Source organism: Triticum aestivum, chromosome 5A, assembly GCF_018294505.1.
Source record: "Triticum aestivum cultivar Chinese Spring chromosome 5A, IWGSC CS RefSeq v2.1, whole genome shotgun sequence".
NCBI classification, from domain to species: Eukaryota; Viridiplantae; Streptophyta; class Magnoliopsida; order Poales; family Poaceae; genus Triticum; species Triticum aestivum.
In genome coordinates, this window is record NC_057806.1 from 516,535,001 (window position 1) to 516,607,089 (window position 72,089).

Sequence of the window (72,089 nt, forward strand, 5' to 3'; positions counted from 1 at the left end):
CCTGGGTAAACATCGTGTCCGCTGCCTCCTGTTACCATCTGCCTTAGACGCACAGTTTGGGACCCCCTACCTGAGATCCGTCGGTTTTGACACCGACATTTGGTGCTTTCATTGAGAGTTCCACTGTGCCGTCACGATAAGGCTTGATGGCTCGTCTTATTGGCAAGGACAACACTACCTCGGGGGTAGCCCTGGCTATAGGCCAAACTCTCCGACTAGACGGCTTTGTCATGACCGCCCCTCCGGCTGTCGCACCGATGATGACTTCTCGGGTCATCAAAAACAGCCTCCACGTGGGCTCGGGATTCGCCGAGCAGATGGATCCAATAGAGCTCTCTTCTATGAACGAGCTCTTGGATCGCATCGCCGCCCCGGGAGTCGCAACGGACTATGATCGGATCGGGCTTCAACCCGACCTAAGGGAGATTAACTCTCCGCCGGTCACCCATCAGATAGCGGTGGTGGAGGAGCAGTCTAGGAATTCTTCCTCTATTTTGAGGTCAAATTATGTCTGGATTCCCGAGCTCTCCGAGCCGGACACCTGTCCATGGGAGGACATGGCCCAAGCTTTGAACCTAGAATCAGACAATGGGCCAGAACTATTGGGCAACATCCTGGAGTCTGAACTGCCAAGCTTGAAAACCCCTCTGCCCCTGGGTCTCAGATCGGGTCAGGGTTTGGACCTAAATCTACCCACGCACCCAGATTCAAGTGATCTTTCCCACATTAGACAAGAGCCCCAAGAGATAGTACATCACTGTTGGGCCAGATTCCTCCTTGTAATGAGCAAGATCAAGGATTGTCGCGAGGAAGATGCAATTTTATTCTTTTGCAAAAATTGCACGGACAAGGGAATTCTCAACGCCATAAGTCGCCGTGACATAGCGCACTTTGCTGACTTGGCGGCCATAGTACGGAAGTACTGTGCGATGGAAAGCGCCTCGAAAACCCAAACAAATTTCTAGGACCCTCCAGCTCTCACTAAACCCCCTATCCGAACTAAAAGGGTGTACCCTCGTAAGTCACCCGATCCAACTACAAAGAAGCAAAAACCCATTACAGGGCATAGAACAGTATTGGAGGGATGGCTCAATGGGCCATGCAAAATTAACAGTACAGCATACCATGCCAACACATAGCCTTAGAGCATGTTGGATACTCTGGCAGGTGGCCAAGAGTGACGAGGATATCCTCATCAACAATACGGCAGAGCACCATCAGGTGGAAAACAACAATACCGTATTGACTGTCTTCGAGACCTTCGCCTCAAATAATAGGTGCAAACGAACAGTCCGCGGCCTTGCCGATGTCTGCCACGTTGCAAAAATAAATCCATGGAACGACATGGCCATAACCTTCAATGCCAGTGACGAACCTCAATTCCGAACAGCCCGAGCACCAGCCGCTCTGGTCCTTAGTCCAATTGTGGATGGCTTCCGGCTTACTAAAGTGCTCATGGACGGTGGCAGTGGATTAAACCTCATCTACGAGGAAACTCTTAGAAAAATTGAAATAGACAAGAGCCGCATTGAGCAAAGCAGCACGACCTTCAAAGGAATCATCCCTAGCCGGGAGGCATGATGTGTAGGAAAAATCACACTAGATGTGGTATTCGGCACACTGGTGAATTACGGCCCCTTCTGTTTCAACATGATGCCTTTCGGGCTTAAAAACATCGGTGCAACCTATCAACGCATGATTCAGACATGCCTGGAAACACAAATCGGCAAAACAGTGGAGGCATACGTAGACGATGTGGTCATTAAATCAGCCGATGCAACCTCAAACAAATCCGGAAGTTAACTGGATGCATGGCTGCCTTAAGCTGCTTCATCTCTCGATTAGGAGAAAAGGCACTACCTTTTTACCGCCTACTTTGACGCGCCGAACACTTTGAGTGGACGGATGCGGCCACGGCCGGATTGGAAGAAATAAAGGCCGTATTGTCCACCAACCCAATCTTGGCTGCGCCAAATGTCAGCGAACCAATGCTGTTATATATAGCTGCAACACACCAAGTTGTAAGCACAGTGCTCGTCGTCGAATGAGAGATGGACAGACGTAAGTTCCCTCTTCAAAAGATGGTATAGTACGTATCCACCGTCCTCACTCCATGCAAATCACGGTACCCACATTATCAAAAGATAGCATGCGCTGTCTTCATGGCATCCCGAAAACTACGACACTACTTTCAAGAGTGTTCAATCACGGTGGCCTCTGAAGTACCACTCAACGACATAATAAATAACCGCGATTACACGGGCCGATTGCTAAATGGGCTATCGAGATCCTCCTGTTCGACATAACATATAAACCACGGCGAGCCATTAAGCCGTAGGTACTGGCTGATTTCGTCGCCGAATGGACCGAAGCCGAACTCCCTAAAGAGTACGACGCGTACTCCAATTGGATCATGCACTTTGACGGCTCTAAGATGCTGGCTGGTCTGGGGGCAGGCAGCGTCCTGACATCCCCAACAATGCAGCAGAATATTATACACAGACTCCAAGAATGCAGCGTCCTGACATCCCCAACAATCCAGTACGTACTCCAAATATTATACATAGACTCCAACAATGCAGCAGAATATGAGGCCATGTTGCATGGTCTTCGGATGGCAGTCTCGTAATATCTCATTAAATGGGGACTTTAATGCCAAGGACCCAAAAATGGCGGCCTACCGCAACGCCATCCACAAAATGTCAGCTTGGTTCGAGGGCCTCAAATTCCACCATGTGGTTCAAGAAAACAATCAAGCAACGGATATCCTTTCCCGCATCGGCGCTAAGCGTGACTGAGGGAGTCCTAGATTAGGGGGTCTCTGGACAGCCGGACTATATCCTTTGGCCGGACTGTTGGACTATGAAGATACAAGATTGAAGACTTCGTCTCGTGTCCGGATGGGATTCTCCTTGGCGTGGAAGGCAATCTCGGCAATACGGATATGTAGATCTCCTCCCTTTTAACCGACTCTGGGTAACCCTAGCCCCCTCCAGTGTCTACATAAACCGGAGGGTTTAGTCCGTAGGACAACATACAATCATACCATAGGCTAGCTTCTAGGGTTTAGCCTCTACGATCTCGTGGTAGATCAAATCTTTTAATACACATATCATCAAGAACAATCAAGCAGGGTTTAGGGTATTACCTCCATCAAGAGGGCCCGAACCTGGGTAAACATCATGTCCCCTGCCTCCTGTTACCATCCGCCTTAGACGCACAGTTCGGGACCCCGTACCCGAGATCCGCCGGTTTTGACACCGACATTGGTGCTTTCATCGAGAGTTCCACTGTGTCATCACCATAAGGCTTGATGGCTCCTTTGATCATCGGTAGCGATGCGGTCCAGGGTGAGGTTTTCCTCCCCAGACAGATCTTTGTATTCGGCGGCTTCGCACTACGGGCCAATTCTCTTGGCCATCTGGAGCAGATTGAGAGCTATGCCCCTGGCCATTAGGTCAGATTTGGAAACTTAAGCTACACTGCTGACATCCGCGGAGACTTGATCTTCGACGAATTCGAGCCCGTGTCAGGTGCGCTGCACAGTCATGACTAGCATGACGTAACTCTGTCGTCGGACAGTGTTCGGGAGATCGCATCTGCAACTACTCCGGTCGTTAATCCGGAGAAAATTGCGTCACCCGAGAGCCGAGGGATAGAACCCGCCATGGAGGCTGCACTCTTAGTGGCGATAGAGCCGGATACTGACTTCACCTCTCACGAGAGCTGTGTCGCCGAACCACTGGATTCACCTCCGGCCACGGACTCCGAGCCGCTTACATCCGTGCCCGTCGAATCCGACTGGGCGCCGATCATGGAGTTCACCTCCGCGGATATCTTTCAGCACTCACCCTTCGGCGATGTGCTAAACTCTTTGAGGTCCCTCTCCCTGTCAGGAGAACGTTGGCCAAACTATGCCCGGCTAGGATGGGATACGGATGATATATAAATTCGCTGCCCGCCCACCATCCACTTAGTAGCCACTGTCAACAACTTAACCGACATGCTCAACTTTGACTCCGAAGACATCGATGGCATGGACGATGATGCAGGAGACGAACAGGATCCAGCGCCCATAGGGCGCTGGACAGCCACTTCATCACATGACATATACATGGTGGATACACCCAAAGAAGGCAATGGCGAAGAGACGGTGGAGGATGGCCCCTCCAAGAAGCAACCTAAGCACTGACGTCAGCGGGGCCGCTCCAAGTCCCGCCATAACAAAAACAACGATAACAACGCAAGAGAAAACAACACTCCAGTCGACTCCAGAGGAAACGACGACCACATTGCCCCGGCGACGGAGCACGATGAAGCTACAAGCGACGAACATAGTACGGATCCGACGTCCGAACACGGCGATGCCGAGTGAGGGAGTCCTAGATTAGGGGGTGTACGGATAGCCGGACTATACCTTCGGCCGGACTCCTGGACTATGAAGATACAAGATTGAAGACTTTGTCCCGTGTCTGGAAGGGACTTTCCTTGGCGTGGAAGGCAAGCTTGGCGATACGGATATGTAGATCTCCTACCATTGTAACCGACTCTGTGTAACCCTAGCCCACTCCGGTGTCTATATAACCAGAGGGTTTTAGTCCGTAGGGCGAACAACAATCATACTATAGGCTAGCTTCTAGGGTTTAGCCTCCTTGATCTCGTGGTAGATCTACTCTTGTACTACCCATATCATCAATATTAATCAAGTAGGACGTAGGGTTTTACCTCCATCAAGAGGGCCCGAACCTGGGTAAAACATCGTGTCCCTTGTCTCCTGTTACCATACGCCTAGACGCACAGTTTGGGACCCCCTACCCGAGATCCGCCGGTTTTGACACCGACATTGGTGCTTTCTAGAGAGTTCCTCTGTGTCGTCACTTTTAGGCCCGATGGCTCTTCCGATCATCAACGACGATGCGATCTAGGGTGAGACTTTTCTCCACGGACAGATCTTCGTATTTGGCGGCTTTGCACTGCGGGCCAATTCGCTTGGCCATCTGGAGCAGATCGAAAGCTACGCCCCTGGCCATCAGGTCAGATTTGGAAGTTTGAGCTACACCGCCGACCTCCGCGGAGAACTGATCTTTGACGGATTCGAGCCGCAGCCGAGCGCGCCGCACTATCACGATGCACATGATCTAGCTCTGCCTCCGAACAGTGCCCTGTAGGCCGCACCCGCATCAGCTTCGACCCTTAATTCAGAGCCAACTGCGCCAATCAAGGATGGGTGGTTGGACACCGCCTCAGGGGCTACAATCTCTACGGCGATCGAGCCGAACACCAGCCCTATTCTCTGCGAAGCCCGTGACTCCAAGGAGCCGGACTCCTCTCCAGACTCCGAGCCCTCCGCGCCCTGCCGATCGAACCCAATTGGGCGCCGATCATGGAGTTCACTGCCGCGGACATCTTTTAGCACTCGCCCTTCGGCGATATTCTGAATTCACTAAAGTCTCTCTCTTTATCAGGAGAGCCCTGGCCGGACTATGGTCAGCAAGGTTGGGATGCGGATGATGAAGAAATTCAAAGCCCACCCACCACCCACTTTGTAGCCACTGTCGATGATTTAACCAACATGCTCGACTTCGACTCTCAAGACATCGACGGTATGGACGCCGATGCAGGAGACAATCAAGAACCAGCGCCTATAGGGCACTGGAAGGCCACCTCATCGTATGATATATACATGGTGGACACCCCAAAAGAAGGCAATGGCGATGGAACAGCGGAGGATGACCCCTCCAAGAAGCAGCCTAAGCGCCGGCGTCAGCGGCGCCGCTCTAAATACCGCCAATGCAAAAATGGTGATTCCGGCACGGGAGATAATTACACCCTGGACGGTGCCGAAGACAACCACCTCCAGAAAGATTCAGCACAGGAGGATGGAGAAGCCAGCACTCATGAGAGAGCGACAGACAGAGAGGTCGAGGATGATAATTATATGCCTCCCTCCGAAGACGAGGCAAGCCTCGACGACGACGAATTTGTCGTGCCGGAGGATCCCGCCGAACAAGAGCGTTTCAAACGCAGGCTTATGGCCACGGCGAGCAGCCATAAGAAAAAACAGCAACATCTTAGAGCTGATCAAGATTTGCTAGCCGACAGATGGACTGAAGTCCTTGCGGCCGAAGAGTATGAACTCGAACGCCCCTCCAAGAGCTACCCAAAGCGCAGGTTGCTACCCCGATTAGAGGAGGAAGCAGCTAAACCTACATCACCAGCGCATGATGCGGCCGACCGGCCACCCCGTGGCCACGACAGAGAGGCCTCTCGGCCCTCCACTCAAGCCGCACCCCGGCGCCGCTCAAAAAGTACCAAGGCATGGGAAAATGCGCCAGACCTGCGAGATATATTGGAAGACAAGGCAAGGCAAACAAGATCGATCTAGTGATCGTGTGGGCGCCCCACGGCACGAGACGGTAATCGTCACTCCGGATACAGTCAATCCAGCCGGGCCGAACACAGTAGACAAAGCTCGTTTGAGCTGTGTCGTGATATAGCCCAATACAGAGGCGCCGCACACCCACTATGCTTCACATATGAAGTAATGGATCATCAAATCCCCGAGGGTTTCAAACCCGTGAACATCGAACCATACAATGGCACAATAGATCCTACGGTATGGATCGAGGACTATCTCCTTCATATCCACATGGCCCGCGGTGATGACCTACACGCCATCAAATACCTCCCACTCAAGCTTAAAGGACCAGCTCGACATTGGCTTAACAGCTTGCCAGCAGAATCAATTGGTTGTTGGGAGGACCTGGAAACCGCATTCCTCGACAATTTCCAGGGAACTTATGTGCGACCACCAGATGCCGATGACCTTAGCCACATAATTCAGCAGCCAGAGGAATCGGCCAGACAATTCCGGACACGATTCCTAACCAAGAAAAATCAAATCGTCGACTATCCGGGCGCAGAGGCCCTAGCAGTATTCAAGCATAACATCCGCAACGAGTGGCTTGCACGGCACCTAGGACAGGAAAAGCCGAAATCTATGGCAGCCCTCACGACACTTATGACCCGCTTTTGCGCGGGAGAAGACAGCTGGCTAGCTCGCAGCAACAACATGACCAAGAGCCCTGGTAATTCGGATACCAAGGACAGCAGTGGCAGGTCGTGTCGCAACAAGCGAAAGCGCCACATTAACGGCGACAATACTGAGGATACGACAGTTAATGCCGGATTCAGAGGCTCTAAACCCGGTCAGTGGAAAAAGCCATTCAAAAGAAATACTCCGAGCCCGTCCAGTTTGGACCGAATACTCGACCGCTCATGCCAGATACATGGTACCCTCGAAAAACCAGCCAATCACACCAACAGGGATTGTTGGTTGTTCAAGCAGGCAAGCAAGTTAAATGCCGAAAGCAGATACAAGGGGCTACATAGCGATGACGAGGAGGAGCCCCGGCCGCCGAACAACAGTGGACAGAAAGTTTTCCCCCACAAGTGCAGACGGTGAACATGATATACGCAACCTACGTCCCCAAGAGGGAGCGGAAGCGTCCGCTAAGGGACGTCTATGCGGTGGATCCAGTCGCCCCAAAGTTCAACCCATGGTCTTCCTGCCCGTTCGCTTTTGATCAAAGGGACCACCCCACTAGCATCCGTCATGGCAGATTCACCGCATTGGTTCTAGACCCAATTATTGATGGATTTCACCTCACTAGAGACCTTATGGACGGTGGCAGCAGCCTGAACCTGCTTTACCAGGATACAGTGCGGAAAATGGGCATCGATCCCTCGAGGATTAAACCCACTAAAACGACCCTTAAAGGCGTCATACCAGGTGTAGAGGCCAACTGTATAGGCTCAGTTACACTTGAAGTGGTCTTTGGATATCCGGATAATTTCCGAAGCGAGGACTTAATCTTCGACATAGTCCCATTCCGGAGTGGCTATCACGCATTGCTCGGGCGAACCGCATTTGCGAAGTTCAATGCGGTGCCGCACTACGCATACCTCAAGCTCAAGATGCCAGGCCCTCGAGGAGTCATCACAGTCAATGGAAACACCGAACGCTCTCTCCGAACGGAGGAGCATATGGCAGCTATCGCAGCGGAAGTGCAAAGCAGCCTCTCAAGGCAATTCTCCAGTCCGGGCATTAAACGTCTGGAAACCATCAAGCGCGCCCGGAGTAACCTACAACAAGACCGCGTGGCACGTTCCGAGCAAGCATAGCAATGCGGCCCCAACCCCAGCCCTCGCAAACTTGCGAAACCAGTGTTGCGCGTACATAACTACGCTCTGGAAATACCATGGGCACAGGGGGAGGGGCACCATCACGGCACGCCCGGAATGCGGCTTAAACCGCACTAGGGACTGCCGATTTCTTAATTTTCTCTTATTTTCAGGACTCCATTCTTCGGAAGGCTTGCCCGGTAGTACAATTGCCGCATAAACAATACAACCAGGGAAGCAGAAAGCTACGCCGCACTATGGAACTCTAAGGTGGTCTCTATAACAAGTAGTATACCTGTTTCACATACCATTCCGCAGCTCGCCCCTAGAAAGAACAGGTTAAATAGTCCCATCTTTTGCGTATCGCACTATTTGTATCATTCTGCTTTGATCGCAGCCTTTTTAAATAAACAATGCATAGCTTCCGTCTATTATTGCCTTACTCTTTTTTTACGAATATATGTTCATTAATGACATGTTGCACCCGTACACTTTGGTACGGCAAATACGCCAGGGGCTTAAGTACCCCACAATACGTCGTGAGAAGTCCGAACACTTTCGCAAGTGCGGCACCCCGAACTTATAGCATTATATGCATCGACTCCGAATCATGTCTTGGGTCAATAGTTGGGTTTGCCCGGCTCCTATGTTTTGGTACCTTACGTTCCGTTATATCGGCTAAGGTAGCACTAGGAGAACTACTGCGATTGTGCCCCAGTTGAGCTGGGCTAAGCACCTCGGTAGAGAAAGCTAAAACTGCCGTCATGATGAGGCGAGAGCTGGTTGCTATTCGAGAGGTTTTCGAGTCCCTAAAGACTCATGCCGCTTAGAGCGAGGAGTCGGCTTTGTTCGGCCTAGGCGTGGATAGCGCCCTGAACTCGGTCTTCCGAACACTAGGGGCTTTGCCCAAATTTAAAATTACAGAATTCTATGGCTAAGTGAGAGTGTTCAAGCATTATAGTCCGATTGCCTTGTTCATTGTGTTGAGCGCCTCCCTCGAAGGACCCAAGAATGGGAAAAAGAGTGCTCATGTTTATCCCGAACACCCCAGCACTCGTGGCATGGGGGCAGAAGCCGACGACTCGCCATCTCTCAAATTTGATAAACGGCCGCATAGAAGGTAATATTTTAAATTCAAAAGTGTTGCTTAGCGCATATGAACAAGTTTTCAGCGTACAGGATCACAAATGCGAGTTTACTCAAAAATTACATCTTTGGAGCATTCATCCGCTATAAGGTGGGCACCCTTCAGGACGCCCTCATAATACGCTTCCGGGACGCGATGATCCTTGCACGGCGGTGGCCCGTCCTTCACCAGCTTCTCCGCATCCATCTTGCCCCAGTGCACTTTAGCACGGGCAAGCGCCCTACGGGCACCTTCGATGCAGACGGAGCGCTTGATTACTTCAAGCCGTGGATAGGCATCCACCAGCCGCCTCACCAGCTCGAAGTAGCTCCTAGGCAGAGCCTCTCCAGGCCAAAGCCGAACTATGAGGCCCTTTATGGCCTGTTCGGCCACCTTGCGGAGCTCGACCATTTGCTTTAGCTGGTCGCTCAAAGGCACCAGGTGTCCGGCCTCAGCATACTGAGACCAGAACACCTTCTCCGTCGAGCTCCCCTCCTTGGATCGGTAGTAGGCGGCGGCATCAGACGCACTGCGGGGCAAATCTGTGAATACTCTTGGAGAGCTCCGGACTCGGGTAAGTAACAAGTAATTCACTTTCACGTGCTTGCTTTGCATAATGAATGCCTTACCCGCCTCTATCTTCTTCATCGCTTCAATTTCTTGGAGGGCTTTCTGGGCTTCGGCCTTGGCAGACTTCGCGCTTTCGAGGGCTGCCGCAAGCTCGGACGCATGCGTCTTTGAGTCAAGCTCCAAACTCTCGTGTTTTTTCACGAGATCCTGGAGCTCTTTCTGTACCAACTCCACCCACGCCTCCTGCTTCCCTCTCTTTGTGCGCTCCGCGGTCGCTCTGTTTTCGGCCTCAGACAGTGCTTTCTTAAGGGTTGCCACCTCGGTCGTGGCCCCTATAATAGCACGTTGATCCTGTCATTTTTTGCAACCACATCTTCTCTATATACTTGCGCAAGGTATTACTTACCTTCCCTCTCCTCGAGTCGCCTCTTGGCATGGCCGAGCTCGTTCTCAGACCGCGCGAGGTTTTGCTTCAGCGTATCCACCTCCGCAGTCAATGCGACGGAGGCCAGCAGCGAAGCCTACATACGCATATTGACATGATTATGTTAGACTCTTGGGAATGTTATTAGATCCTCTATTCGGCTTTTCTTTTTCAACGCCGAACAGAGCATCAGGGGCTATTGTCTATGCGGTAATATTTTTACATATTCTTTACTTACCTCAAAGCCTATTAGAAGGCTGGCACAGGCTTTAGTCAGTCCGCTCTTGGCGGACTCACTACTAGGAAAAGGCCTACTAATGGCGCACCAGTTTTGCCTACTAATGGCGCATCACTGGTGCGCCATCAGTATCACGCCACTAGTATTTATTACTAATGACGCACCACCTAGTGCGCCATTAGTATATAACACCATGCGCCATTAGTATGCCTCCCAGGGGCCATATTTAACCATGTGCTTTGGCACACTAATGGCGCACTGCGGATGGATGCACCATTAGTATACTTGGCATACTAATGGCGCACTGTTTGGTGATGCGCCATTAGTATACTTTGGCATACTAATGGCACACTCTGTAGTGATGTGCCATTAGTATAAATATTAGGTTTTTTTTTACTTTTATAATTTTTGCACAGGTTACAAAATATATTATTTGAAAGAATATAGACAGTAGCACACAGCAACAGCAGATTCATCGAATACAATAGAAGATTAGTCTCCGAATACAATTCATCATATTAGTCTCCGAATTCAAAAGACCGAACAAAGATAAAACATTACAAGTCTCGAGACCGCGAGTATCGAGTTTGTCTTCACATTGCAAGTCGATACCGATCATCAAAACTACCATCACATAGAAGAGAGCTGCGGTCATCACGATGAGCATCATCGTGATGAAACTGGTCTTCATCCGGTTCCAACAACGCTCCCTCCTCTCTCCCGCTAGATAGCGGGCGTATCTAGATTCCGCCTCCGCCCTATTGGTGTACCTTTTGTAACTGTTACCGCTAAAACGGTGAACCTGTCTCCGACACTCCTCCCAGTCGTCGTAGACTCCGGGAACCTTACCCTTGTACACGACATACGACGACATCTCCATGCACAAGCCAAACAACAGACAATACGTACATAAGCTATATATAAGTATGCAACAAAAGGATCGGAAGAGAAAAGCAAGACATGACATTAATAGCACGATTCATGGTCCTACTAATAAATAGCATCGATTACATCTAAGTTGAACGACTGTCCAAACCAAAGAGACATACAAGTTCATTAAAGTTTAATTACAACATGAGTCAATGAATGTTTCAGAACTACACATAGCATCACTACTTCGACTCGACTCATGGGACAGGAGCGTGGATGAAGCCGCCGTCTGTCGTGATGGTCATGAAATCGCGGGCGTTGTCAGCCTGCATTTGTAGCGTTCCGTCTATCTCCCTGTTGGACGGTTGATATCTGAGGTAGAACTGCCCCGAGGTATGAAGGACATCTTGATGGATGATGTCCGCAAACTCCGACTGGATGCGAAAGAATTCTTGTCTGATGTCCGCGTCCTGGATTGCCGACAAGCTCGCGGCCCAATCTTTGAGATTATTTGGTAGCAGAAGGTGATGATTGTCCCTTACGACTGCCCGCATGTGATGGAGGACGTAGTAGGCATCCTTCTGACCACCAGGCTGCTGCTTGACGCAGCAGAACGTCGTATTGTGGGTGAACACGTGCTTGCCGTACTTATGAACTGCCCTGGTGAAGGTGCCTCCAGATTTGGCGTAGCCGGGGAGAACATCATCAAGAACTTTCTTGATATTTGTGTAGTCTATCTTGGAGTTACGGTTCGGGTCGAAATACGTGGCCATGGAATATTTCGGGCTTAAGAGGATGAGTGTGCAATGTGGGTCACTGCACAGAACACAGAATGTTAGAAAAAAAAGAACGATCGAAATCTAAGAAATCATATGTTACGGGGCGGTTAAGGGATGACTTACTCAGGAAAGTAAGCCACAAGGAAGTTATCCTTATCTGGGTTTGCCAAAATGACGTCTTCGAGGTGTGAACTCGCGACTTGGCGGTCCCCAGCGCTGCTCAAGAGCTTGGCACGCATGTAGAAGGGGTCAACTATCATGATGTCCGGGGTCTTGTCTCTAATGATCTGCATCTCCATACTCAGCGAAAACAGCCGAACGAAGGTGTAGTGTAGCGGATGAAGGTTAAACATAGCAAAGATGTCACCAAATCACAGGACGATCATACCCCTGATGTCGCCATCCACAAAGCCCTTGCCCTCTGGCACATTGGCCACGAAAACCGGGTATGCCACATCATCCTCTCTGAGACGCCGCTTCTCCAAAGAAAGAACAGTGTCGTGCAGACTCCGCATACCAATGGTTGCAGCATTGAGCATATTTGTCGGTAGCATCGCCCTACCCGCCACATGCACCCTCCTCGAGATATCCTTAGGTGAAGGTGGCCCGTCCTGAGCACGGATCGTACTCGGTGCCGGCTGGCTCGCACTGGTGCCCTTTTTAGTCTGTCGTTTCCGGCCCTTCTTCTTGATCTGCTGTAATGGGACCGAGTTCTGCTCATAGACCGCCTTCTTAAGCGTGTTGGGGCTGATAATATTTGGCACCTCCGCTATCTGAGGCTCGGTGAAGGCGGCAGCTGGAGGCGTCTCCTGAGAACTGAACGCCAGACGACGCCTGTTGCAATTGGGTTTCTCCGCCGTACCAGCTAGATCGCGGTCATCTTGTTTGGGTTCTTGAGAAGGAGGCCCGCAGAACTCGTCACCGTACCCATGTTCGGCAAAGTACTTATCGACGTTGGTAAATGTACCATCGTCGTTGTCGTCGTCGTCCGGATCCTGTGCCATATGCATGTCCGGATCCTGTGCCATAGGGATGTCCGGCATGTCCGGTAGCGTTGCGGCGTTCTTGCCATGGCTTGGCGCCGGCACGACTGGCGGTCTTGTCTGTGGGGTGGTGTCCCCCGCCCCCAAACGAATCTGGCTCTTCGGCCAAAGCAGGGGCCAGCTTACGCAGGCGCTGAGGGTCATCTCATCTTCTTCGTCGGCCCCAGCGGGTCGAATCGGAGGTAACAGCTCGTCGCAGCCTGGCAGCACCCGAACCACTTCAACCCTATACATTGTGGGTGGCATCGGATTACCGTGGAACACGGGGTTGCCCGGTTGAACGATCTGCCCATGGCGACATCGACCAACTCGCCGCCCACGAAGTGCAGGAGAGTGCAAGGAACGTCGGCGGCGCCCTGCGAAAACATGTAGGGCGTCAGGGATGCCCAGTCAAAGGCAAGGAGATGAAGTCCTCGGCCGAGAGGCTTAGTTACCGTGATGCCGTCGAGCTCGGCTAATGTCGAGGCACCGCCAACGGCGGGCGTGCAACTGACGGAGGGGCCGCTTGCTGGCGAGGTGTCGGCCGGCGTACACCCGGGTGCATTAAGCTCCAATGCCGGCGTCGGAGACACCAATACCGCCGCCGCCGGAGACACCAATGGCGCCGCCGCCGTAGACACCAATACCGCCGCCGCCGGAGACACCAATGGCGCCGCCTGCGTGTTGTGCGAGTTGCTGGCCGTGAAGCTGGGAATCGGGGGCGGCCCCTGTTGGCCACCCGCAATCCACGTCGTTATCCCATGAATCAAGGTAGGCATAATGCCGGTGAGCGTCGATCCCAGTTGTTGTTGCACTTGCTCTTGGACCATCTCCGGAATCCGCGCCACTTGCGCCTTGAGTGCTTCAACCTCGCGCGACTGGCTTTCCGAGCTGGTCTTTTTCTCCTTTCGCCCACCAGCGGCATAGTATGACGACCATTTTGTGGACAAGCCTTTGCCGGCCACACGACCAGCTGACGTCGGCTTATTGAGCTTATCCCTGTTTTTCATTACGTTCAACGCCCTATTCAAAGGGGTGTCGAAAGGGGAGCTCTGAGACGACCCCGCGCTACTGCTTTCTTTGTCCTGCGGAAGGAACGTGAACCATTTAGAAATATTGGGGATTAATTAGAATGCAACCATATGGAGCTAATTACGCGGGGGTGTATTCCTTACCAGAACAAGCTCAAGCTCCTTGGTCTTCGGATCCGTGGTAAGCTCCTTTGTTACCGGGTCCTCCTTGTACCGGGCCCTGAGAAAGTTCCTGGTCTGCTTGTCACTGTATTTCTCGAAGCGGGGCGGTAGGCCTTGCTCGGCATGCTCCGCGTCCTCCTTGTCCCATATAGGCTCCGCCACTCTGTAACCGCCGGGACCGAGTTGGTGGACCCCTATGTTCAACTGCCGCATTTCTTTCCCCCACTGACTTGATTCGGAGGTTGTGGGGCTCTTGCACTTGATCTTGAACTCCTTGTAGTCATCTTCGCTAATCAAAGGATATTTCGCCTTGATCTTCTCATAACTATCACCTTTGTCAATCATTGCCTTCACCGTGCTTTTCCAAGTAGACAGGGCCGTGCTCATCGTCGTGAGGGCGGCACCGTTCACTTTATTACCCGAGAGGCGTGTGTTTGCGAACTCAGCGGGGAACTTGTATCGTTCATGCAGCTTCGTGAAGAGGAGGCTGCACAAATTCCCTCGGTCCTTATGCCTTAGGTTCTCGGTGTTGATCGAGGCAGTGCTCCGGAGAATGCACCCAAGCTGAACCGAGAACCCCTTGACTACGTGTTTGGGCGCCGTCGGATGCCCATCGGAGTTCACTTCAGTAAATTCCTCCCTGACGGTGCCGAGCATGTTTGGGCGCCGGTCCTTTCGTTGCCTCTTCGGTGCGCCGCCATCATCAGTGGTGGCATCCGCGGCGCCATCATCAGTGGTGTCATCCCCGACGCCACTAGGGGTTGTGTAGTCCAGATCAGTGTCTTCCGCGGCGTCCTCATAGCGGTGAGGTTCTTCCTCCAACTCCTGGGACAGCTCCCAGAATTGCTTGCCGCCCGAACCGCCGGCCTCATCGTTGTGGGCCATGTTTCGCTCTAAATAGGAAAAAAGTTTGGTCAAAAAGTTGGTTATTGTCAAGGAACAAGATCATGGTCTCATCATTTAGGGTTTGTCGACACCGAGGCATCCTAAAAGCTAAGATTTTATCATTTAGGGTTTCTCTATGCCGAGGCACCCTAAAAGCCTAAGCCAAGGCACCCTAGGTTGGGCCTAATCACTTGGCACTAATCACTTGGCTCTATTGCCACCTATGTTGGGTTTATCATCTAGTGTTTATCGATGCTAAGGAGAATTCTAAGTTGGGCCTAATCACTTGGCTCTATTGCCACCTATGGTTTAATGCAGCAAGAATGGCAGGGCAGTTGATCCTACTTAACTAAGTACTAAGATACCCCGGCCCATGCATTAGTTGCAAGTACCCCATATGTCCTATTTTTAGCAAAGTCATGCTAAAATTCACGGAAAATTTCAGCATGACCGTTGCTGAAAATAGGACATATGGAGTACCCGAATTTGCCGGAACGGAAGTTAATCGACATTCCAGCAAACTCAAGGGACTCTCGGGGTACCTGCAATTTCATGATAAACTGCCAACAAAAACACATGGAGTACTTGACACAGTACTTGCCATAGTAATAGTCAATGTGCCTCTGTATGTATGTGTGTGGTGTCTAGATGCCAGCCACAGGTCAATGGCCATGCCACTACACTGCTCCATGTCACTTCTGCTACTGCCAAGCATGGCATGGCCATCTTTGATTCTGTTTCTGATGGAGCTTTGTGCCACTAGGTGGCCTGTTTGAAGTGAAATAATCAGCATGGGCAACTGGTATTGGATTCACAGTGTAAATGATGGATGAAAAGGTATTGTGCCCAAGTACAACATTTAACAATGCAATGCAGATAATCATTTTTTCTCACAGTACTTTTCCCAAGTAATAATAAACTAAATAACTGAGTAATCCAAATGAGGAAACAGAAAATAGCTGGCTGCAACAACATAGCAAGCCTTCACTTACACAAGAATTCATTTCAAGCATCATTTATTATCTGAAACAGATCATGCTAAAGATACATGATACATCATTTCAGGCATCATTTAATATCAGTACAACTAACTAGCAGTACTTAAACAAGTTAAGCTACTGACTACAGTACTGGCTACTCACTTAAGCTAGAAGCTACAAGTTAAACACATTATAACTTGAGTGTAACTCAGGACAAGTTAAACTTAAGCTAGAAGATACAAGTTGAAAACACACCAGGCAGTTTTTATAATATTATCAGAAAAATATCTTCAGTGTAACTCAGGACAAGAAAAATCTCCACCAGAATAGGACTAGCATTTAAGAGTAATTTCCTCCACTCAAACAAAGTTCAAACAAAAACTGACAACACTCTTTTGATTAAGAGCCAAGTCACAACACTCTTTGAAGTTCAAACAAAAACTTACAACAATCGTTTGATCTGTCTCCTCCAAGAAAGAGCCAAGCCAGTCTCACCCAACTAGGGAGACATCAGTTAGACCACTAGCAATTGGGAATACACAACTTTGGCAAGGTTTGTGCTCTAGCTAGGCAGTAAAACAGAGCATATAGAGGCATTGCCCGCCTTTGTTGCAAGTGGGGATGTGAGCAGGATTATCACAATTAGATCACTAGCAAGACTCAAAGTTAGGGATTTCACAAAGAAACTCTGTAAAGTGCCAGAGCCTAACATCTTGCATCACAGAGCAAAGCATTAACCGGGACAACTCCACAAGTCACTAACCAGGCGCACAAATTGACTAATGTCTGCTTCTGTCCATCGCCGATTTGCTGGACAAACAGAGTGTTTGAGAGAAGGAAGAGGGGAGAGGAGGCGGAGCTCACCGAGGAGGCGCAAGGAGGCCTTGCGACAGCTTAGTAGCAACAGAGGTGGCCAGCGTTGAGGAAGACAGCGACGACTCAAGGAAGAAGAGGTGGAGGGAGGTGGAGGGGTCGAGCGTCGTCGCGCCCTGGTTCCGCGGCTCGCCGGCCCGGTGTTGAAGCAGATTCTGCCCGCCGCCTTGCCTGTCGCCTCGCACGGTGGAGCTCGAGCGGAGAAAGCACGGTGGAACGTCACGGGTTTCTAGGGTTTTGAGGGCTGGGAAGGCGAGGGAGGGGGTGGGTAGGTGGGGTGAAGGCGAGGGAGGGGGTGGATTGGGAGCGGACGACGATGGGGGGCAGGGCAGGGGCTGACTGGGGGCGGCGACAGAGACGGAGGCGCGGGGGTGGCGGCGGCGTGGGTCGGGGCAGCGGGGGGAAGTGGATATGGCGAGGGAGAGGGACGAAGGGGATCTGGCGAGAGGGACGGAATTAGCTAGGGGGAATCTTACTAATGGCGCACCCGCGGTCGGTGCGCCATTAGTAATCTTTTTTTTACAAAGCAATGGCGCACCAGGCAGAGGTGCGCCATTAGTAATCTTTTTTTATATATATAGCAATGGCGCACCAACCAGACATGCGCCATAAGTAATTTATTTTTATTTTTTGTTGCATGTAATAATTTTTTAGAAAATGAATATGAATATGAAACAGTAATATTTTTTATAAAAATAGTAATAACTGTTGTTTAACAACAATTGTGGTCTACACTTTATTATTATTATTTTTAAAAAAATGAAGAGGGGAGAGGAGGCGGAGCTCACCGGGGAGCGGGGGAGGGTGCGGGGGGTGCTCGTCGGCCGTGGTGGAGCGGGGGAGGGTGCGGGGGGTGCTCGTCGGCGGTGGTGGAGCGGGGGAGGGTGCGGGGGGTGCTCGTTGGCGGCGGTGGAACGGGGGAGGGTGCGGTGGGTCGTCGGAGGCGGTGGAGCTAGCGGGGGAGGGTGCGGGTGGGATCGAGATCGAGATGGAGGGGGATAGCGATTGAGATAAAGGGGCATCGAGATCGAGATGGAGGGGGAATCGAGATCGAGATGGAGGGGGATCGAGATCGAGTGTCCTCATGAATATTCAATATTTTATCATATTAAATATGAACAAATATCATCAAATTTGAAAAAATATTCAGGAATTCAAAAAGTGCCCATGAAATTTAAAAATATTCATGATATCAAAAAGTGCCCATGAAATACAACCGAGAAATGAAGACTACGATTTAAATACAGTCGATCTTAGCTAGCTATCTGTTCATAATCTTCTTGCCCTTCTTTTTCGCAAATGGAGTTCTTCTGTGGAACGGGCATCCTTTAGGTAGGGTGGTCCTGCTTCTTCTTGTGGTGTATGCTGCTACTTCATCGTCGTCGTCATGTTCGATCTTCGGGTCGCCGTACTTGTCGAAGTCTTGCTCATTGGCTACTCCATCCATTCCGATGATCTTCCTTTTGCCTCTCCTCACGACAACACAACCGGGCTTTGACGGGTCGGTAATGAAGAAGCATTGGTCCACTTGGGAAGCCAGTACCCATGGCTCATTTTTCGCGGTGACGTTTGCGCCCGCGGTCTTGGATTTGGCTTCGGGTATAACCATGGTGGTGAAATACCGGTCTTCTTTTAGGACGCTCTTGGCCCATCTGACACGGAACATCGGGACCTTCTCTCCAGCGTAGCTCAGCTCCCAGATCTCCTCGATCCTTCCGTAGTATCTGTCCTTGTCGTTACCGGTGTAGGATTCCATCGTTACCCCGGAGTTCTGATAACCATCGCTCTTCATGTCCTTGTCCTCGGTGTAGAATGTGTAGCCGTTGATATCGTACGCCTCATAGGTCATCAGGTTGTGCTCGGCGCCCTGTGACAAGGCGAATATGAGTTGTTCTTCCGCGGAAGAATCCTCATGTAAAGGGTACGACAGAAGCTTCTGCTTGAACCAACGCGTGAAACATGAGTTGTGCTCTTTGATTATATCTCCGTCCGTCCTCTGTTGGCCTCGGTCATTGTACGTCTTCCCAATAAAGGTTTTGTGCTCTACCACCCAAGGATCGACCACGTCTATGTGTTGTAGTGCGACTAGCTTTGCTCTTTCAAAGTCGGCGAGTCGACCCTCGATGTCGACATGCATTTCGCGGCGACCCTCACGGTGACCCCATCCAGCGAGCCTGCCGAGGTGCCTGTTGACGGGCAGACCAACGGGGTTCTCGATGCCTAGATAATTCGTGCAGTAGGAGATGCACTCTTCGGTCAGAAAGCCCCTGGCTATACTTCCCTCTGGACGTGAAATGTTGCGAACGTATCCTCTGATGACACCATTCATCCTTTTGAATGGCATCATGGTGTGCAGGAACGTCGGCCCGAGTTGGATGATATCATCCACGATATGGACCAGCAGATGCACCATAACGTCGAAGAATGCGGGCGGGAAGTACATCTCAAGCTCGCATAGTATCAACACAATCTCTTCCTGTAGCCTTTTGAGTTGCCTCACGCCAACCGACTTCCGAGAGATGACGTCGAAAAAGTTGCATAGGCCAAATAGTGTTTCACGGACGTGCGCGTCCATGATCCCACGGATTGCAACAGGAAGTATATGCGTCATCAGCACGTGACAGTCGTGAGACTTCATCCCGCTGAACTTCTGCTTCACTGGGTCTAGTTATCTTCTTATCTTCCCCGCGTAACTGTAAGGAAGTTATACTCCTACGAGGCAGGAGAAAAACGGCTTGATCTCCTCCTGACTTAGAGTGAAGCACGCGGGAGGGTAGTCATTTCCGGTATTCTTGGCCTTTTTGCCTTTGCGACGACTTTCTGTGTCCTGCTTCGCCTCATCATCACCATCATCATCATCATCATCATCATCATCATCATCATCATCATCCTCATTAGCGTGAAGCTCCTGCCTGATGCCCATTGATTAAAAGTCTGCCCTTGCTTTCGGCCCATCTTTGGTCCTCTCTGGCATGTTGAGCAGGGTACCAAGCAGACTCTCGCACACGTTCTTCGTGATATGCATGGCATCAAGGCTGTGAGGCACACGGTGGATCTTCCAGTACGGCAAGTCCCAGAAAACAGACCTCGTTTTCCATACCTTTAGCAGCGGCTCTGGCGCCTTTCACTTCTTTCCCGGCTCTGGCGCCTTCCGCTTCTTTCCCGGCAGTGGGCAATCTTTCCAATTTTTCAACAGCCCATCTATTTCCTCGCCGCTCCTCGTACGCGGGCGTCTTCGGAGTTCGGTTTCACCATCGAACAGATCCTTGCGTTTCCTCCATGGGTCATCGTCGCGAAGCCACCTTCGATGTCCCATGAACACGGTTTTCGAAGACCCGGGATCTCTATCTAGCTGGCGATACGTTGTGTCATCCATGCACCTAACGCATCCAGAAAATCCGTGGACCACCTTCCCCGCGAGATATCCGTAACCGAGATAGTCGTGCACCATCGTGAGCAGTGCGGCTCTCATAGGGAAATATTCTTTCTCTGTGGCATCCCACGTATTGGCTGGCGTTTTCCACAGCGTGTCTAGCTCCTCTTTCAGCAGCCCCAGATACAGATTGATGTCGTTCCCTGGTTGTTTCGGCCCTTCAATTAGCATACTCATGTGAATGTACTTCCTCTTCATGCACAACCAGGGGGGAAGGTTGTACATCCACACAAACACAGGCCAGGTGCTATGTGTGCTTCTCTGGCTGCCAAACGGATTGACTCCATCGGTGCTCGCGCCCAGCACGATGTTCCTTGGATCCTTCCCAAATTCTGGGTGTTCGAAGTTCAACGCTTGCCACTGGCTCCCATCCTTAGGGTGACTCAGCATCTTGTCTTTTTTATTTATCTCCGGATCATTTGCGTCATCTTCTCGCTTCTTCTCCTCCCTATCCGCGTGCCAACGCAGGAGCTTTGCTACCTTAGGGTCCGCGAAATACCGCTGCAGACGAGGAGTGATCGGAAAGTACCACACCACTTTTCGAGGAGCTTTCTTCCTCTTCTTGTATCGAGTGACGCCGCACACCGGACATATGGTAGACTCCGCGTGCTCGCCCCGATAAATGATGCAATTGTTCATGCACACATGGTATTTCACGTGCGGTAAATCCAGAGGACACACGACTTTCTTCGCCTCCTCGAAACTGGTCGGGCACTTGTTCCCCTTGGGAAGACGTTCGTGCCAGAATGACATGTTCTCGTCGAAGCATGTGTCGGTCATTTTGTGTTTTACCTTCATCTCCAAAGCCATGAGCGTTACTTTCAGGCGGGTATCCTCGGGTCTGCATCCTTCATACAATGGAGTAACCGCGTCTATCTCTAGTTGATCCAGCTTGGCTTTCTCTCGGGCGGCAGCTCTTGCGTTATCCGTCTGCTTGAGAAGCAGCTCTTGAATATGAGGGTCCTGCACCCAGCCCATCGATGGTCCATCGTCGTCTGCTCCTCCGGCATCTAGATCTTCATGATCATGCCCTTCGTCTGCTCCGGCATCTTCCTCATCATCATGTCCGGCATCTTCTACATGATGACTGTGTACAGCATCACCGTCGTGATCATGTCCTGGAGATTCTTCGTCTTCTCGCCCGCCCGAGCCGCGGTGGTTGTCTTGCTGCCCTTCCTCATTTCTTGCCCGGCCCCCATGGACGACTTCATAGTCATCTTCATCACCTTGCCACCGATAGCCATCCATGAAACCACGCAAGAGCAGGTGGTCCCGCACCTGCCCGGAATCCGGGTCCGCAATAAGGCTCTTCAGCTTGCATCTTCGACACGGACATCTTATCTCCGTCTCGTTCTTTTGAAGCATCTCGGCCTTCGCGGAGCTCAAAAACCTATTCACGATGCCTTCGGTCATCGTGCGGACCATGGTTGACTGCGGGGTAAAGCAAAATGATATTTTAGAACCAAGAAAAAATTTGGCATGACTTTTCCTAAAAATAGGACCAGAAAGAATGCATAGTGCCAAAATTCTCGCCGAAACGGAAATGAATCAACATTCCGGCAAAATATTGGCAACTATCGCATTTCAAATACCGGTACCTGCAAACACAAACATATATGCAACACCACAATGCAACACCAAACATACATAGATCTAGCTAGGCCACAAAAAGTGCATGTGCACGTTGTTGGAGCGAGCTAGGGAGAAAAAAAGTAGATCTACAACATGAAGATAGCTTTCCCCTTACTTACCTATCAAAAAAGGGCAATTTCAACACTTAATTTTGATGAATCTATGGTGCAAATGAGGTGAGGAGGAGGAGGCAGCCGACAAGCTTAGAGAAGGAGGTGGGGGGAATGAAGTGGGGGAAAGTGAGTGTGTAGGTGTGGCTGTCCAAAAATATCTAGCTGGTCCCAGGTTACTAATGGCGCACCACACAGACATGCGCCATTAGTAACCCAACATACTAATGGCGCACCACACAGACATGTGCCATTAGTAGTTTTGCAAAAAAGTAAAAAAATATTTTTATACTAATGGCGCACCGTGGCACAGTGCGCCATTACTAGTTTAAACTAGTAATGGCGCACTATGCAACGGTGCGCCATTAGTAGTTTTGCAAAAAAGTAAAAAAAATACAGTAGTGGCGCACTCTATGGCTGGTGCGCCATTAGTAGTTCTAACTACTAATGGCGCACTCTGCCCGGATGCGCCATTAGTATGTTTGAAAAAATGAAAAAAAAACATTTTGTTACTAGTGGCGCACCGTGTGCCCGGTGTGCCATTAGTGTCTTCCACACTAATGGCGCACCAACACATGGTGCGCCATTAGTATATAGTAATGGCGCACCACATGTCTGGTGCGCTATTAGTGTCAATTCCATCTATAGCCCTTTTCCTAGTAGTGACTGAACCTTCTGGATCACCGCACTCATAATAGTGCGGTGCTCCTCGTCGATGGATGCGCCGTTAAGCACCTCCAGCAAATTGTCCGGTGCCTCCGGTTGGATGGAGGTCACCGGCTCGGTAGGCTTTCTCCTCTTGGAAGGAGGCTGCCTACCGGACTCCGGAACCGTTGCAGGTTCCGGCGCGGTGTCCGGCTCAAGGTCGGACTTGGAGCCCTTGGGGGTTCTATCCCCTTTACGCCTGTAGTTCGGGAGGTCACCTTGCGGAGCCTCCAGGACCACTTTCTCCTGGATTGGAACCTGTTGGGACGCCACCTCAGCATCGTCCGTAGGGTGGGGGGAGGTAGCCATCGGAAGCGAATTCACATCCGACGAATCGAGGGAGCCGCTCGACGACTCGTCGAGCCCGGCCTTGGGCAGACTGCATAGTCATATTCGGCGTAAGGAGGAGCTGTGCAAGAAAGGAACACTATGAATTGCTCCGGTGTCTGAATACTTACGATCTCGCTAGGGGCTTGGCCCTATGCGGTCACTCCTCTTTGCTGTCGTCGGCGTTGGTGGAGTAGTCCGGAGGAAGGGTCTTCCCATTCTTGGGCCCTTTGGCCTCCCCAGTTGGGGCGGCCTTCCTTTTCTTCCCTCCCCCCGCTGGAGGGGGAGAGGTCTCTTCTTCCTCCTACTCGTCTTCACGGGAGAAGTGAGTATTCGAGTCATCGGATGATGAATCCGACACCTCCAGGCGCCGGGCACTCTTTCGAGTCCCCGTGGCCTTCTTCTTGGCTTTCTTCTCCGACACCACATAGGGTGCCAGAACCAGCAGCTTCGCCAAGCGAGCGTCCGCTGGGCCTTCGGGCAAAGGAGCCGGACAGTTGATCTGTCCGGACGTCTCCTGCCAATCCTGTCAAAGGTAAGGGAGCTTAGATCCCGCATGGAGTCAAACTATGAAAAACTAATACCCTGTAAAAGGTAAAAACAATTACCACACTAGCGTGACCCTGCGTGCTGAATCTGTGATCCTCGGTAGCGGATGCGGGGGCCTCGGCGCCCTTGCAAAGAACCTTCTAGGAATCTTCGTGCACCATGTCGAAGAGCCTGCTCAGAGTTCGGTGATGCACCGGGTTGAACTCCCACATGTTGAAAGCCCGTTGTTGACACGGGAGGATCCGGCAGATGAGCATAACCTGGACTACGTTGACAAGTTTGAGCTTCTTGTCCACCAGGGTTTGGACGCATGTTTGGAGTCCAGTCAGCTCTCCTTTTTTACCCCAGGACAGGCCCGTCTCTTTCCAGGAGGTGAGCCGCATAGGGGGTCCGGATCGGAACTCGGGGGCTGCGACCCATTCAGGGTCGCGCTGCTCGGTGATGTAAAACCACCCCGATTGCCACCCCTTCAGGGTCTCCACGAAGGAGCCCTCGAGCCATAGGACGTTGGGCATCTTGCCCACCATGGCGCCTCCGCACTCCGCCTGGGTACCGCGCACCACCTTCGGCTTGACATTGAATGTCTTGAGCCATAGGCCGAAATGGGGGCGGATGCAGAGGAAAGCCTCGCACACGACGATAAACGCCGAGATGTTGAGGACAAAGTTCAGGGCCAGATCGTGGAAATCCAGGCCATAGTAGAACATGAGCCACTGGACAAATGGGTGGAGAGGGAAGCCCAATCCGCGGAGGAAATGGGGGAGGAACACCACCCTCTCGTGGGGCCTAGGGGTGGGGATGAGTTGCCCCTCTTCGGGAAGCTGGTGCACAATGTCGTTAGACAAGTATCCGGCCTTCCTCAGTTTTTTGATGTGTCCCTCCGTGACGGAGGAGACCATGCACTTGCCTCCCGCTCCGGACATGGCTGGAGAAGGTTGAGGTGGGGTGTGCGGACTTGGGCGCTGGAGCTCGAATGCACGGAAATGGATAGGCAAAGGAGGAAGAAGGCATGGATGAAAAGGTGGATCCTTATCCCCTTATATGGGCGGACTCGACTATGCGTCCCCACCAGCCTGATAAAACTCGCTTATCTCCCAAGCGCCGTAATCAATGGCGCGGTTGGGTTACCCACGCCCGTATTGATGAGAATCCCGGAATAAGGGGACACGATCTCTGCTTTGACAAGACGTACCAAGGAAACCGCCTCGCTAAACGCGCTGAGGTGGGATAGTAAAACGATTCGAATAAAGACTTGGCCGTGTTGTGATGTCACACTACGGAATACGTCAGCAGATTAGATTTGTGTAAATATTATTCTCTCTATGGCAGTATGTGGAAATTTATTTTGCAGAGCCAGACACTACCTTTGTGTTCCAAATCTTATATGAAGTATTTGGAGGAGGAACCCGCCTTGCAATGCTGAAGTCAATCTGCGCGCTGGACTCGTCGTCATTAAAGCCTGGTTCAAGGGCTACTAAGGGAGTCCTGGATTAGGGGGTGTCCGGATAGCCAGACTATACCTTCGGCCGGACTCCTAGACTATGAAGATACAAGATCGAAGACTTCGTCCCGTGTCCGGAAGGGACTTTCCTTGGCATGGAAGGCAAGCTTGGCGATACGGATATGTAGATCTCCTACCATTGTAACCGACTCTGTGTAACCCTAGCCCTCTCCGGTGTCTATATAAACCTGAGGGTTTTAGTCCGTAGGACGAACAACAATCATACCATAGGCTAGCTTCTAGGGTTTAGCCTCCTTGATCTCGTGGTAGATCTACTCTTGTACTACCCATATCATCAATATTAATCAAGTAGGACGTAGGGTTTTACCTCCATCAAGAGGGCCCGAACCTGGGTAAAACATCGTGTCCCTTGTCTCCTGTTACCATCCGCCTAGACGCACAGTTCGGGAACCCCTACCCGAGATCCGCCGGTTTTGACACCGACACCGAGGATAACCCTCATCAAACCCCATATGGGGAGGAAAACAGTCCGGACGAAGATGCACACATCATCCCGGAAACGCACTTGGAGCAAGAGAACCTCCACAGAAGGCTTATTGCCACGGCGAGGAGTCTGAAGAAGCAGAAGCAAAGGCTTAAGGCCGCACAAGACACACTCAACAGCAGGTGGAACAAAGTGCTCGACAGCGAAGCAAAGTATGGTGGAAGTTACCACACAAAGAGCTATCCAAAGCGCAAGTTGTTACCTGAATTCGACGACGAGGCCTTAGTGCCCACACAGCCCAATAATGAAACGGCCAATCAGCCGGATCCACCACTTCGTGACCGTGATAGAGCGGATAACAAATACGCACATAAGTCAACACGCGATGTACGTGAGGACTTGCGCCAAAAATCCGGTACGACCAGATCCATCTATGGATCTAGGAAGCGTGCTCCGGCACAAAATCAAAACCAAAACCACAACCGTCCGAACTCCATGGTACATCCAAGTACAGGGGTGCCGCACGCCCCCTATGTTTCACCGATGAGGTGCTGAACGACGAATTCCCAGAAGGATTCAAACTAGTGAACATAGAAGCGTACGACGGGACCACAGACCCTGGGGTATGGATTGAGGAATTTATCCTCCATATCCATATGGCTCGCGGAGACGATCTCCATGGATTAAATACTTGCCCCTCAAGCTTAAAGGGTCAGCTTGGCACTGGCTGAAAAGCCTCCCCGAAAACTCAATTGGAAGTTGGGAGGAGGTTAACGACGCTTTTCGGGCTAATTTTCAAGGGACCTACATCCGACCTCCGGATGCAGACGATTTAAGTCATATAATTCAACAGTTCGGAGAGTCTGCCCGAAAGCTTTGGAACAGGTTTCTCACCAAAAAGAACCAAATCATCGACTGTTCGGACACCGAAGCCTTAGCAGCTTTCAAACACAACGTCCGAGATGAATGGCTCACCAGACACCTCGGCCAAGAAAAACCGAGAACAATGGCAGCTCTAACAAGTCTCATGACCCGCTTTTGCGCGGGCGAAGACAGCTGGTTAGCCCGTCGTAGCACCAGCGACCCAAGCACATCCGAAGTTAGGGATGACAATGGAAAACCAAGACGCAATACAAGAAATCGTCGAAATAGAGAAGATAGCCCACATAATACGGCGGTAAACGCCGGATTCTGGGGCTCTCGACCAGGTCAACGGAAAAAGCCTTCCAAAGGCAGTAGAGATGGACCGTATGGCCTAAACAAGATTCTTGACAAACTATGTCAGATTCATGGCACCCCCAATAAACCTGCAAATCACACCCACAGGGAATGCTGGGTCTTCAAGCAGGCCGGTAAGCTAAACACCGAACACAAGGGGGGGGGAGACACCAAGTGAGGACGAGGACGAGCCTCGCCAGCAAAGTACTGGAGGATAGAAAAAATTCCCACGAGAGGTTAAAACAGTCAACATGATCCATGTGACGAAGAGAAAAATCAACCATTCACTCCGAGACACACGCGCCATAGAGCCCGTCACCCCTAGGTTCAACCCCTGGTTGGCCTGCCCGATCACTTTTGATCACGGGGATCACGCGACAAGCATCCGGCACGAAGGATTGGCTGCCTTGGTGTTAGACCCAATAATAAACGGATACCATCTCACACGAGTCCTCGTGGATGGTGGCAGTGTTCTAAACCTGATATATCAGGACACAGTCCGCAAAATGGGGATAGACCCATCAAATATAAGCGACGGTACTACTACCTTCAAGGGAGTAATACTAGGCCTAGAGGCCCGCCACACGGGCTCTCTTTTACTAGAGGTTGTATTCGGTTCTTCCAACAACTTCCGAAGCGAAAGGTTAAATTTCTACATCGCTCCATTCCGAAGTGGCTATCAGGCACTACTCGGAAGAGCGGCTTTTGCTCATTTTAATGCAATCCTGCATTACACTTCTCTCAAGCTTAAGATGCCCGGTCCACGTGGCACCATCACAGTTAGCGAAAATACTGAGTGCGCTCTACGTGCGGAAGAATGTGCGGCGCCTTTAGCCACCAAGCACTAGACGACCTCAGCAACCAGAAAAAATGACAGGTCGTCAAGACCATGAACACGGTTAGACGAGTCCGGTGCACCACTACACATACATGAGATGGGTTTGATGATCAAGCCCCCCTAGACGGTACCAGGGGCTTCCCGCGTGTAATCAGGGCTAGTCTGGCTCAACTCGACTTATCTTGAATTTTAATGGTGTATTGATAATAACCAATTTTCTGGCATGGCAACTTTCACCTAAGTTCTTCTCTTTTACAGATGACAATCATGCTACACCTGTCCAGGACACAGCACAACGGAGATATAGGCCAAGACGTGCAGCAGGGACCCGCTCAAAGGTTTCTTTTTAGATTAAGACCATGCGTCAACCTTTTTTACTCTCTCTTGTTGTTCACATCCTCCAGATACTCAATACAACTGAGAAGGATGCCGACGTATTGGCATGTGGCCACGTCAGGATATTGCACGTAACTGGACACCAGGGGCTTATTATTTAGGGAATTATTCAGCCTGGCAAATATAAAGACCGAATACCATAGGGAGTGTTCGGCGTCGCGAGTTTGGCCTTATATGCATTAGCTCCGAATCAAGTCTTTGGTCAAATGTTGGGTTTGCCCGGCTCCCATGTTTTGGTGCCTTACGTTCCGCTATATCGGCTAAGGTAGCACTGGGAGAACTAATGTGATTGTGCCCTGGTTCATCCGGATGAGCACCTTAGTAGAGAAAGCCGAAAACTGACTGTCATGATATAGCGCGAGACTGGTCAACCACTCGATGACTCATCGGAATCTTTGGGATTCCTCCGCATTAACGAAGGGCCGTTTCCCGGTCATGTACGTATGCGCCCTGTATTCGGACGAGCGCACAAGTACCAGGGGCTATATAGTAGCCCCACCGTCAAACTTGTATGGCTAAGTGAAACTATTAAAGCAATATAGTCCGATTGCCTCGTTCGCTGCGCTGCCACCTCCTTAATGGACCAAGACGTTGGATCAAGTGTGAAAATGCGTTTTTTGAGAACACCCCAGCATTATATGCGTGGGGCAAAAGCCGACGACTGCAAACTTTCAGGTTATATACATATATATATTAACGGCCGCGCAGGAGGCATCATAATACTTTCAGGCAAAAGTATAAATACAGCCTTGACAACTCAATAAAACATTGTTCTTACAATGAGAGTACATGTCACTAGAACATAATATTCTTCGAGCACTGAGCCTCTATCGAACGAGCGCCTTCAAGAACTTCTTCAAAGTAGCGCTCGGCAGCCAGTCGGCCCACGGCCGATCCCTGTGTTGCAACAGTGGTGGCCTCCATCTCTACCCAGTATGTCTTGACACAGGCAAAGGCCATCCGCGCACCCTCTATGCACGCTGACCTATTCATAGCGTCGATGTGCGGCACAACACCAATGAATTGTTGCACTAAACTAAACTAACTATTCGGCCTTGGCCCTCTCGGCCACAGATGATCCATAAGAGACCTCATGGTGAGTCCGGAAAACCTATGGAGCTCGGCCCGCTCAGCGATTCGCTCATTCAACAGCAGCGGACGCACTGGAGCATGGAACTGTGACCAGAACAGCTTTTCCACTTCGCGATCTTTTTGATCCTTGAAGTACTCGGCCGCATCAGCAACACTTGACGCCAAATCCACGTAGGCGTCCACCAAACTCCATATTTGATCGAGAGGAGCAAACTTCGGATCTCCACACTTAGTTCGCAGCAAGAAGGGCTTCCCAGCCACGATATCCGCAGCATGATGCAACTCCTCCTTCATCGCTCTGATTTTAGAGCGGGTTTCCTTGGCTGCTATCAAGAAGCTGGTAATGGTCAGCGGCATCTTTCGACTCAATGGACACCTTGGCAATCCTTTCCTTGCTCTGGCGATGCGCGGACTGTTCGGCCCTCAGCTCTTCGATCGCCTTCAGAGCAGCCGCATCGCTATTCCTTGCTTGTTCCTTGGCTCGGGCAAGCTCTGCCCGAAGGGCCTCCACGGTGGCAGCTCCATCTGTAGTGACAACATAGTAAAGATACTGGCATCATGCTCCTCTTACTATGCGTTGATCACCGGAGAAATCACTCACCCTGTGCCTCGTCAAGCCGCTTGTTGACAAGCACGATGTCGGCATCTACCGCATCAAGTTGCCGCTTTAGCTCGGCAAACCTATCAGTCCGGATAGCCACCGGAGCCTCAGCCACCTGCACATAAAGGCGGTCTGGTTATTACCTGGGACTATGATCCTCTGTTTGCCGCTGTTTTCGACGACAACCAGAGTCTCAGGGGCTACTATCTGCATAGGGCACACCTAACATGTGCGGTACCGTCAAAAACATACACTATGTCACGTACCTCAAAGCCTTTCAGCAAACTCATAAAAGCATCATGTAATCCGCTTTCAGTGGATGAAATCCGTTCAACTACCGTACTCAATAGCGTACGATGCGCTTCTAAGATGGACGCTTGCTCCAGAAGATCCTTCAGTGCGTCCGACCGCACACTATACGGTTCCGGACTCTTTCTCTTGCTCTCTTTAGGAGCCGAATACTGAGGACTCCGGGTGGCCAAGGGATTACCCCCTGCCTTCGCGGATCAGGAGAAACCCTCTGTGACGACACTTCTTGGTCGCCCGCCTCATAAGGCGGTGTGGCAGGGGGAGGTGTTTCGCTCTCCATCATCTCCGGAAGAAGATCCCCCGAAGACGAACTCTGTTGAGAAGGGCTACGATCCGAACTACAAGATATAAGCTTCGGTTATTGTCTTCAGAAGTAAGGTAGGATATTTTCACTACTAAGTACTTTTTGATTACTTACAGCTCGGTAGAGGGCTGATTCCCTTGCGGACACTATGCGGCAAGAGTACCCCTTGGGGCAGGACCCTCTGGCGAAGATTTCTTCCCTCGTTTGGAAACCTCTGTTTCCGGATCTTCAGAGGTGGTCCTCTTCCTTCCCCGTGGAGTGGGGATGTCAGATTCTTCTTGCTGGTTGTCCTCCTTCGCGGAGGCACTCGTTCCCCCTGTTGGGATGAGTAGTGAGTGAGGCTCGCTTCCGTCCTCTTTATTCCCCCCCTTCATCTTCCTTCGAGGGCACCTGATAAGGCGCCGGCTCCATCATTCTGTCTAGTACTGGATTGGCCAAGCCCTCGGGAAGGGGGGCCAGACATCTAATCATCTTCACCTTTGCTATCCAGTCCTGGTAAAAAAGCGACTTTTCAGCATGATTCTGTGATAAATAAGAGAAACGGTGTGTTCGGCCATGGGATTACTTACTTGGGTATCCGGGCAATTACATCTCAGACCCACATCCTCCGTGGTATCCGGACACTTTATTTGTGATCCGAAGTACAACTTGTACATCTCCTCGAGCGTCATGCCGAGGAAGTGCTGAATGATTCGCGGTCCCTCTGGGTTGAACTCCCACAGCCGGAGAGGTCTACGTTTACAAGGCGGGACCTGGCGAACTAGCATGACCTACATCACGTGACCAGGTTGACGTCTCGGATGCGATTCTGCAATATCGGCACATCCTTTACTGGACCCCACTTTAGCCCCTCGCTGATCCATGATGTCAGTTGTGGTGGGGGGCCCGAGCGAAAGGAAGGGATGGCTGCCCACTTGGCACTTCGCGGAGACGTGATATAAAACCACTCCCGCTGCCACAAACTGGATACCTCTAGGAAGGAACCCTCTAGCCATGGAGCATTAGCGCTTTTGCTTATTACGGCACCTCCGCACTCTACGTGTCACTCCTCGATCATCTTCGGCTTCACGTTGAAGGACTTGAGCCACAGGCCGAAGTGAGAGGTAATGCGGAGGAAGGCCTCACATACGACGATGAACGACGAGATGTGAAGGAGGTTATCCGGGGCCAGATCGTGGAAATCCAGCCCATAGTAGAACATGAGTCCCCTAATAAAGGGATCCAGAGAGAGGCCTAGTCCTCGGAGGAAGTGAGAGACGAATACAACATTCTCGTTGGGTTCGGGAGTGGGGATGACCTACGCTCAGGCAGGAAGCCTGTGCGAAATTTCGGCGGTCAGACATCTGGCCTCTCTCAACTTCTTGATGTCCTCCTCTGTGATAGAGGACGGCATCCACCGACCTGGTAGGTTGGATCCGGACATGGTTGAAGGTCTGAAGCGCCTGACCTGAGCCTGGGGTGTTGGAACTCGAGGTGGGGGAAGGATTCAATTGAGCGCGAGAGGAAAAAGGGACAGGTCTTGGCCTCTTTATAAAAAGGGTGAATATCAAGCGTCCTCTTCGTGACCGTTTTGGGGCTCGCATAAAATCGAGGAGTCATACCAACGGGCACGAGTGGGTTACCCACGTCCGTATTGATGAGAATCCCGTAATAAGGGTGACACGATCTCTGCTTCGACAAGACGTGTCAAGAAAACCGCCTCACGATATACGCGGTGCTGGTTGAGAAAAACGGTTTGAATAATGACCGGGCCATGACGTAACGTCGTGCTGTCAAAACACGTCAGCAGATTAGATTTGTGGAAATATTATTCTCTCTACGGTGGTATGTGGAACTTGTTTTGCAGAGCCGGACACTATCCTTGTGTTCAAAATCTTCTATGGAGTATTCGGAGGAGGAAGCAGCCTTGCAATGCCGAAGACAATACTGGGCGTCGGACTCATCGTCATTGAAGCCTGGTTCAGGGGCTACTGAGGGAGTCCTGGATTAGGGGGTCTCCAGAGATCTGGACTATATCCTTTGGCCGGACTATTGGACTATGAAGATACAAGATTGAAGACTTCGTCTCGTGTCCGGATGGGATTCTCCTTCGCGTGGAAGGCAATCTCGGCAATACGGATATGTAGATCTCCTCCCTTTGAACCGACTCTGTGTAACCCTAGCCCCCTCTAGTGTCTACATAAACCAGAGGGTTTAGTCCGTAGGACAACATACAATCATACCATAGGCTAGCTTCTAGGGTTTAGCCTCTACGATCTCGTGGTAGATCAACTCTTGTAATACTCATATCATCAAGAACAATCAAGTAGGACGTAGGGTATTACCTCCATCAAGAGGGCCCGAACCTGGGTAAACATCGTGTCCCCTGCCTCCTATTACCATCCGCCTTAGACGCATAGTTCGGGGCCCCCTACCCGAGATCCGCCGGTTTTGACACCGACAGCGACCCTGTCCCACCTAATATCTTCTTGGAAAGGTTGTTTAAGCCATTTGTGTTGTGGGATGGGGAGTCCGGCCATAACAGTCCGGATCCGGCCACAACACCAGACCCCGAACACTCTGACATAACCAGGGGCTCTGCCACCGAAATAACACCTTCGGCCCACGTGATTATGGCCGTCATCGCCCCGTGGATAGAACCCTTCTTGGCTTATCTAACTAGGCAGGAACTCCTTGATGACCCAAACGAGGCATGTTGCATTGTGCGGCGGTCTAAAGCCTACAAGGTCCATGAGGGAGAGATTTATAAGAAACGCACTACTGGAGTACTTCAAAGGTGCATCTCCAAAGAGGAAGGATGGCAACTTTTGGCAGAAATTCATGCTGGACTTAGCGGCCACCACGTCGTAGCTCGGGCCCTTGTAAGCAAGGCCTTCAGTACAGGTTTTTACTGGCCGACAGCCCGAGCGAACGCACATGACCTCGTTCAACGTTGCGTCGGTTGCCAGCTTTTTGCAAACCAAAGACACATGCCGCCTACCGCTCTCCAAACAATCCCCATTACTAGGCCCTTTGCAGTCTGGGGGCTCGATATGGTCGGACCCCTTAAAGGGGGAAGCAATAAGAAAAAAATACTTTTGGTTATGCTGGATAAATTCACCAAATGGATAGAGGCCAAACCAGTTAAAACGGCCGAGTTCGGACCAGTGATAGACTTCATATCCGGGGTTGTACACCATTACGGTGTCCCCCACAGCATCATCACTGATAACGGCTCGAACTTTACAGCCGACGATGTAAAAACTTGGTGCAGGAAAATGGGCATTAAGCTCGATTACGCCTCTGTCTATCACCCGCAAACTAACGGTCAAGTCGAGCAAGCAAATGGTCTTATCACGAGCGACATTGAACCAAGATTAGTGCGATCCTTGAAGGAGTCAGAGACGCACTGGGTGGAGGAGCTTGACTCCGTACTATGGGGGTTGCGGACCATGCCAAATCGCACTACCGAAGACACACTGTTCTTTATGGTGTACGGCGTAGAGGCGGTATTGCCCTACGACATTATTCATGACTCACCTCGAGTGCGCATGTATGAAGAGAAAGAAGCCGAGCTTGACCGGAAGGATAGTTTGGACGCCCTAGAGGAGGAGCGTGACATGGCAAAATCCCGCTCCGCATTATATCAACAACAGGCTCGACGGTATCAAAGCAGAGAAGTACAGGCCAAAACTTATAACGTTGGCGAACGCGTTCTACGCCTACTGGAGAAGAAAAAGGACAAGCTCAATCCCAAATGGGAAGGTCCCTTCGTCATCGACAAAGATCTGACCGGTGGAGCGTACCGCCTGGGGATGCATCAGACAATTGGCTCGAGCCAAACCCATGGAACGCAGCCAGACTCCGAAGGTTCTATTCCTAGCACCGGATTCTGTGTTCGTCCCCTTACCTCCATCAATTTTTTATATCCGTTATCTATTTTTTTCGTTCTTTCTTTCTTCCCTATTCCTTCACGGCCTAAAAAGGTAAAAATGTGTCTTAACTGCACAATTAGCGTGCTTACTATACCTGGGGGCTTCCTACAGAGAAGCTTAATATAACTATGTTCCGAGCTCTATGCCCCCGCACATGTGTTACTCTTCCACATGTACCTTTTCTTCTCCATTACATGCATCGATATGACTTAAATTTTGGCCAAGCTGTGCTGTCTGGCTCTTGTGTTTATGCCCTACGTTCCCGTTAATTCAGCTAGGGCATAAGGGGAACACCTCTGCAATTGTTACTGTTGGGTCAGCCGGATGTGTACCTCAGACTGGGTGAAGCCAAAAGCTAGCATTCTTAAGGGAATATTCGGTCAGTGGACAAAAGACGACTTTTATTTATCATAATACATGCCCCCAGAGTTCTATATCCTACGTTTCTTTTCACAGTTCAGAAATGCACATTAATGCATGCGTACCCAGGGAAAGGAACCCTTAACGAAACTATTCTCCCTGGAAGATGTTTCTTACTATCCATGTAATATAACATAGCTAGTTGGGAACTTGTCTGTTCAAGCACTTATGACCCCTACGCCTGGTTTCCACGCATACCCTGGTTTTTACATAACCGAGAAGGTATTCGGATACACTCCGGACTGTCGAGTCCGGAGGTTGAAGCGAAAAGGTCCGCCATCACAAATGATTTAAAATCCCGCTAGAGAGAATATATGTCAATTGAAGTACACAGACACTTAGACTGACTATATTCTTCTTCTATACCATCCAACAGACTGTCTAGCCTACAATCCTGTTGGGAATACTTTGCGGCTAATTTAACTTGGTCATACACCAAACTTACGGGGATCTCTTTCCCATCTGACCCCACAGGCCCGACCTCGGCCATGTGGTTCGGGTCTGCCTTGGTATATCGCGTCTTCACCATGGCCTAGGCTTCCCTTGCCCCTTGTCGGCAGCCTGATATCTTCCATAATCGAAAGCGCTGCCGCGCTCCATTGACCATCTCTACCAGCTCCCCCATGCCTCCTGGCAGGGAGGTAGATGATCACAAGGCTTGGGCAATGCCCCGCATCACCTGCCGAACTTGTTCGTGCAGCTGTAAGAGCTCTAGCAGAACATCACCCGCCGACCCAGGCATCTCCTGTGCGGGACGACCCGTCAGCATACCTACAGACATAAATCTGTTAGCCGGTTTCCTCGCCAAACTCTATGAAGTTTGGTTCAAGCACATACTAAAAATGCCGCGTCGAAGCCTCTTATTCTCCTTTACGAAGTCAGCGAGATGGTCCCGAACATCGCTCAGTTCAATGCCCAGTCGGGTATTGGCATCTTGGAGATCGTTTCTCTCCCACCTGACCTGTGTAAGCACGCGCTCGCCAGCCTTTAGCTGTCATTGTGCATGTTGCTCATCCCCTCGCACGACCTACGGATTCACTCCGGGATCATCTGCAGAATCTATTGTTAGATTTGCATACATGCCGAATACTAACTGGTACATGTCATTCTTTTAAACAGAAACTAGTGTTACCAGAGGGGGCCTTTCCGGACTCCTTCATGGCGGCAACCGCGGCCCGTAGCTGGGCTTTGCACTCCTCTAGCTGTTGAGACAATTGGGAATTCTTCTCCGTAAGAACCTACAGAACAATGATCCTTAAATCAGTTGTGCCAACTGTTTCAAGTCTCAGGGGCTACTGATATACATAATTATTAGATTTTCTTACCCGTATATCATTCACATACTGGTCCGTGGATCGGGCAAGGCCACTTTGAGCAGCTCTGATATACGCATCTCCTGAGTTGAAGGCATCCAACGCCCCTTGAGAGAAACGAGTGTCGCGGAGTACAGCCCGACGACGCTTGTGATTCATGGCGCTCTCCACTCTGGAATGCGTAGCGGACAGTCTATCTGCATCCTCCATAGGAGGAACATCCGATGTTGGCCCCACGTTAGCATCTGCCTCTAAGTCCGGCTCTAGAGCCCGGCTGGTGGAAGCTTTGCCAGCAGGCTCTACGGATATGGTCCGGCAAGCGTTTTTTCTGTCAGGAACCATGGACATTATTATATTTTACAGACGACAACCACGGAGCAGGGTTCTTTTTCATACCGTTGCGACTGTGTCTCAGTCCTGACCGCCTTCCTTTTTAGCCTACCCGGCAACGGTGCTCCTTGTTGGCGAGTCACCGCGGGTTCGGCATGGGGTCCCGAGGGCCTTCCCTATAAGACACCATATGTGTGCGGTAGGTGAAGTGCGAAAATAAAAAAGGGGAATCCTTCTCGGAAGTTGGGACTTTGGATTTACTTACATGCGATGTAGGGAGCAGCCCAGGATAATCAGCTATGATGGCCACCAAGGCACCATTGCAGCTTAACTGATAGAACGTCCTGTCGATGAGCTCCACAAATGTGTCCGGATCTTCTTCGAGTCCGGGGTCGAGGGCCCGGTCAGGGTCCTCTGGTTGTGGAGGCAGGCTGTGAATCTCCCGTATGGCTTTTCTCACTTCCTACTATGAAATAGCAAGGTAAATACTCATGACGAAGAATGCGTTAAGGTCTGGAGTAGAGAATAGCAGCTCACCCAGTTTGGTGGATTGTACATGGAGAGTCCGTCCCGTGGCTTGATGCGGATGAACTCCTCTTCCTCTTGCTTATATAGATCGGACAATATTTTCGCTAGAGCAGCGGTGAGTTCGGTCCCTTACGACCGCAGCGGGTGGCATCATCTTCTCCGTTGAAGTGCCACATGGGTTGTCCTTGATATTGAAGTGGCTGCACCCCCCGCATTATACATACTGACATAACCTGGATTATTGTCAATCCTGATTTGGCTAGCGTCTTTTCCAGCCCATCATGTAAAGGACCTCTCTGTCATCTTCCTCCTAGGGGTCCCGAGGGCGCCAGTTGCAGCGTTTCTTCAGAGGGGCATTATTGAACTCAGGAAGGCCCATCCGAATAGGATCCGGAAGAGGGACATCCTTCATATAAAACTACTCTGAAGGCCAGTCTTCAGATGTCTTCTTTGGAGTACCGGACAGATATCCGGTCCCGGCGATGCGCCATATCTCGGCTCTGCCCACTTGATATAATGACCCCTCCTGTGTATGGGGTAAGAGGCAGAATAGCCTCTTCTATAGCTCCAAATGAGCTTCGCAACCCAAAAACAGCTCACAAAAGGCGACGCAACCAGCGATATGTAATATGGAGGCGGGAGTAAAGTTATGCAGCTGGAGGTCGTAGAACTCCAGGAGCCCATGGAGGAACGGATGGATTGGAAATCCAAGCCCCCTTAGTAAGTAAGGGACAAGGCATACCCGCTCCCCCATGGATGGGTTGGGAAAACTCTCTGCTTGTCCCCACCATTGTAAGTAGCAAGTCCGGCTCGAGTGGGGACCTATACGCTGGCGGGAGAAACCCCTGGGTCTGTAACTCTACTAATTGACCATGGGGGATGGAACACTTCTTCCAATCACTTGTCTTAGTGCTATGGGAGCGAGAGGAGGAGCTGTGATAGCCGGCCATGATGGGATGGACTTTTTCCGGGCGAGCTCTGATGGATGCTCGCTGTGGGAGGATGGTGTGATCTGGATATGAGGATCCCCGTCTCTTTAAATAGACAATTTACTCGCATGGTTAGGGTGGCAAGTGTAAAAATGCACCGACTTCTCGCATTCGCTTGACACGTGGATGATAGCCATTATTAGGCGCAGAAGACAAGGAGTGCAACATTCACGGGAAGCCGGACACTAGTCAACAGGTATTCGGAATTTGGAGAACAACCCGCCTTGCAACGCCGAAGACAATCTGCGCGCCAGACTCATCCTCATTGAAGCCTGCTTCGGGGGCTACTGAGGGAGTCCTGGATTAGGGGGTCCTCGGACAGCCGGACTACTTTGGTCGGACTGTTGGACCATGAAGATATAAGATTGAAGACTTCGTCCCGTGTCCGGGTGGGACTCTCCTTTGCGTGGAAGGCAAGCTTGGCAATTCTGATATGTAGATCTCCTCCCTTGTAACCGACTCTGTGTAACCCTAGCCCCCTCCGGTGTATATATAAACCGGAGGGTTTAGTCCATAGGACAACAACAATTAGAATCATAGGCTAGCTTCTAGGGTTTAGCATCTACGATCTCGTGGTAGATCAACTCTTGTAATACTCATATCATCAAGATCAATCAAGCAGGAAGTAGGTGTAACACCCCGGATATGATTTACCTATATGTAATCCAACTCTTGCCGTTTCCGGCGTTAAGTTATTTTATTTTCTTGGGTTCGGGTTTTTGCCTCCGTGTGTTGTTGTTGTCGTGCTTCTCATATCATGTCATCATGTGCATTGCATTTGCATACATGTTCGTCTCATGCATCCGAGCATTTTCCCCGGTGTCCGTTTTGCATTCCGGCGCTCCGTTCTCCTCCTGTGGTCATTTCTACCTTTCTTTCGTGTGTGGGGATTAAACATTTCTAGATTGGACCAAGACTTGCCAAGCGGCATTGTTTTACTACCGGTAGACCGCCTGTCAAGTTTCGTACCATTTGGACTTCGTTTGATGCTCCAACGGTTAACCGAGGGACCGAGAAGGCCTCGTGTGTGTTGCAGCCCAACACCCCTCCATTTTGGCCCAAAACCCACCAAAACCCTCTCCGTCATCTATAGCGTTCGATCATGATCGCGTGGCCGAAAACCGCACCTCATTTGGACACTCCTAGCTCTCTCTATGCCTATAAATACACCACCCTCCCAAAATTCGCGGTTCCCCTCGTCCGAAACCCTAGATCCAACTCTCCTCGCGCGGCCGGACACGTCCGCCGGCCGCCGGACACATCGGCCGCCGCCCGCGACGAACTGCAGGCCGCCACGTGTCGCCGCCGCCTCCACCAACCGCGCCGGCCCAGAGAGCCCGCGCGCGGCCCTCCCGGCCCGGGTCGCCACCGCCGCCGCCCGGGGCTTCCTCTCCCTCCGCCGCCCGATGCGCCTCGACGCCGGCGACCGCCACCTCCGCCGCCCGGCCATCGCGCCTCCTCCTGGCCGTCGACCACCGGCTCCTCGCTCCGGCCGCCGCCCCCGCTGATTCGGTCGCCGCGCTCGCACCGGCGAGCTCCGTCCGGCGGGTCTCCTCTCCTCTCCCTCGGCTTCGTCCTCCGGCCACCGCGACCACAACTCCGGCGAGCTCCGGCCGGTGATCCTCGGGAACCACGCCGCTGCTATAGTACACTCGGGCTGGATCTGGATCTGGAATTGTTTCGGTTGACTTTTGCCCCGAAAACTCTAACTATTTTGCTATGTTCGTCATGCCGTAACTTTGCATCCGTAGCTCCATTTTGGGCATATAGCATATCAAAATGTTCATCTCAGAGAGTACATCATTTCATTTTATTGCATCATTTTCATTCGAGTTTATCTTGATGCCCGAAATGCTGTTGGAAGAATGCTGTTTGAGATAATTGTCAGATCTGCTGCTCCAATTAGATATTTGTCATTTTTGCCATGATTAATGTGTGCATGATATGCCCCTGAGCTCTACATGTGTTTTGTTATATGTTTTGCCATCTTTCCAGAGGTGCAACCCATGTATTTTTGTGATGTGTGTGGTGACTAGCACAAGCTTGCAAAGTGGTGCATTCGTTAATGCTGATTTCAGGGACTTAGTAATTCCACTAAGTCCTTGATCTGTTTATTTCAGTATGTCATATGTTCATGTTGTTTCGTAGTGATCCGTGCCTCTTTGAGGATGATCAGTAAGGATGTTTTGTTAAACTTGTAGTGCTGTATCCATCCATGTCTTTGTTTGAATTTATGGAGCACCCTAGCTTGAGTCAATCGAGCTCTACTTTTGCTATTTCGTGAATCTGGGCAGATTGTCTACTTGTTAGCGATTTTGCCGAGGATGTTGTAGTTGACTGTGCATGCTATGTTATTGTTCTTGCCATGTCTAGCTTTTATAATGTGTATTCTTGATGGGTGAATGCTTAGATTGTCATGACTTGCTCTGTAGTGAGTGCATCGAGCTCGTAAACATGCCTACTTGATATCTGATTTGCATGCTCTAGTTTTTCACCAAGTCTGTGATCTGTTTATGTTTTTGCCATGTTCACATGCTTGCAATTTTATTCTCTGATCCCTTTTGGCTCAAGGTCACTAAGGGACTTTTGTTAAGCTCTTTGAGTAGCTCCATGCCATGCCTTACTTTGCCATGTTCCGTTCATGTAGCATGTTGTTATCATGCTCTAAACATTGCTTCCTGATGTTAAATTCCTGACATGTTAATTTCACTAAGTCTGAAACCGGTTATCTTTTGCACATTTGCCATGCTTGTTTGAACCTGCTATTTAGTGAATTAGCCATAGCTCAGTCATCTTGTGTCAAGCATCTTGAGTGGATCCCTGCCATGTATTTTGTTTTCATGTTAGAGTGTTGTAGTATGTTGTTCTTGATGCATTAAATGGCTTCGTGCTGTTAATCGCAGATCGGTGCCATATTTGTTTTGCTTGCCATTTGCAAAACCGTGCATCCGATTTCAGTGATCTTTATATTCAATTTCGACCGAAATCAACTCCTCTTTCCAGTGGCACTCTTGGTTTTCCAAGTTGAGGCCAGGTTTAATATTTCCTTTCTAAAACATGCATATGCATCGCATATCGCATCCCGCATATCATGACATGTTTTGCATCATGTTGCTTGTGCATTGCACGTGGTTGATTGTGTCTCCCTTTGCTTGTGTTATTGCCTTCGGTAGATCCAGGAGACGAGTACGTGATCGAGGAGCCTGTTCAGTACGCTTACGAGGATCAAGCTAATGTCAACTCAGAGAACTTTGCAGGCAAGATGACCATACCCTCGAAATCACTTCAATCTTTGCTTGCTAGATGCTCGCTCTTTTGCTATGCCTATGCTATTATACCTACCACTTGCTTATCATGCCTCCCATATTGCCATGTCAAACCTCTAACCCACCTTGTCCTAGCAAACCATTGTTTGGCTATGTTACCGCTTTGCTCAGCCCCTCTTATAGCGTTGCTAGTTGCATGTGAAGATTGGAGTTTGTTCCTTGTTGGAACATGTTTATTGTTGGGATATCATTAGTATATATTGTCTATTTTTAATGCACATATATACTTGGTAAAGGATGGAAGGCTCGTCCATAAGCCTGGTGTTTTGTTCCACTCTTGCCGCCCTAGTTTCCGTCATACCGGTGGTATGTTCCTTGATTTTGCGTTCCTTACACGGTTGGGTTATAATGGGAACCCCTTGACAGTTCGCCTTGAATAAAACTCCTCCAGCAAGGCCCAACCTTGGTTTTACCATTCGCCACCTAGCCTTTTTCCCTTGGGTTTCACGGACTCAAGGGTCATCTTTATTTTAACCCACCCCCCCCCCCCCGGGCCAGTGCTTCTCTAAGTGTTGGTCCAACCTGAGCGATGTCCGGGGCTACCAGGGGCAACTCTGGGTTGGCCTACCCGACGTCTGGCTCATCCGATGTACCCTGAGAACGAGATATGTGCAGCTGCTATCGGGATTTGTCGGCACATTCGGGTGGCTTTGCTGGTTTAGTTTTACCATTGTTGAGATGTCTTGTAACCGGGATTCCGAGTCTGATCGGATTGTCTTGGAAGAAGGAATATCCTTCGTTGACCGTGAGAGCTTGTGATGGGCTAAGTTGGACACCCCTGCAGGGATTTGATCTTTCGAAAGCTGTGCCGTGGTTATGGGCAGATGGGAATTTGTTAATGTCCGATTGTAGAAGACTTGAACCTTAACTTAATTAAAAAGAATCAACAGAGTGTGTGGCCATGATGGTCTCTTTTCGGCGGAGTCCGGGAAGAGAACATGGTCTCGTGTTATGCTTGAACGTAGGTTGTTCTAGGATCACTTCTTGATCATAGTTTCTCGACCGTGCCTTTGCCTTCTCTTCTCGCTGTCAATTGCGTATGTTAGCCACCAAATATGCTAGTGCTTGCTGCAGCTCCACCTCATACCTTTTACACCTCCTATAAGCTTAAATAGTCTTGATCGCGAGGCTGTGAGATTGTTGAGTCCCCATGACTCACAGTTTACTCCAAAACCAGATGCATGGACCGATGATACCGCTCCAGGAGATTCAACTGAGCTCAAGTGGGAGTTCGATGAGGACTTAGGACGATACTATGTTTCCTTTCCAGACGATCAGTAGTGGTGCCCAGTTGGGGCGATCGGGAACTTTGTCGCATTTTGGGGTTGTTCTTTATTTTGGTTCCATAGGTGGACCTTGGGTCACACCCTGCATTTTGTAACATGTCATTTTCATTATTAAAGCATGAAAAAATTGGACCAACAAAAACTTTTGCATTATTTGGCTTTTATTTTGGAGTTGGCTTTCTTTGAGTGATTTTTCAAGTGCTCTTTAAAGTCAACTACTCCACCTTCTGTACTTCATCTCCTTGCCCCAAACTTCTGCCCAATGATCATGCCATGTGTATAGTACAATATAGTATTTTCCTACAAAAATAATTTGGCCAAATAGTATTTTCAAAATTTAGTTTTCTAAAAACCCCTGAGTTGAGGTTTGCACTACAAGTACTTGATTTGGGGTATGAAAAATATTTCAAAGAGTATATTTGAAACCTATTAGATATAGGGTTCCCATAAACCACAAAAATATAATTTTAACAGTTATTTTCCTATTTTATTTAAAAGCTTTTTCTTAAGGCTAGAAATGGTCATTAATAGGGAAAAATTATATTAATGTTTCAAAAATATTTGACAAAAATCAGGGAAACTCAGTGGACATATATTTTCCATATATAAGAGTTTCAACACATGGTCATGTTCAAAATAATGGACAAAACCTCCACAAAACCATTTCTGCCCATTTCAAGGATTTGAAATATTTCTATAGGAAATATTTTCATACAAATCCAAGGAAAATCCAGCAAGTCACAAATGCATATTATGATCACCTTGCAAATCCTCATCTCAATTAAGGTCAGTTTGGTTTACCAAAATGCACCCAAACCTTGTCTGACCAGAATCAAATTTGAACAACTTTGTACTACCAACTTTCTGTCCTTGACCCCAACTTTTGTGATCATGTTCATATGACCAAATGAGGCCACTACACCAAGTGGTGCATCAAGGAGAAATGATTTGGTCAACTAGATCTGCACAAGTTCATTTCTGCTAATTTCTAGGGTTTACAAAAGTTGCATTGGCAACTTTGCCCAAATAAGCTCAAAATTGGTGGAAGCCCCTAATTATATGTGTCATTCCACCCTGTGGAGTCTTATGGCAAATGGAAACCATCTACTTGCCCAAACCAGCATCAAACACCTTCTTCCACTTTACAAAACCCCCATTTTTGGCCTCTTCAACTAATCTCCGTGGGCTCAACTTTCTACCACGACCCCTCCTAGTCCCCCTCTAGCACCTGTGTGCTTTGCTGCCCGAGGAAGCAATGATGGAGGGGGGAGAACCCCATTTTCTTCTCTGGATAGTGGATTCCTCTCTCTCTCTCTCAGCCTCCCTCTCTCCCCTCAGCTTTCCAGAGCATCCAAGGCACTCCCCAGCTTTTGCCCATGCCCCCTTCAGCTGCCAGACGCAAGTGGCTGCGCGCGCGGACGCGGGAAAGCCGCGGGTGCCAGCCAAAGTCGTGCTCTGGAGCGTCTGGCAGGGCACCCGACCGTTGACGCCGTGCCTCCCGACCACCTCAAGCCTCCCCCGCGTGCCAGTCGATGCCCCTCGACGTCTGCTCCACGCCAGCAGGCCGCCCACTTGCTCCCGCGCCCTCCTCTCTCTCCTGCAGCTCGCGCCAGAACGCCGCCCCGTTCCGCTAATGCTCGCGCCGCTCCTCTGGCTCGTCAGCAGCTCGCCCCGCTCCTCCTTTCTCTCCCTGGAACCCTAGACCACTCCGACGAACACCCCCGAGCCCTCCATTCCCTCTCTAACGGCCACCCGAGCCGATCCCGCGGTCACCCGTAGGCCGCACCTACGATGGACCTCGGCCAGCCTATAAGAGGCGACCCTGAGCCTCTCTATCACTCCCTGTCTCTCCCCCACACTCCTAATCCACCTCCCGCACCACCCAATTGTCCCCAGAGCCGCCCGAGCTCGAGATCGAGCTCGAGCTCCGACGCTTCGGCTCGCCGGAGCTCGCGAGGTACAGGCCGTCCCCGGCCCCTTTCCTCTCGACCTGGAACCCCTGTAGCTCTCTGATCCTTTCCCCTTTTTCCCCCTCTCTGTAGCTGCCAAAAATGGCCGGAACCACCGACGCCCGAAGCACCTCCGCTGCGTGACCTCGTCACCGGCGAACCAGGCCACCCTGACGACCAACTCCACCTCCACCCGAACGGCGACTCGACGCTGAGTCCAGCCGTGCCCTCACCCGACATCGCCGTGCCCTGCATCGTCGCCGGTGAGCTCGCCACCCTCTCTGGGCCGAGGTTGAAGACGACGGCCGTGGGACCCGTCGGTCAGCCACACACTCTGACGGGTGGGCCCCACCCGTCCGGTTTAAACACGCACGCGCGCGCACCGGTTCGCTGCGTCGGCTGAATGCGTATTTTGCCTTTACGCCTTCGACGTGGCAGCCTCGTGTGGGCTGAAACCCATCTGGGCCTACTGCACTGTGGTCCTTCTGGCCCAGTTGCACAGTGCTGCTTTTCCTTTTTCTTTTTCTGTTTCCAAAAATTCCACAGGATTAAATATTAATCCAAATGCAATAATTCCAGTTCCTAAAATCTTGTAAAAATCCCACCTATTTAATGGTGCAACTTTCATCAAATCCAACCAACTTTTCTGTCACTGTTCAAATTTAAATTCAAATTTGAGCATTTAATCTCTGTTTGGAAATCCATATCCCTCTTATATAACTCCAAATCCAAAACTAGGAATTTTCCCCTTCTTAGTTTTCAACCTAGTATTTAACAAAAATAAGTTGACATTTTTCTGAGCACTTTGGTTTTTCTGTTTTATTATTGCCTTATTTTTCTCGTTATTATTTTGCGACGATAGATTGCGTTGCTGACGAAGGAGTTGGACCAGAAGACTTTGAAGACCCAGAAGACTTTGTTGAGCCAGGCAAGCAGCCCTTTGACCATGTCTATGAAACCCTTTTTATGCATGTCATATAGCACCATATTGTTGTTCCAACGGAATCATGATGAGGTGGTAACCACTTTGATGGGTTGCCTCTGTTACTTCCTCGTTGATACTTGCATTGCGCATGACCCTACCTTCTTATGAGGGTTATGCCGGTGGGAGTAGATAGGATGCTAAAGTAGTTGCTACGCAAAAAGGGACGGGAATATGCATGGTGATGGAGACAAAGTATTTTCAAGGACTTTTCAAAAACCCCGTCGGGTGCCACTTATGCCCGAGGGAGATAATGAGATGGGTAACCGCTTGATGACGAAGTGGTGTACCGAGGCAAGTGTGTGTGTTGCTTTCAAAAACGGATTGGTTTAAGTTGCGACCGTTATTCCAACCTTACATGCGCAACCACTCTACCCTTATATGGGAAAGGGCCTTATTGATTACCTAGGCCGATACTAGCTTGGAGCCCGCATTACTAGTGACGGGGGAGAGTTGGTGCTCTCTCTCGGGACGGGGTCGTGCCAGGTAGGCGGCCAAGAACATTTTATGGGGCACCGGACACACCGTTGGTACCCCGTGCTAGTGGTATGTGATGAATATCGGAGCGAGGCTCCACAATTTTGAGTTATGAAATGTTGGGCACGGGGGTTACTACCAATCAAGTGGACTCCATGTTAGTGTCGTCTAGGGAAAGGTAGTGATCGGGTGCTTACCCCGGGTACTTGAGGTACCGCGGGTCGTGGATGACACGAAAGTTCCCCGGATCTTGTGGGTAAAGTGTGCAACCTCTGCAGAGTGTAAAACTATTCGAATAGCCGTGTCCATGGTCAAGGACAGTTGGGTAACCGCTCTTGGGCTACGTCCACTTGTTTATGAACCAGTGTGTGTGGGAAGAACTACTTGGGTCAAGTCAAAGGACTTGACATGATTGAGTTGGGTTGATGCCCACTCTATTTATGTTGATATCTGTAACCTATCCTCATGGTTAATTGAATTCTCCTGATGCATGTCTTACAAGTTGTTGAACATGTCATTGTACTCAAAGCTAGCTTTCCGCAAAACTTCACCTATGTCATGCATTGTTGTATCGTGAACCAAAACATGGGTTGCTTGCGAGTACATTCAAAGTACTCATTGGCTTGCCACTGGTTATTTAATTGGCCAAGCATGGAAGAACAGGAGTTTGAAGAAGAGTTCTTCGGAGACGAACATGCGAACTAGGTCGTTTCCCAGTCAGATTGCCTGTAGGGTTAAGGCAGATGGCATGGGTTCTACTTATCGACGAAGATTCTGCTGCTTAAGTTTATTTGATATTCAGCCCTTGTGGCTTTATCTATGTAAGACTTGACCGAAATGGTCATAATTTGTGTAAGACGGTATGTATGGATGTAAGACTCTTGTTATTCAGCTTCTGTGTGTTCAGTGAGCATTGATCTCTGGGATCACTGTACACGTGCATTCGATGATCTTGACTTATGAGTCGGGTCTCCCACAGAGCTGGTATCAGAGCCATCCTGACTGTAGGAAGCCTTAGTTAGCATGGACGTTAGTTAGAGTGAGACTATCTACAAAACTACCTATATACCTACGCTTTCTAGAAATATCCCGAACATGGGTCGTATCTCCTCTATTGACCCTTCCCTTTCCACTTCTGTAGATGGCCATCGTACCCGAGGACCTCCTGACCACTGGATTTCCCGTGCTCCTTGAGGACAGCCTCAAGAAGTGCCAATTCACTCGAGCCCCCACCTTCTCCTATCACGAGCACTAGATCGACAGCACCAAGAAGGAGTATCACGTGGAGGTAGTCGTGAGGGCGAACGACTCTCCGACGAGCTGGTTCTTTGAAGGACCACATATGGCGACCCTGCTCCTCGCCATTGAGACTGCTGCACTGAAGGCGCTGACTCGCCTTCAGGATCTTCTGCTAGAGATGGCAAGTGAGCTAGCCACTCACTACCTGCCTTATCATAAGGAGGGTGATGACGAGGGCAGCGCACCAGCTCCACCCATGGACGAGGGACTTCCCCTCCGTTTCCAGACCTACTTCATCTTGTGTGCTGACAGCCTTGCACAGCACTTGGCCTCAGAGTCGATGGAGCTTCGGAGGGAACTCCATGAGACCAAGGAACTCCTCCGCCTAGCTCAGACAAAGGCGGACAGGATCAAGAAGGATGGTGCACCCCCTGGACAGCCCGTTGTTGCCTATCGAGGCGGGCGACCCCCATAGGTTACGCATGCCAAGGGATCATCTCGGCCACACCGTATGACGGCAAAGGAATACCGCAAGCTCTTCCCACCACCGTCAAAGCAACGCCGTGTTGAGCTCCTCCACTCCCCCACCCCTTCAAGTGAAGAGGAAAGTCAGGCCACCGATGACGAGGAGGAAGACCCAAAAGAGCCAGACTACGCGACCGAGCATTCCACCACTTAGGCATCATTCGCAACCTGGATATGCCCGTTAGTAACCCTTACGGTAGGATAGGTCGCGTACCCCTATGCGAAGTCGAGTCCTTGTAATGGTTCATATGAAACCATGTAGTATTGTGTTTGCTTTTGGTGTGTTTGATGGACGTCGTACTTTCCTTCGGGAACTTGTAAGCGACTACATCACCCATTTGGATTTTAATGAATGTGTTTGGCCTTTTAGCCCTTGCATGAAAATAATTAGTGTCATACCAACCCCCTTACTAGGCGTCCCATCTATATTACTTTCCCCATCTTTCCCAATCATGAGACCTTGACCGCTCCAACAGGATACCTGTTGTAACTCGTACTGGTACCTCTACCCAGCAGCAAGAAGCCGGAGAAGGAGCCAGTCAGGACCAAACCCAAGGACAAGCTCCACCACCGCCACCACCTCCAAGCATGGACATGGCTCAGCTTCTCCAAGCCTTCCGAGAGGAACGCCAAGCCAACACCGCAGCCCTCTAGATGATTGCTCAAGCTGTCAACCGCCAGCTGGCGGGAAACGGCAATGGACGTTCCATGTTGGTGGAGTTCAAGAAGCATGCACCACCCACCTTCACCGAGACTGCTGAACCCCTGGATGCAGACGACTAGGTCCGCACCATTAAGGATCTACTGGAACTATTCGGATGCACTGAGGACCATGAGAAGGTGGCATATGCTGCTCACTGTCTCGGGGGAACTGCTAGAGCTTGGTGGGATGGATTCAAGGCCATGCATGTTGAGCGAAACATCACTTGGAACGACTTCAAGGCAGAATTTCGCAAGGCCCACATTACCTCCGGAATCATGGCCATCAAGAAGCGTGAGTTCCGAGCCCTGAAGCAAGGTAGTAGCACTGTCAAGGAGTACATGCAGAAGTTCAGTGTTCTCTCAAGGTATGCCCCTGAGGATGTCAGCACTGATGCTGCCAAAAGGGAGCGCTTCATGGAAGGCCTTAACCAGACTCTGCAATACTCGCTTGTTGTGTGTGACTGCCTGACCTTTCCTGATCTGGTGAACAAGGCACTCATGCTTGAGGACAAGCGACGTGCTTTGGATGATACCCGTAAGCGCAAGATGATCAGCAAGGGTAGCTCCAGCAACCAGAAGCCTCGCCCGTGGCAGCCAGCCCCGGTCAAGCCAACCTATCAGCAGCCAAGAGCTCCTGCACCCCGCACCAACTATCCACCTCAGCAGTATGCCAACCCCAGGCCAGCTTACAACAACCCCAATAACAATGCCAGCAAGAGCAGCAACCCCAATCAAGTCACTTGCTTCGGATGTGGTCAGCCAGGACACTACTCCAAGAATTGCCCCAACGAGAAGCCCGACACCCCGCGCCCCAATGCACAGAACCCAGGACAAGGCTGCGGAATGCCACCAAGGAACCAAGCTCCCCGCAACCTGCCCAACAACGGCAAGGGTCGTGTGAATCATGTCACTGCAGAAGAAGCCCAGGAAGACCCGGACGTCGTGCTGGGTACGTTCCTTGTCAACTCAGCACCTGCAACTGTCTTGTTTGATTCTGGAGCCACGCATTCATTTGTCACCCAAAAGTTTGCATTAAAAAGTGGCATGACCCCTACACCCCTGAATAACCCTATGGTGGTACAAACCCCCGGAGCAGAGATGAGAGCCAAGATAGGATGTAAAGGAGTCGGGATTGTCATTAATGGGGTAGACTTCCTAGCAGACCTTATCATCTTAAGATCACAAGGCTTGGATGTGATCTTAGGAATGAATTGGCTCATCAAGCACCAAGGCTTGTAGATTGTGCCAACCGGACTGTCACTGTGACCAATGACCAAGGAGTCGAAGTTAAATTTGCCTCCAACCCCTCCTCTGCTCAAGCCAACCAAGTCAACTGTCTGACTGAAGTTGGATTGGAGCAAGTGCCGGTAGTATGCGAATACCCCGATGTCTTTTCCTGATGAGCTACCGGGAATGCCTCCTGACCGAGACATTGAGTTCATCATCGAGCTCATACCCGGAGCGGACCCATCTATAAGAAGCCTTATAGAATGGGATCGGAAGAGTTAGCAGAATTGAAGAAGCAACTGGAAGAGCAGTTGAGGAAGGGATTTATCCGCCCTAGTGCCTCCCCTTGGGGATCACCTGTTCTGTTTGTGGCAAAGAAGGACGGTACCATCCGCTTGTGCATTGACTACCGCTCCCTCAATGAAGTTACAATCAAGAACAAGTATCCACTTCCCAAGATTGAAGATCTGTTTGATCAACTCAATGGGGCCAAGGTGTTCTCCAAGATCGACCTCAGATCTGGGTACTACCAGCTGAAAATCAGACCCCAAGATATTCCGAAGACGGCATTTGTAACCAGATATGGCCTGTATGAGTGCACGGTCATGTCCTTTGGATTGACCAATGCCCCAGCTTACTTCATGTATCTCATGAATAAGGTCTTCATGGAATATTTGGACAAGTTTGTCGTTGTCTTCATTGATGACATTCTTGTCTTCTCGAAGACGGAAGAAGAGCACGAGCAACACTTGAGGATGGTCCTAGACAAGCTTCGAGAGCACCAACTGTATGCCAAGTTCAGCAAGTGCGAATTTTGGCTGCGTGAAGTTGGATTCTTGGGTCATGTTTTGACCGAAGAAGGATTGTCGGTCGATCCCACTAAGATTGAAGCCGTGACTGAATGGCAATCCCCAAGCAATGTGAAGGAAGTCAGAAGCTTCCTCGGACTCGCGGGATATTACCGCAAGTTCGTTGAAGGATTCTCAAGCATTGCCCGACCCATGACTCAGCTCTTGAAGAAGGACAAGAAGTTTGAATGGACGCCGAAGTGCGAAGAGAGCTTCCAGGAGCTGAAGAAGAGACTGACCACCGCCCCAGTTCTGGCCACACCAGATATACACAAGGAGTTTGTGATATATTGTGATGCGTCAAGAACCGGACTGGGAGGTGTTCTGATGCAAGAAGGCAGAGTCGTAGCTTACCTTTCAAGGCAACTACGGCCTCATGAAGAGAACTATGCTACTCATGACCTTGAGTTGGCAGTTGTAGTTCATGCCCTGAAAACATGGCGACATTACCTCCTAGGGAAGCGGTGTGAGATATACACGGATCACAAAAGTCTGAAGTATATTTTCACTCAGAAGGAATTGAACATGAGGCAAAGAAGATGGCTAGAGTTGATCAAGGATTATGACCTCAGTGTTCAATACCACCCTGGAAAGGCTAATGTGGTAGCAGATGCATTAAGCAGGAAGGCTTGTTCCTTGAATGATATGCTTAAGGAAAGGCTACCCGCCTTGTATGAAGAACTTGAAAGCTTCGGGTTGGAACTGGTTGCACCAAGATTGTTAGCCAACCTTGAAGTCAAGCCTACCCTGATGGATGATATTAAGGAATCTCAGAAGGGACATGAAAGCATTGAAGGCATCAAGAGGAAGATCAAGGCAGGCAAGGCCCCAGGATTTTCAGAGGATGAGAAAGGAATTGTGTGGTTTGGGAATCGCATTTGCGTACCCAACAAGATTGAGGTCAAGAATTTGATCTTGCAAGAAGCTCATGACACCGCGTATTCCATCCACCCCGGAGGAACCAAGATGTATCAAGACCTAAAGGAAAGATTCTGGTGGCATGGCATGAAGAGAGATATAGCCACTTTCGTCTCTAAGTGTGACATATGCCAAAGGGTCAAAGCTGAACATCAGCGACCCGCTGGATTGTTACAGCCTCTCAAGGTGCCTGAATGGAAATGGGATAAAGTCGGAATGAACTTCATCACTGGATTACCCAGGTCAAATAAGGGACGTGACTCCATCTGGGTCATAGTCGACCATTTGACCAAAGTAGCCCATTTCATTCCTATCAAAACGACGTACAAGGGAAACCAGCTAGCCAGCCTCTACATCAATAGAATTGTAAGCCTTCATGGTGTTCCCAAGGAGATTGTGTCAGACCGAGGAACCCAGTTTACCTCAAGGTTCTGGAAAAAGTTCCAAGAGGCCATGGGACCAAGTTGTCCTTCAGCACTGCTTTCCACCCATAGACCGGAGGTCAGACAGAACGAGTGAATCAGATACTCGAAGACATGCTCCGAGCCTGTGTCTTAGCATATGGAGCTAGGTGGGAAGATTGCCTCCCTTTCGCCGAGTTCTCCTACAACAACAGTTATCAGTCAAGCCTCCAGATGGCACCATTTGAGGTGTTGTATGGGCGCAAGTGCCGCACACCCCTCAATTGGTCAGAAACCGGAGGACTAGTCTTTGGGCCCAATATCTTACGTGAAGCAGAAGAGCAAGTCCAGCTTGTTAGAGAGCGTTTGAAGACTGCCAAGTCAAGGCAGAAGAGCTACGCTGACTCACGTCGGAGAGACATGACCTTCCGAGTTGGAGACCATGTCTATCTCCGGGTCACACCTCTCAAGGGAACCTAGCGCTTCCATGTCAAAGGAAAACTCGCACCAAGATACATCGGCCCCTTCAAGATCACTGACCGACAAGGAGAAGTGGCTTACCAGTTGGAACTGCCACCTGAACTATCTGATGTGCACAATGTATTCCACATCTCACAACTCCGGAAGTGTCTCCAAGTCCCAGGCAAGCCTAATCTTTACAAGGACGTCGATCACCAAGCCATTGACCTTCAGCTTGATTTGACTTACCGTGAGAGGCCCATCTGCAGTTTGGATGAGGCTGAGTGACGCACTCGAAGCCGCACCGTCAAGTACTTCAAGGTCCAGTGGAGCAACCACACTGAAGCAGAAGCAACCTGGGAACGTGAAGACCACCTTAGATCCGAGTTTCTGTATCTCTTTAAAGCCTAGTTTAGGAATCTCGGGGACGAGATTCTTGTAAGGGGGATAGGTCTGTCACACCCTGCATTTTGTAACATGTCATTTTCATTATTAAAGCATGAAAAAAATTGGACCAACAAAAACTTTTGCATTATTTGGCTTTTATTTTGGAGTTGGCTTTCTCTGAGTGATTTTTCAAGTGCTCTTTAAAGTCAACTACTCCACCTTCTGTACTTCATCTCCTTGCCCCAAACTTGTGCCCAATGATCATGCCATGTGTATAGTACAATATAGTATTTTCCTACAAAAATAATTTGGCCAAATAGTATTTTCAAAATTTAGTTTTCTAAAAACCCCTAAGTTGAGGTTTGCACTACAAGTACTTGATTTGGGGTATGAAAAATATTTCAAAGAGTATATTTGAAACCTATTAGATATAGGGATCCCATAAACCACAAAAATATAATTTTAACAGTTATTTTCCTATTTTATTTAAAAGCTTTTTCTTAAGGCCAGAAATGGTCTTTAATAGGGAAAAATTATATTAATGTTTCAAAAATATTTGACAAAAATCAGGGAAACTCAGTGGACATATATTTTCCATATATAAGAGTTTCAACACATGGTCATGTTCAAAATAATGGACAAAACCTCCCAAAACCATTTCTGCCCATTTCAAGGATTTGAAATATTTCTACAGGAAATATTTTCATAAAACTCCAAGGAAAATCCAGCAAGTCAAAAATGCATATTGTGATCACCTTGCAAATCCTCATCTCAATTAAGGTCAGTTTGGTTCACCAAAATGCACCAAAACCCTCTCTGACCAGAATCAAATTTGAACAACTTTGTACTACCAACTTTCTCTCCTTGACCCCAACTTTTGTGATCATGTTCATATGACCAAATGAGGCCACTACACCAAGTGGTGCATCAAGGAGAAATGATTTGGTCAACTAGATCTGCACAAGTTCATTTCTGCTAATTTCTAGGGTTTACAAAAGTTGCATTGGCAACTTTGCCCAAATAAGCTCGAAATTGGTGGAAGGCCCTAATTATATGTGTCATTCCACCCTGTGGAGTCTTATGGAAAATGGAAACCATCTACTTGCCCAAACCAGCATCAAACACCTTCTACCACTTTACAAAAACCCCATTTTTGGCCTCTTCCACTAATCTCCGTGGGCTCAACATTCTACCATGACCCCTCCTAGTCCCCCTCTAGCACCTATGTGCTTTGCTGCCCGAGGAAGCAATGATGGAGGGGGAGAACCACATTTTTCTTCTCTGGACAGTGGATTCCTCACTCTCTCAGCCTCCCTCTCTCCCCTTAGTTTTCCAGAGCATCCAAGGCACTCCCCAGCTTTTGCCCATGCCCCCTTCAGCTGCCAGACGCAAGCGGACGCGCGCGCGGACGCGGGAAAGCCGCGGGTGCCGGCCAAAGTCACGCTCTGGAGCGTCTGGTAGGGCACCCGACCGTTGACGCCGCGCCTCCCGACCACCTCGAGCCTCCCCCGCACGCCAGTCGATGCCCCTCGACGTCCGCTCCATGCTAGCACGCCGCCCACTTGCTCCCGCGCCCTCCTCTCTCTCATGCAGCTCGCGCCAGAACGCCGCCCCATTCGACCAATGCTCGCGCCGCTCCTCTGGCCCGCCAGCAGCTCGCCCGCTCCTCCGCTCTCTCCCTGGCACCCTAGACCACTCCCACGAACACCCTCGAGCCCTCCATTCCCTCTCTAACGGCCACCCGAGCCGATCCCGCGGGCACCCGTAGGCCGCGCCTACGGTGGACCTTGGCCAGGCTATAAGAGGCGACCCCGAGCCTCTCTATCACTCCCTGTCGCTCCCCCACACTCCTAATCCACCTCCGCACCACCCAATTGTCCCAGAGCCGCCCGAGCTCGAGATCGAGCTCGAGCTCCGCCACTTCGGCTCGCCGGAGTTCGTGAGGTACAGGCCGTCCCCGGCCCCCTTTCCTCTCGATCTGGAACCCCTGCAGCTCTCTGATCCTTTTCCCCTTGTTTCCCCTCTCTGTAGCTGCCGGAAACGGCCGGAACCACCGGCGCCCGAAGCACCTCCGCCGCGTGACCTCGTCACCGGTGAACCAGGCCACCCCGATGACCAACTCCACCTCCACCCGAACGGCGACTCGACGCTGAGTCCAGCCGTGCCCTCGCCCGACCTCGCCGTGCCCTGCATCTTCGTCGGTGAGCTCGCCACCCACTCTGGGCTGAGGTTGAAGACGACGGCCGTGGGGCCCGTCGGTCAGCCTCACACTCTGATGAGTGGGCCCCACCCGTCAGGTTTAAACATGCACGCGCGCGCACCGGTTCTCTGCGTTGGCTGAAGGCCTATTTTGCCTTTACACCTTCGATGTGGCAGCCTCGTGTGGGCTGAAACCCGTCTGGGCCTGCTGCACTGTGGTCCTTCTGGCCCAGTTGCATAGTGCTGCTTTTCCTTTTTCTTTTTCTATGGATTTTCCAAAAATTCCACAAGATTAAATATTAATCCAAATGCAACAATTCCAGTTCCTAAAATCTTGTAAAAATCCCACCTATTTAATGGTGCAACTTTCATTCAAATCCAACCAACTTTTATGTACTGTTCAAATTTAAATTCAAATTTGAGTAGTTTAATCTCTGTTTGGAAATCCATATCCCCTCTTATATAACTCCAAATCCAAAACTAGGAATTTTCCCCTTCTTAGTTTTCAACCTAGTATTTAACAAAAATAAGTTGACATTTTTCTGAGCACTTTGGTTTTTCTGTTTTATTATTGCCTTATTTTTCTCGTTATTATTTTGCGATGATAGATTGCGTTGCTGATGAAGGAGTTGGACCAGAAGACTTTGAAGACCCAGAAGACTTTGTTGAGCCAGGCAAGCAGCCCTTTGACCATGTCTATGAAACCCTTTTTATGCATGTCATATAGCACCATATTGTTGTTGCAACGGAATCATGATGAGGTGGTAACCACTTTCATGGGTTGTCTCTGTTACTTCCTCGTTGATACTTGCATTGCGCATGACCCGACCTTCTTATGAGGGTTATGCCGGTGGGAGTAGATAGGATGCTAAAGTAGTTGCTACGCAAAAAGGGACGGGAATATGCATGGTGATGGAGATAAAGTATTTTCAAGGACTTTTCGAAAACCCCGTCGGGTGCCACTTATGCCCGAGGGAGATAATGAGATGGGTAACCGCTTGATGACGAAGTGGTGTACCGAGGCAAGTGTGTGTGTTGCTTTCAAAAACGGATTGGTTTAAGTTGCGACCGTTATTCCAACCTTACATGCGCAACCACTCTACCCTTATATGGGAAAGGGCATTATTGATTACCTAGGACGATACTAGCTCGGAGCCCGCATTACTAGTGATGGGAGAGAGTTGGTGCTCTCTCTCAGGACGGGGTCGTGCCAGGTAGGGCGGCCAAGAACATTTTTATGGGGCACCGGACACACCATTGGTACCCCGTGCCAGTGGTATGTGATGAATATGGGAGCAAGGCTCCACAATTTTAAGTTATGAAATGTTGGGCACGGGGGTTACTACCAATCAAGTGGACTCCATGTTAGTGTCGTCTAGGGAAAGGTAGTGATCGGGTGCTTACCCCGGGTACTTGAGGTACCGCGGGTCGTGGATGACACGAAAGTTCCCTGGATCTTGTGGGTAAAGTGTGCAACCTCTGCAGAGTGTAAAACTATTCGAATAGCCGTGTCCACGGTCAAGGACAGTTGGGTAACCGCCCTTGGGCTACGTCCACTTGTTTACGAACCAGTGTGTGTGGGAAGAACTACTTGGGTCAAGTCAAAGGACTTGACATGATTGAGTTGGGTTGATGCCTACTCTATTTATGTTGATATCTGTAACCTATCCTCATGGTTAATTGAATTCTCCTGATGCATGTCTTACAAGTTGTTGAACATGTCATTGTACTCAAAACTAGCTTTCCGCAAAACTTTACCTATGTCATGCATTGTTGTATCATGAACCAAAACATGGGTTGCTTGTGAGTACATTCAAAGTACTCATTGGCTTGCCACTGGTTATTTAATTGGCCAGGCATGGAAGAACAGGAGTTCGAAGAAGAGTTCTTCAGAGACGAACATGCGAACTAGGTCGTTTCCCAGTCAGAATGCATGTAGGGTTAAGGCAGATGGCATGGGTTCTACTTATCGACAAAGATTCCGCTGCTTAAGTTTATTTGATATTCAGCCCTTGTGGCTTTATCTATGTAAGACTTGACCGAAATGGTCATAATTTGTGTAAGACGGTATGTATGGATGTAAGACTCTTGTTATTCAGCTTCTGTGTGTTCTGTGAGCATTGATCTCTGGGATCACTGTACACGTGCATTCGGTGATCTCGACTTATGAGTCGGGTCTCCCACACGCCGTAGTCGGGCCATGAGTGATTGGATGATGTAATGCTACTTATGTACTTTGATTGATGTGGCGAGGGTAAGCCAACTATGTTCCTTCCCCTTTTATTATCTATTTACATGGGATGTTGTGAAGATTGCCTTACTTGCGACATTGCTTTCAATGCGGTTATGCCTCTAAGTCGCGCTTCGACACGTAGGAGATATAGCCGCATCGAGGGCGTTACTGTAGGGTATTATCTCCATCGAGAGGGCCCGAACCTAGGTAAACATCGTGTCCCCTACTTCCTGTTACCATCCACCTTAGACGCACAGTTCGGGACCCCCTACCCGAGATCCGCCGGTTTTGACACCGACAGTCCTCGAGTAGGTAAATGATAAAAACAGAATTTTCTATGAGGAACGCTACCTATCATAATTTTAAATGTAATATTGTGGCATGAATGTTCAGGTCCGAAAGACTCAAGACAACAGTTAAATATTGACATCAAAATAATAATACTTCAAGCATACTAACAAAGTAATCATGTCTTCTCAAAATAACATGGCCAAAGAAAGTTATCCCTTCAAAATCATATAGTCTGGCTATGCTCTATCTTCATCACACAACATATTTAAATCATGCACAACCCCGATGACAAGGCAAGCAATTGTTTCATACTTTTGATGTTCTCAAACTTCTTCAACTTTCACGCAATACATGAGCATGAGCCACGGACATAGCACTATAGGTGGAATAGACGGTGGTCGTGGAGAAGACAAAAAGAAGGAGATAGTCTCATATCAACTAGGCGTATCGATGGTTATGGAGATGCCCATCAATAGATATCAATGTGAGTGAGTAGGGATTGCCATGCAACGGATGCACTAGAGCTATAAATGTATGAAAGCTCAACAAAAGAAACTAAATGGGTGTGCATCCAACTCGCTTGCTCACAAATACCTAGGGCATTTTGAGGAAGCCCATCATTGGAATATACAAGCCAAGTTCTATAATGAAAGATTCCCACTAGTATATGAAAAGTGACAAAATAGGAGACTCTCTATCATGAAGATCATGTTGGGGAACATAGTAATTTCAAAAAAATTCCTACGCACACACAAGATCATGGTGATGCATAGCAACGAGAGGGGAGAGTATGTCTACGTATCCTCGTAGACCGAAAGTGGAAGCGTTATATCATGAAGTAGATATACTCATATCTGCTCAAATCATCTGTGAAGATCAGAAAATAATGATACATGCCGCGATCCTCAATATTCATCGGACCACATACATCAGTATGTATGATTTCCAACAAATCTGTTGCTCGCTCCATTGTTCTGGAGAACGGAGACTTAGTCATCTTGCCCATGAGGCATGGTTCGCAATCATCAACTGATTCATAATCAAGTGATTCCAAAAGCCCATCAGCATGGATTTTCTTCATGCACTTTACACCAATATGACCTAAACGGCAGGGCCACAAATAAGTTGCACTATCATTATTAACTTTGCATCTTTTGGCTTCAATATTATGAAAATGTGTATCAGCACGATCGAGATCCAACAAACCATTTTCATTGGGTGTATGACCATAGAAGGTTTTATTCATGTAAACAGAACAACAATTATTCTCTAACTTACATGAATAATTGTATTGCAATAAACATGATCCAATCATATTCATGCTCAACGCAAACACTAAATAACATTTATTTTAGGTTTAACACTAATCCCGAAAGTATAGGGAGTGTGCGATGATGATCATATCAATTTTGGAACCATTTCCAATACACATCATCACTTCACCCTTAACTAATCTTTGTTCATTCTGCAACTCCCGTTTTGAGTTACTATTCTTAGCAACTGAACTAGTATCAAATACTGAGGGGTTGCTATAAACACTAGTAAAGTACACATCAATAACGTGTATATCAAATATACCTATGTTCACTTTGCCATCCTTCTTATCTGCCAATTACTTGGGTAGTTCCGCTTCAAGTTTCCAGTTCCTTTGTAGTAGAAACACTCAGTTTCAGGCTTAGGTCCAGACTTGGGATTTCTCACTTGAGCAGCAAGTTGCTTGCCGTTCGTCTTGAAGTTCCCCTTTCTTCCCTTTGTCCCTTTACTTGAAACTAGTGGTCTTGTTTACCAACAACACTTGATGTTTTTCTTGATTTCTACCTTCGTTGATTTCAGCATCACGAAGAGCTTGGGAATCATTTATGTTATCCCTTGCATATTATAGTTCATCACGAAGTTCTACTAACTTGGTGATGGTGACTAGAGAATTCTGTCAATCACTATTTTATCTGGAAGATTAACTCCCACTTGATTCAAGCGATTGTAGTACCCAGACAATCTGACCACATGCTCACTGCTTGAGCTATTCTCCTCCATCTTTTAGCTATAGAACTTGTTGGAGACTTCATATCTCTCAAGTCGGGTATTTGCTTGAAATATTAACTTCAACTCCTGGAACATCTCATATGGTCCATGACGTTCAAAACATCTTTGAAGTCCCGATTCTAACCCGTTTAAGCATGGTGCACTAAACTATCAAGTAGGCATCATATTGAGCTAGCCAAACGTTCATAACATCTGCATCTGCTCCTGCAATAGGTTTGTCCCCTAGCGGTGCATCAAGGACATAATTCTTCTGTGCAGCAATGAGGATAAACCTCAGATCACGGATCCAATCCACATCATTTCTACTAACATCTTTCAACTTAGTTTTCTCTAGGAACATATCAAAAATAAAATAGGGGAGCTAAACGCGAGCTATGATCTACAACATAGATATGCTACTACTAGGACTAAGTTCATGATAAATTTAAGTTCAATTAATCATATTACTGAAGAACTCCCACTTAGATAGACATCCCTCTAATCCTCTAAGTGATCACGTGATCCATATCAACTAAACCATGTCCGATCATCATGTGAGATGGAGTAGTTTCAATGGTGAACATCACTATGTTGATCATATCTACTATATGATTCATGCTCGACCTTTCAGTCTCCGTGTTCCGAGGCCATATCTGTTATATGTTTGGCTCGTCAAGTTTAACCGGAGTATTGCGCATGTGCAACTATTTCACACCCGTTGTATTTGAACGTAGAGGCTATCACACTCAATCATCACATGGTGTCTCAGCACGAAGAACTTTCGCAGCGGTGCATACTCAGGGAGAACACTTATACCTTGATAATTTAGTGAGAGATCATCTTATAATGCTACCGTCAATCAAAGCAAGATAAGATGCATAAAAATATAAACATTACATGCAATCAATATAAGTGATATGATATGGCCATCATCATCATGTGCTTGTGATCTCCATCTTCGGAGCATCTTCATGATCACCATCGTTACCGGTGCGACACACTGATCTCCATCGTTGCATCGTTGTCGTATCTCCAACTTATGCTTCTACGACTATCGCTACTGCTTAGTGATAAAGTAAAGCATTACAGGGCGTTTCCATCGCATACAATAAAGCGACAACCATATGGCTCCTGCCAGTTGCTGATAACTCGGTTACAAAACATGATCATCTCATACAATAAAATTTCATGCCTTGACCATATCACATCACAACATGCCCTACAAAAAAAATTGGGACGTCCTCTACTTTGTTGTTGCAAGATTTACGTGGCTGGTACGGGCTGAGAAAGAACCGTTCTTACCTACGCATCAAAACCACAACGATAGTTCGTCAAATTAGTGTTGTTTTAACCTTCTCAAGGACCGGGCATAGCCACACTCAGTTTAACTAAAGTTGGAGAAACTGACACCCACCAGCCACCTGTGTGCAAAGCACGTCGGTAGAACCAGTCTCGCGTAATCGTACGCGTAATGTCGGTCCGGGCCGCTTCATCCAACAATACCGCTGAACCAAAGTATGACATGCTGGTAAGCAGTATGACTTATATCGCCCACAACTTACTTGTGTTCTACTCGTGCATATAACATCTACGCATAAAACCAGGCTCGGATGCCACTGTTGGGGAACATAGTAATTTCAAAAAAATTCCTACGCACACACATGATCATGGTGATGAATAGCAACGAAAGGGGAGAGTATGTCTATGTACCCTCGTAGACTGAAAGCGGAAGCATTTTATCAACGCGGTCGATGTAGTCGTACGTCTTCATGATCCGACCGATCCAAGTACTGAAAGCACGACACCTCCGAGTTCTGCGCACGTTCGGCTCGGTGACGTCCTCGCCTTCTCGACCCAGCAAGAGGGGCGAAGTAGTAGATGAGTTCCGGCAGCATGACGGCTTGGTGACGGTGTTGGTGAATAACAATCTCCGCAGGGCTTCGCCTAAGCACTACGAAAACTATGACCGGGGATAAACTAGAGGGGACGGGGTAGCCGACACACGGCTTGGTGTTTCTTGATGTGTCCTGGGTGCTAGCCCTACCCCTCTATTTATATGTTGAGCCTTGGGGTCGAAACTTGGAGTAAAAGCCTCCACAAAGCCGGTTTCACCCGAAAGGCAAGAGTCCTTCTCGGACTCCAGGGCCAGACGCCAGGGTACCCAGCATCTGGACCCAGACACTAGGGACCCTGACGTCTGGACCCTGGACACCGCAGAACTTCCTTTTGCGCTTTCCAAACACCTTGTGGGCTTTCCCCTTTGGCCCAAATAAAGTGTTATCGTACCCAAACATTTTGGGAAACATCCAGAACCCCTTCCGGTGACCAAACACTATTATCCCGTATATCAAACTTTATCTCCGGACCATTCCGGAGTTCCTCGTCATGTCTGTGATCTTATCCGGAACTCCGAACAACATTTGGTCACCAACATACATAACTCATAGTACTATATCGTCAATGAACGTTAAGCGTGCGGACCCTACGGGTTCGAGAACTATGTAGACATGACCGAGACACCTCTCTTGTCAATAACCAATAGCGGGACCTGGATGCCCATATTGGCTCCTACATATTCTATGAAGATCTTTATCGGTCAGACCGCATAACAACATACGTTGTTCCCTTTCACTACAAGAAATATGTCAACTTGTGACCCTCAATATTGGTCCATGAAAGGTCATTGATGTTCATTTGTGACCTTTTTTGACCAAAAACAGATGGTTAAAAGCTGGCAATCGTAAACTGAAATTAACGACCTTCTCTATGAGAAGGTCGTAGACGTTTACGACCAAAATATGCCTACTATTTTGTTTTGGTCACTAGCAGCCTCCTCAGGCCACGTAGGCATCCGACGTGGCAATCTGATGTGGCACAAGAATCAGCCCGGTCCAATTCGATTTTCTACATGGGCCTAGCCCAACAATTCGGCCTTTTTAATGTATTTTTTCCTATTAATTTTTTCTAGCTACATGGGCCTGGCCCAGCAATTCAGCCTTTTTTATTTCTAGGTGCGGCCTTTTACAGCGTATAATCTTTTATTTTTTGTTGTTTTATTTTCCACTGTTTTATATTTGTCCCAAATATCATAATATCATGCACTAGTCCCACGCGTCAGAAATTTCAAATGTGCTCAAATTATTTTGATAAGTGGGCCGCATGAGTCATGTTTCCATTGCACACATTTTCAAATCACATACATAATTACTATTTCATATGAAACAGAAATTGTAATTCTGAAACATACATGAAATTCACAAAGAGAAGATACATTAAATCACATACATAATTACTATTTCATTCACAAATAGATAGAAGATACATTAAATTCCCAAATAACCCAACTATTATTACATAACTTGCTATATAATAATGTCTTGGAGCTTCTTTGGACATCTTTCGTCTTGATTTTACTCAAAATATCTGCCAACAAGAAAACAGAACAGCAAGGATAGGGTGAATAAAAACAACAACAACAACAACAACAACAACAACAACAACAACAGGTGATGGGGTGCTATTTAGTAGTAAGATCAAGTCTGGAAAGAAACATGCATGAAAATTAAGAAGATCTAGAGCAAGTATACATGAAAATTAAGAAGTGTTGTTTAGTATGGATGCCCAAACAGTTTTCGTGCACGTCATGCCAAGTCATCCAACACGTACCATGCATATGGGCCATAAAAATGATCAAATGAGGAAGAGATGAAGCCAAACAGTGGTTCCTCCTTGCAATGATCACATTTAGATAGCAGCGACCTACTACAATTCATGTTACAACAACACTAGTTCATGTGAGAAACACACAGGGTCCAAAGTACAAACCAAAAAACAATCTGACTTGGGTAAACCAGGACATGGTGAAACAAAATTATTCATTTTCGGTTAAAAGAGGAATATGGTGTCCACCTTATACTACATCATCATCATCAGGATTAAAACAACACATTTATAGTTAGAGTGCTGGATGAGACAAATATCAATTGAAAAGAAGAAAAGGTAGCATCAAATCAGGTTATAGTTTGTGGGAATCAATGCACGCAGCATGTACGACAAGGTAGCATCAAATCAGATGATGATTGCATACATTCAAATCATGTGCTGGCAGAAAAAAATCCAAGTAGGAGCTCATCTTCCCTCTTTGTTTGGTAACTAACAACCTAAATAAAATAAAATAAAATAAAAACAGGACTTGTTCATACATATCCCTCTAAAATTCCTTGGGACAAGGGCATCATATATTCGTCAACTTAGCAGCAGAAGTAGTGAGCACGGGAAGAGGGGGAGGGAGATGGAAGAGCTACCTACCACGGTCGCAATGGAAGCAGAGGGGCAGAACCCTCCTGCCCCTCGCCCACGAGCAGGACAGGGCTGCCAGCTGGGCATGCCCCTACTCCTCCGCCTCCTTGATCAGGAGACCCCTTCCCCTACTGCTGCTTGGTGCGCCGCATCACTAGTCACCTCCTCATGCAAGAAGAACAAAATAAATAGACAGACGGTCAGTGAGGTACATTTTCACAGCAACAGAAGCTTTAAATTAACAAAAATACACACATCAAATGAAGTCACTAAGATACTTAAGTGCACCACATGGTGTAGAATTATGTGGTATATAATTGCAACACGTGGACCAAAAGAGGAATAACATCATCACCAAGAGTTTTTGACGATAAGCATAGCTCCCTACAAAAAAAGAACTAAGGGCACAGTGAGTAAAGCATGCAGACCACAATATTCAAAGCAAAAGCAAGCGGGCAGTATGAGCTACCTACTGGCATAGTATAAAACCTGAATCATATAGTATAAATGAATCAAGAAAACAAGAACTGACAATGAGAACTGCATACTAATGCACCAGATGATCAACATCAAGCACAAGAAAACAAACATTCATCTCATCCCAACCAAAAACTAGAAACAGCCACTAGTGCATAACCGGGCAATAGCACTGGTTCGTAAGGCCCTTTAGTGCCGGTTCGGTAACTGGCACTAAAGTGTGGGAACTAAAGGTCCCCCCCTTTAGTACCGGTTCAGCAAGAACCGGTGCTAAAGGGCAACCATGTGGCACGAGCCAGCTCCGGGGGCAGGGAGCCCTTTAGTACCGGTTGGTGACACCAACCGGTATTAAAAGGTTGGGGGGTTTTGGGTTTATGATTTCTTTTTCATTTAATTTGTGTTTTCCATTTAATTCTTTTTCGTTTGCTGGTATTTTACGATACTACATATTGTACATGTTATGCATATATATAAATAGAATTTCTAGTAGAACTGATCATATATATATATATATATATCATCGAATGTCTCACAACCACCATTAATTAATTCACACATATATACACACATGTATATATATATACAATTAGCTAGCTATATACAATTTCTCCTAATTGGTGCCTTCGGAGCCAGTGGCATTAGCCTAATTGGTTCCTTCAGAGCACAATAACAATTGGAAGTGGTTCATGGGGGCGGTAGCGGGTAAAAGTATTCTCCTTTGGGATCTATGACCTGGTCGAGCAAAAATCCCGCTATTTCCTCTTGAATTGCTTCTATGCGGTGCTTTGGTAGGAGCTTCTCCCGCACCTCTTTGAACTGTTAAGAAGGAGATCAATATGTATGTGCATTAGTTGTGTGACTAGATATCGATAATGGTGTAAAAATTGTGAATAGTGTTCTGACAAACGTACCCACTCCTGTCTTTGAGATCCGCTCCTTTCGGACGCCATCATGCGAATGTTCTCGCAAACGTAGTATGCACACAGATTATTCCCCGGCGCCTGCTTCAGGGCCTTTACGAGAATGGAATTTGATCGGATAATAATTAATCAAGCATGAGAATTAAAGGGATGGCATCTAGCTAGTACTACTTAATTACTTACGATGGGTCGATACCATTTCAGATTTTGTTTCCATTGGCCTGGAGTGACGTTGATGAACTTTGCCCAAGCCCTGCCCGCCAACAAAGAAAATGAATAAATGGGTTATTAAATAGTTGTTATCAGGAAATGACGAACTAATTAGATAGGCCGAGATATAGTTAATAATGATTGAAATTACCTGTTGACTATCCACTTCACGATGGTGTAGTCAGTTGGTTTCTTAAGTAGTGAGTCTAGTACTTCAACTGTTCCTTCATCAACTTTAATGATTAACAAGATCTAGTGAAATCTGCATGCACACACGTTTGCATGTCTTAATTAAGCGGGCATATGTAAGCAAAAGCATGTAGCTATCTAGTAGGCAAAAACAGAATTTGTAGTACAAGACAGTGTGACTCACTCGAAGTTGTAAGGAAGTAGTATATCATCATTGTATTTGAGGCGCTTGAAGAACTCTAGCATGCTTACCTCTACACTTTTTTCGTAATATGGATCTAATTTCCATGTGTATTCATTAATGGTATTTGGGTCAACGAACCCAATGCCATAGCATCCACCTTTTTTCATTTCATAAATCTTCATCCTGCATAATACCACAGAAAAGAATATAGTGAGGATAATTACAGGTAATGATTGATCAAAATGATCACTACAGCTAGCTTGAGACTTAAATTATAGAAAGAAACCACTTACAGACAATAGCAACTGACGATAGATTTGTCGAGTGTGTCCTGATTGTATAACTGAAATAGTTCTGAATACTCAACGGACACAACTTTCTCATGGTAGTAATGATCCTTCTTGGCATTCACCATGAGGGACTCTCGATTTGAAATCTTGGTAATGTCCATGTACCATTGATGCAATTCATACATTCTCGTTGGGAGCTTCTTGACCTCGTATGGCTCGACCAAAGGTTGGCCCCGGACATATTTCTGTTTTATTTCCTCCTCTCTAGTCGGAGACATGGGCTCGATTTCGAGGATTTGTCCAATAGTGATCATGAGGCTTTTAGCCTGCTCAATATGCTCCTCGGTTATTACCACATCGCCCAGCCCGGGAACGTTAACGGTTTGCCCACAATAATATTGGGCGCACCTACTCTCATGTGTTGTTGGCACAACAAGTGGGGGGATTGATTGCGCCGCCTGTTCTCCCAGCTTGGGAACGGTTTTATGGCATGTTTTGCCAGCTGATTTGCTCGAGCTCGAGCTCGCCTCTTTCTATAGACGTGCTCGATTTTACTTCCTGATGTGGTGCTCATAGTCTGTGTCAACAGGCTTGGGAGCTGGTGCTCGAGCCATACGAATGAAGTGGTCAATCTTTTCCTCAGGGCTCGATATCGAGGTGGTACGTCCCCGTGTCAGGGAGGAGGACGAGCACGTCCATCGCTACATGGCTGCTATGGACGTCAGGTTCTCCAATACCTGGCAGGTTCTTTGGGGAGATCACCCGAGCTATGATCCAGTGATGGTTCCTTCACTTTGGTTGTCCACCGCCTAGATTACTCTCTAGTATTCGATCTTTATTAGCTAGCTAGCTAGCTAGTGATGTATTTGATATATAATATTCGAGATGATTTATTCAAGATTATATATATTATTCGAGACGATGTATTCGAGATTATGTCTATTATTCGAGACGACGTATTCGAGATTATATTCGATGATGCTTATTATGTACTATGATTGACTCAGTTTTTCCTTATTAATTGATTGCATCCATGCCTTGTAATTTGAATATATTTCTTTTGGATTAGTTAAACAAAACCTATGGCAGACAATACCGACAGAGAGGGAGAAGAGGCCCTGTTCAATATCATGCACAATCCTCGCGGGCCAGATGATGATCAGAATGAAGAAGATTATGACGGCTCTGAATATCTAAACAACACCTGGGAGGGTGATATGATATTCAATCGCGACGACCGAATGGATGAAGTCATGAACTATGAACATGACGAAGAAAATGTTGATCTTGAAACAACAAAGACCGGCGAGGTATATATATTTATATAAGCAGGCGTCTAGTGATCATCACATGTTTTAAATGACTTGAAGATATATTAACGAATCGATCTTTCTTCTTTCAGCCATCCGGATCGAGCAAATCTTCAGGAAACAGGAAACGAGGCCCGAACAAAAAGTTGAAGGAGGGCGTAAAGTACAATATCGAGGCCATCAAACCTAATGGCGAACCATTAGCGCGTAAGAAGATTGCAGACAAGTTCATTCGTCAGTGCGGAGTTCTTGTGAAGGACCAACTCCCGATCTCCCTTCAAGAATGGAGAGAGCCAGCAAAGCCACGTCAAGATCTTACTTTTGTCGATGACAGACAAAAACTTCTGCTTTGGGAAACTCTCATGGAACATTTCACCCTACTAGATCATTTAACAGATGCAGATGTGGAAAAAGTCAAGGACGCTGCTCTTAGGAAGATGGCGGTTGCATTCAACAACCACAAGAAACGTGTATGGGACCAGTATGTGAAGGGAGGAAAGAGGACTCAAGTATTCAAGGGAACACTAGAGAAGCAAAGTGCTCATTGGGACGATTTCGTGAAATTCAAGGAATCAGAATTATCAAAGGAACGGTCGAGAATAAACAAGGCCAATGCCACAAAAAAGGATTAGTTCCATAAGCTGGGGCCAGCTGGCTATACGGTGGCAATGCCTAAGTGGGATAAGTCTGAGAAAGAGATGGAGGATGCAGGTGTCACTCTAGTTACATTGAGCTGGCCCCCAGGTGTAGGACTTGGTTTTATGCGCATGGGGGGAGTTGGACCCGAAGACAGGCTTAGTTTTGAAGAAGGCATGTCTGAACGGAGCCGAAGATAAGATACTTGTTGCAATAGAAGAGGCTCGATCGGGGGTGCTCGAGGCCAACAGAGAGAACGACGAGCTTACGTGTGCCCTGGGAAATCCTGAACACCCGGGAAGAACACGAGGCATGGGCGCTATTCCGTGGTATGAGGGGTTTTCGGACTGGAACGCCGACTACAGAACCCGTGAGAGAAAGAAGATTGCGGAGGAGAAGAAGAGGAAGATGGAGGAGGAGCAGAGGAAGCTAGACTATGAACGCCTTCAAGGCCTAGAATTAGCGCACGCGGACTTGGCAGTCAAATTCCAGCGGTAGCAGGAGCAGGTCGACTCACTTAGCCAGCAAAGGGGGTCTCAGCAGCTAGCAGATGATCCACCATTGGAGAGCACCATCCCATCCATGCCGAGAAGCAGCATGGGTTCCGCCCCGGGCGACGCATTGTTGGATAGCTACCCAGTGGATGACATCATGGAGAACAGTAACTGCGGGCTACACTTCAAAATGAAGAACATATCCATGAAGGTGGCGGACGCCCTTGCTTTTACAAATCCCCCCGAGGCAACCTTCCATTGCAACCCGATTCCAGCGGGCTATGCTCGTGTCTTGGTTGATGAGGTGGTGGACCAATATTCGGGGCTAGAGCTTGACATTCCTGGAGGTGACGATGAGCACATAGTGGGAGAGGCCAACCATTGTGTCATCCTATGGAGAAAGGATTGCATCATCTTTCGAAGGCCACCGACACCGCGTCATCCGACTCCTCGTCGAAGTCCGCCACCGAGTCAGCAGACTCCCGCTCCTCCAAGTCCACCAACGCGTCAGGCCACTCCTCCTCCAGGTCCGGCACAGCTTCAGGCCACTTCTCCTCCTCCAAGTCCGGCAAAGCGTCAGGCCACTCCTCCTCCAAGTCCGGCATAGCTTCAGGCCACTCCTCCTCCAAGGCCGGCACAGCTTTAGGCCACTCCTCCTCCAACTCAGCCACGTTAATTGTCTTTGCCGCCTGAGCAATCACAAAAGAGAGCCGCCTCAGCTATGGTGCGTAGTGGTACAACTCGAGGTAGTACTGGAGGTACAGGCGGAGGCAAGCGATTTCAATATGGTCCAAGCATCGCGCCTCTTGCGCAGAGGCCTTACGACAAGTCCAAGGAAGAAAACGTAGCCATATCGAAGGCCGAGGTGGAAGCCCATTTTGCACCGAAACCGCCACTGCCGCCAAGGGAGAAAGTGCCTATGGAAAAGATTGACCACTTCATTCGTATGGCTAGAGCACCAGATCCCAAGCCTGTTGACATAGACTATGAGCGCCACATCAAGAAGTTAAATCGAGCACGTCTACAGAAAGAGGCGAGCTTGAGCTTGAGCAAATCAGCTGGCAAAAGGAGTGGTAAAACCGTTCCCCAGCTGGGAGAACAGGCGGCGCAATCAATCCCCCTGCTTGCTGTGCCAACAACACATGAGAGTAGGCGCGCCCAATATTATTGTGGGAAAATCGCTAACGTTCCGGGGCTGGGCGATGTGGTAATAACCGAGAAGCATATTGAGCAGGCTAAAATGCTCATGATCACTGTTGGACAACTCCTCGATATCGAGCCCATGTCTCCGACTAGAGAGGAGGAAATAAAACAGAAATATGTCTGGGGCCAACCTTTGGTCGAGCCAGACGAGGTCAAGAACCTCCCAACGAGAATGTATGAATTGCATCAATGGTACATGGACATTACCAATATTTCCAATCGAGAGTCCCTCATGGTGAATGTCAAGAAGGATCATTACTACCATGAGAAAGCTGTGACTGTTGCGTATTCAGAACTATTTCAGCTATACAATCAAGACACACTCGACAAATCTATCGTCAGTTGCTATTGTCTGTAAGTGATTTCTTTCTGTAATTTAAGTCTCAAGCTAGTTGTAGTGATCATTTTGATCAATCATTACCTATAATTATCCTCACTATATTCTTTTATGTGGTATTATGCAGGATGAAGATTTATGAAATGAAAAAAGGTGGACGCTATGGCATTGGGTTCGTTAACCCAAATACCATTAATGAATACACATGGAAATTAGATCCATATTACGAAAAAAGTGTAGAGGAAAGCATGCTAGAGTTCTTCAAGCGTCTCAAATACAATGAAGATATACTACTTCCTTACAACTTCGAGTGAGTCACACTGTCTTGTACTACAAATTCTGTTTTTTCCTACTAGCAACTACATGTTTTTGCTTACATATGCCCGCTTAATTAATACATGCAAGCGTGTGTGCATGCAGATTTCATTGGATCTTGTTAATCATCAAAGTTGATGAAGGAACAGTTGAAGTACTAGACTCACTACTTAAGAAAGCAAGTGACTATACCATCGTGAAGGGGATAGTCAACAGGTAATTTCAATCATTATTAACTATATCTTGGCCTATTTAATTAGTTCGTCATTTCCTGATAACAACTACTTAATAACCCATTTATTCATTTTCTTTGTCGGTGGGCAGGGCTTGGGCAAAGTTCATCAGGGCCACTCCATGCGCATGGAAACAAAATCTGAAATGGTATCGACCCCAGGTAAGTAATTAAGTAGTACTAGCTAGCTGCCATCTCCTTAATTATCATGCTTGATTAATTATTATCAGATCAAATTCCATTCTCGTAAAGGCCCTAAAGCAGGCGCCGGGGAATAATATGTGTGCATACTATGTTTGCGAGAACATTCGCATGATGGCATCCGAAAGGAGCAGATCTCAAAGACAGGAGTGGGTACGTTTGTTAGAACACTATTCACAATTTTTACACCATTATCGATATCTAGTCACACAAATAATACACATGCATATTGATCTCCTTCTTAATAGTTCAAAGAGGTGCGGGAGAAGCTCCTAACAGAGGACCGCATAGAAGCAATTTAAGAGGAAATAGCGGGATTTTTGCTCGACCAGACCATAGATCCCAAAGGAGAATACTATTACCCGCTACCGCCCCCATGAACCACTTCCAATTGTTATCGTGCTCCGAAGGCACCAATTAGGCTAATGCCACTGGCTCCGAGGGCACCAATTAGGAGAAATTGTATATATATATATACATGTGTGTATATATGTGTGAATTAATTAATGGTGGTTGTGAGACATTCGATGATATATATATATATATATATATATATTATGATTGGTTCTACTAGAAATTCTATTTATATATATGCATAACGTCTACAATATGTAGTATCGTAAAATACCAGCAAACGAAAAAGAATGAAATGGAAAACACAAAATTAAATGAAAAAAATCATAAACCCAACCCCCCCAACCTTTTAATACCGGTTGGTGACACCAACCGGCAGTAAAGGGCTCCCTGCCCCCGAAGCTGGCTCGTGCCACGTGGTTCACCTTAAGCACCGGTTCGTGCTGAACCGATACTAAAGGGGGGGGGGCTTTAGTGCCTACACTTTAGCGCCGGTTACCAAACCGGCACTAAAGGGCCTTACGAACCGGTGCTATTGCCCGGTTCTGCACTAGTGTGAGCGCCCTGCACCGTCGATTGAACCGGTGTTCCCTTCAGTCGTCCAACCTCACGCTTCGGAGCTCCAAGCTGCTGCACCTGGGTTATCTGTCCCCTTCTTCACCAACTACCATGTTCCGGAAAACCAGTCGGACGTGGCTGCGGAAGCCATCCGTCAGGCTAACGTGATGATGGAGCGGATGAAGACGGTGCACAAGAAAAGCTTGGCTGCTTACGATGCCAGTGCTGCTCTCCGGGCCAATGTCCAGGTAAGTAAACTTTCGACTGACCTTGTTCTATTAGGATATGCTACCCGAAATATTTTCTTTCAT